The 72,089-nt window shown below is 34.7% G+C and overlaps 2 protein-coding genes across 2 annotated transcripts; both read right to left on the bottom strand.

Moving 5' to 3' along the window:
* Positions 1-25,688: 25,688 nt before the first annotated feature.
* LOC132799438 (receptor-like protein Cf-9 homolog) lies at positions 25,689-26,651 on the bottom strand. The gene is made up of 2 exons (XM_060811261.1): positions 26,249-26,651; positions 25,689-26,134 (listed from the first exon to the last, which is right to left on the bottom strand). Exons 1-2 carry the CDS (start codon positions 26,649-26,651, stop codon positions 25,689-25,691), a joined length of 849 nt encoding a protein of 282 aa, XP_060667244.1.
* A 28,622-nt stretch (positions 26,652-55,273) lies between these two features.
* On the bottom strand, positions 55,274-57,853 carry LOC125424276 (receptor like protein 27-like). The gene has a single exon (XM_060811260.1). The coding sequence runs from the start codon at positions 57,851-57,853 to the stop codon at positions 55,274-55,276; it is 2,580 nt and encodes an 859-aa protein (XP_060667243.1).
* Positions 57,854-72,089: the final 14,236 nt, after the last annotated feature.

Here is a 72,089-nt window from a genome sequence, read left to right as displayed (position 1 = left end):
CGCTTGAGATAAATTTTATCCCACTCATACAGATGTTTCTGTGATGTTCGTCTCCCAGGATATAAGATGTAAATTTCAAACACGACACCACCAAAATCTTTCACTGTGAACTTAGCGTATCTAAGTTTTCCCGCAATATGCACATAATAAAAACTAATTCCTCAAAATTTCTCATTGTATTTAAAAAAAAAAAAAAAAAAAAAAAAAGCTCTAAGGTCGATAAGTAGGAATCCCAGTTGATGGAAAGCATTCATATAATTCATCTGATAGAAAAAAGAAAAAAAATTCCATGGATATGAAACTCAACCATAAATGTGTTTAATCAGTAATTAATGTGGTAGAAAAAACATAAAAAAATAAAAATAAAAATAAAAACCTAATACATGGATAACCTGGTATCACATATCATTTATAATTCAACAATTAAAAACTATTTTGTGCAGCCCACATGCTCTATTTGATATCATGCATGATCATAAAACTTGTTTGGTTTAAATTGCAGATCATATTATATGTGAAATGAAAAAAAAAAAAGAATTGGTAGGAGGAACCTCCTATATTAAATTAACGTGAAAGTTCCTTTAAAAAAATAAAAAATGAAAGTCCCTTTAAAATATAAAAAAATATAATGAAATATAATAGAGGGTTCGTGCAGTGGAATATAGACAAAAACAATGAAAGACTTAAAAAGAAGTATTTCCGCGTTGAAGGGATTGAAAAAAAAAATTATACGAGAAAAGACGAGATATGGAACATGCATGGCAACAAAGGGGAAACGACCTATTCAAAGCTAGAGCACCAAAACTTCTACTAAGGTGTTCACCAAATGATAAAATGTTATTATTTTATATATTTACATTTAGTTACGTTTATAAAGGTTTACTTACATATATCTAAATTATATTAATTTGTTAACTAATAAAATAATAAAATGTCACATTGTGACAGGGGTGTTCATCAGTTCAGTTCAGAAGCGATCTAATTTATAAATAATCAATCTAATTCAATTAGGAATCGGTTTAGTTTTTTTAATTCAAACTAAACCAATCTATACATAAAATCCAATCCCAACCAATCAAAATAGTAATTGATTTAGATTGGTTTAAATGATTGGTTTTGAACTTCAGTTTTTTTTTTTTTTTTTTTTTTTAATTTTGGGGATTTTCAAAAAACTTTTTGGGCTTTTGACTTTTAAATTTTGGACAACAACCTTTAGTTTTTAGGCTTTTTCTATATGTAAAATACTTATTTTTCTAAAAGACACAGATTGTTTAAACGAAAAAGGAAAAAAAAAAAACTAATACATAAATATTAAAACAAAAAAAAAAACAATTATAAACTAAAGTTTTGCATATTGCATAATAATTATGCAGCCTACCAATAAAATAAAAGATAATAACATAAAATTTAAATATTTATAATTTTATTATTTATATTGTTAATTGGTATAGTTTGGATCGATTTTATTGGATTTTTATCCCAAAAATTCAACCTAACTAAACTAATAATTAGTTTTTGATTTTCAAAATCTATCCAATCTAATTACACTAAAAGAAACTGATCAAAACCAATTGGATTGGAATGGATCAGATGGTTCATTGGTTGGTCGGTTTTTTGCACAATGTATTATGTTGGTAAATAGATTAGTAAACTTTTTGTACTGTTCAATAAATAATTAAAAAAAAAATACTGGAAAACGGAACATGTATGTAAACAAAAGGAAAATGACCTACATAAATGTGTAGCACTTTGACCATAGACTGTAGCAATCGAGTTATTATTATTATTAATACTATTTATCATTATAACAATTCCTATTTTTAATAGGAGAAAATATGTTTTCAACCAATAAGATCTCACTGGTGTGGGCATGGGTGTGAAGGGTATATCAGTTAAGCCAACTTCGTTTGATGTAGCGCTTTCCTTTTTAAATGCACAAAATAATTAGAAGAAAAAAAAAAGTGCAAATAAAATCTAACAGGTGAAGGCCTTCAAATTGAAGTAATTTAATAACTTAAAATAGCACAAAAATGATTGAAAAGTAAATAACAAATCGTATATTTGAGAAGGCACAAAACAAAAAACTTGAAATAATATACTGAGAAGGCAGTTTATAAAGCTATATTTTATTTATGATCCAACAAATTGTAATTGAATTGTATTTATAGGCTTGGCTTAGTGGTAAAATTATTAGGAATTTGCTTCTAAATTTGGTTTTTGACTAAGAACTAGGCCATGAATTTCCCATTTAATTTAGAATATATTGCAATCCTTGATTAAAAAAAAAAAATTAATTGAGTTGCACAAGCTATTTAATTAATTTGTCGGAGGAAGGTTCCAAAGCGTATTGACTTTACCCCCCCCCCCCCCCCCCTTCTTTTTTTTTTTTTTTTTTTCCTCTTTTGGTAGAAACTTTACAGACTAAATTAACTTAGTAAAAAATTAATTAGTCTGGAAAATGCTAAAGATTTCAAAACCTTTTTTTTTTTTTTTTTTTTTTTTCCAAATGTCATGGTAGTCGTTGCTATGTTGTGCCCCTGGTGATGAACACGAGTATAATTCTTTACTGAGATTGCAAACATTAACTTGATGTATTTAATTATGTTTTAGTTTTTAAACAAAAAATCTAACATGGGAAAGTTAATAACGGATTTGTTGGTTAACAGCTTAATGGGTTTTGGCTTGTTATGAAACAGCTGGTGGCAATGGATTAATAAATTGTTAAACTTTTAAACCTTTTATTGTCAATACTTGTAAAGAAAACTTTTGGAAATGTCGAAACCTTGTTCTTCTTGTACCATTGGACCCACAGGTGCAGTAAGAAATTTTTATTAACTTGTATTAACTCATTATTGAACAGTCAACAATTATTTTAGACCATCCATATATTTTATTTGATCGTAATAGTTTGGTTTATACTACACGTAATAATTAAAAGTGATCCAGGATAAACGACGTATCTTTTATATGGTACGCATGAAGACCAGTTCTCAAAAATAAAAAATTAAAAAAATTAAAAAAATAAAACAAAAAGGTTAGGCAGGCGGAACCGTGCCTATATAATTTAAGCGAAAGCTCCTTTTGAAAAAAATAAATAAATAAATAAAGTAAAAGTTAATACGAGGGGCTATTAAGTTTACAAAAAAAAGTGAACGACTTAAATTAAATTATACAGGAAAAGACTACCCATAAACTTTGCATGTAAACAAAGGGGAAATAACCTACTCAATTATAACAAATTTAACTAGCGCCGGCCTTTAGAAAGCACAAAGAAACAAAAGAATACATAAATAAATTGTGCAAATAAAATCTAGCTAACAGCTGTATTTTTCAATATTAAAGTCACTTTATCAAATTAAAATAACATTAAGAACAACGATTAAAAAAAAATAATAATGATGGGAAAAATAAGCAACTACGATAAAAATTAAAGAACTAAAACTAAGATTCATGTATAAGAAACAAAGGAAAAATAAACCTACCTACTAAAGCATAAGAGTACTCTTTTAATATGGATTGGACTCACACGAAAAAGATAGACTCAACGAAATGGAAAGGATTTATCAGGTGACATTGACACATTGTTTTTTTTTTTTTTTCTTTGGGTAAAAAGGATTCATTGCATCAAGCACAAAAAGCCTCCTGGGAGGGAGGGATTACAAAGAAAGAACGCATCCAAGATTGTCAGCAGCCAGGATGTTCAAAAGATCTCCTGGAGGGGGTTCCATCTATAGTCTACATCGAAAAGCAAGTTCTCATGAAGGGCTTTTTTAGCTAGCACATCAACAGCACAGTTAGAAGATCTAGAGTTCCAAGAGATAGACCAATTATGAGAAGCAAATAAAGACCTAAGAAAAAGGAAGTCATATCTGGAAGTCCACGTTGCAGGGTCTTCATTATCAATGATGCCATCTACAACCAAGGTTGAATCAGACGACCAACATATATTCTCCCAATTCCTGTTAATTGCCATGTTTGCAGCCCAAGTAAAAGCCTTGAGTTCAACTTCAAATGGGGAGTCACAGCAAACCGAGTTAGAAGGCAAATGAAGAAGATTTCCTTTGCAATCTCTGACCACTAAAGCAATCCCTGCCTGGCCATTAACAAAAGCAGCATCGAAATTTATCTTCCACCATCCATCCGGAGGGGCTTTTCCAACATTCATGGAGCTTCTGAGAAGAATCCTTGTCTGATTCCTCAGAAGCCAGGAAATCTTCCACCAGACGATTGAAACAAAAAACCATATCCAAGTTAGAAACATCTTTAGAGAAAATCTTCTCATTCCTACAATTCCAAGCAAGGTACATCAGAGAGGCAATGAAAATTGAAATAGTTCTTCTCTCCATGTTGTGGAAACACACTTCTGGCTTGGGATTAATACAGAAATCAATGAGTTCTCCAATATTTGAAATCTCCCAACTGTCAAGCCTACAACCTCATTTGCTTGCAAAAGCAAGCCTTCTAATGCAGTGACACTCCTTGAAGAGGTGGAATGACGATTCAACTTCAACACCACAAAAAACACAGCATTGACACATTGTTGTCTCTTGAGTCAAGCCAGCTATTTTGTACTATTAATCCTTTATAGTTTTCCAACAAATTATGATAGAGTTGCTCATGCAATTTAAATTTGGTTGGAGAAAAGTTCCAAGGTGTTTTTCTCTTAATCGTTTTAATTTTTTATTTCTATTTTGGTAGAAATTTTATTGATTAAATTTACTTTTGTAACCATTTAATTATTATGAAAGTTTCTAGAGATTTCAAAACCAAATTTTTTTCAAATTGCCATGGCAATTAACATGAGTTATTAATGCTTCATCGTCTATAATTGATGTTTGATGTTTCTAATGAAAGATACAAGAAGTCTCTTATTGGGTTAATGCTCTGTAGAATTTTTATTTCTAACTTATTAGAATTCGACTAACAAAAAAAAAAAAAGTCTAATTAGAACGACCTGATAACGGTGTGCTGAGGCCACTAATCGCAACTGTTGCATTTGCTTTGTTTAGTTGGACCGAGCCTATCCTTTAAAGTTTAATTAGAGAATCATTTTTTTTTTATCTCTAAAACGGATATGAAGTAAAATTTGAAGGTGGTGGGGTACCAGACTTTAAATGTGTTTTCTCTCCTCGTAATACAAATTTGGTTGCTCATGCACTTACACATTATGACTTCAATTCTACTTCTTGTTCTGTTTGCTAAGAGAACGGTCCCATGCGGCTTTCTAATCTTTTGTGCAATGATGTTTTTAGAAAAACTAATAACTATCCAAAGTGGTTGCTTGGATATATTTTTAAGTTTTTTTTTTTTTTCGAAAATTGTTTCCTATGTAGCAAATGGGATGACAAGTTTCTCGGTATCATATCTAAGCTGATATTGAGGTGGGAATAAGAAGGTTAAGAAACAGAGATGGGAAAACAAGGCAACAAATTAAGAAATAGAGACAGACAGAGCTGAAAGCAAGCTGGATTATTGTGAGTTTGTTATGAGAGGTACATTGAAGTATGCAAGAAAGCTGCTTCAATTAATGAGAAATCTTTCCATGAACTCTATTTTGGGAATGATCACGGGAGGAGGAAGAAGGGATCTCTCCTTCTTCTGGGAAAGATCAAGGATTGAAGCTTCCAGATATATAAAACTTTGAGGGTTTTTTTTTATCTTTTCATCGATTATTTTATTTGATATCGATGATATTCTTGGTAAGTTTACATGTTATCTATTATATATGCATGTGTATATATATATATATATACATAAATCAATGCAAAATACTAAACGCTGCATAAAAGACACTTATCATAACCAAATGAAGATAACACAGTTTTGCACAAACACAGCAGTTACATATTAAACTTGTTGCAAACTTTTGCCATAACCAAAACTTCACATATTAAAAGACAATAAGTACATAAAAGACAATATATAAAACAAAAAGCCTATTGCACACTCTTTCCATAACTTCAAGTGCATCCAACTATGCTCCCATTCATTTCAGTTGCCCTTCTGCAGTCTCACCCTAAAAACTTTGAAAAATAAATCTGGCCTCTTTGAGCTGATTACATGTCCAGCCACCATTCCAATCAGAAGTCCACACCCATATCCCATCACTACAGCTTTCCATCCAAAAACAAAAATGAAATATGATTTCTCATTGTAGTGATCAGTAGAAGATGGTATGGGAGTTTCACATTTTCCAGACAATGGAATACCACACAATCCCATATTACCCTCAAAAGAAGCTAGAAATGTTTGAACTTGTCCTCCTTGTGGTATTGGACCCACAAGTTGATTCTGAGAAAAGTTTAAATATCCAAGAAATTTGAGAGCTGTCAAGTGCTGAGGGATTTTACCAGAAAGCTCATTGTCAGATAAGTCCAATGATTCAAGCTCAATTAGATTTCCCAAAGATGATGGAATGTGTCCTTTAAAATTGTTGCTTGACAAATTGAGCATAACTAGAGATCGAAGACACCATAGAGAACTTGTAATTTCTCCATCAAATTTATTGTTGGAGAGATCAATAGATATGAACAACGTCAAAATTACCTTGACCAACTCCCTTTCTTGTCCCTTATTTATAATGCTCACCGAATCCTCATAAAGCCCTTGTTCTAACTCAAATGGATTTTTGGAAGTGTTAGCACTTAAGGTCATGGACGTCCAATTTCTAAAATAATCCGATGGTAAGTTTCCAAAAAAACCATTATGAGAAAGATCAAGAATTTTCAATGTCATAAAGCCAACAAAATCATGAGCACAACATATTGGACCGTGAAATTTGTTGGAGCATAAAATGAGAATGTGGAGCTATTGCAAATTCTGTAGCCAAGATGGGAATGTATCACTTATTTGATTGTTTCCAAGATTTTGAACTTGTAAATCTTTGCATTTGATTAATGATCGCGGAATATTCCCATATAATTGGTTTTGACTCAAATCTAATGTCATTAAACGGTCTAAAGTTCTGCAGAATTGAGGAATATTCCCAAGGAAGTTATTTCTTCGGAGATTGAGCACAGTAAGATCACCATCCAAATTATTCAAATATTGAGGAATAGTGCCTCCCAAATGATTATTTGACACATCAAATATTGTAAAATTTATATTACAGAACAACAGGTCAATTGGTCCAGTCAAGTTATTATTTGAGATGAAGAAATAAGAGGTGGACATTGGAGGAAAAACAAGTGGTCCCTGCAACATGTTTGAACTGAGATCAAGACGACTCAATCGTTCCCATGGAACAACAGATGGAGTTTCTTGCCAACCGCTAATGAAGTTGTGAGAAAGATTCAGCGAATCCAAGCTCATGATGGACATGTTCAAGAACCATTTCGGTATTGGACCGCCAATGATATTGTGAGAAAGATCTAAACTCACTGATTCATTTTGTACTTTTAGGAAATCAGGAAATTCAGTTATGTTGCATGAGGATAAAACCAAATAGTGAAACTTGGGAAGAGCAGAATATTAATACTTACATGAGATAGTGCAGTATATGAGAGATCAAGATACTGAAGCTTGCCCAGCTCTGAGAAGATGCCCAAATCAACTCTAACACTTAAACTGTTTGAACCAAGGTCCAAAGATGTTAGGTTTTTCAGTTTGAAGATAGAACTTGGAATACACCCCTTTAATTTATTTTGATTTAAAGATAGAACTTCCAATTGGGATGAAATAGAGTTGATACTCTCAAGGTCTATAAACTGATTATCATCCAGATATAGGAATTGCAAAGAAGCCAATGAAAGTTAAGATGAAAGGATGACTCCATTCAGTGAGTTGCTTGACAAATCAAGAGTCCAAGGCAAGGTCAAGTTACTAAAAGTTTGGAATGGGACTGGACCTGTGAAACTGTTAGTGTAATGTCACTTTTGTTGCTGTCATAAGTTGCTTTGTAATGATTAGTTACTGTACTTTTAGTTTTTAATAAAAACACTGTTGTATTAGGTAGCCAAAGTATGGCTTGTCTTTTGGCAATATGATTACTGCAGTAGTAGGTGAAAATTAGGTGGTTTACTATTTTTGAAAACTTGTGGTTATATGTTATGTCCAAAATGACCGAGAATCCACCACCACACCAGTTTAAGCTTTTTTCTCTTTCGTTTTTGCTATGTTTTTTGTTCTAAAAATCCAACAGATGGTATCAGAGCTCTAATGATCTTAGTGGGGCTATGAGTGAAATAGAAAAACATACAGATACATTCCTTCTACCTTTCCTTCCTTTTTAAATGGCTTTAACTTATTTTTCTGCTCCATCACCTCCTATATTTTCTGGAGAAAATTATGCCATGTGGTCTATAAAAATGAAAGCTTACCTTCAAGCTTTTGACTTGTGGGAAGTAGTAGAGATCGAAAGAAATCCTTCCCCTTTGACGACAAATCCCACTATTGCTCAAACAAAGCAACATCGTGAGGAGGTTGCTAAAAAGTTTAAGGCTTTATCACCCTTACATGCCGGTGTTTTACAAGTGATGTTCACCAGAATTATGGCTTACACTACAGCTAAAGAGGTCTAGGACAAGCTGAAAGAAGAGTTCCAGGGAAGTACAAGAACAAGACAAATGCAGGTATTGAACTTAAGGAGGGAATTCGAAACTTTAAGAATGAAGGATTCTGAGTTGGTAAAAGACTTTATTGACAGACTTATGAAGGTAGTATACCAGATCAGAATTCTTGGAGAGGAGCTAAGAGATAGAAAAGTGGTGGAGAAAGTGCTGGTCAACTTACCAGAAAAGTTCGAAGCAAAGATCTCATCCTTAGAGGAGTCAAGAGACCTGAATCAGATTTCTTTGTCAGAGCTTGCTAATGCTTTACAAGCAACTAAACAAAGAAGATCTATAAGACAAGAAGAAACCTCAGAAAGTGCTTTTTTAGCATTACGAAAAGGTAAGGCTCCAGCAAACAATAATCAAAGGAAGCAGCAAGGTGGAGGAAGTAATGTCAAACGAAAACATGGTGCTGGTACAAGCAGAGAAGGTGAAAGAAAGAAGTTTATAAAGTGCTCTCATTGCAAAAAGGACAACCATCTTGAAAAATATTGTTGGTTTAGGCCTAATGTTCAATGTAGAGCTTGCAAACAACTTGGACATATTGAAAAAGTTTACAAAAACAAAGAAGGACCAGTGCAACAAGCACACCAAGTACAAGTTGCTGATGAAGCACGTCAAATTGAGAAAAGGTTGTTTGTTGTTACATGTTATGCAGAAAATGACAGCAAAAAAGCTTGGTTGGTGGATAATGGCTGCACTCAACACATGACTCATGATACTGATCTCTTCAAGACTTTGGATAGAAGCTTTATTTCCAAAGTCCAAATAGGAAATGGAGATTTTATTCAAGTTCGAGGCAAAGCAGAAGTGGCTGTGGAAACTTCAATAGGTACTAAACTCATTTTAAATGTGTTATATGTACCCGAAATGAATAAAAACTTGTTAAGTGTGGGACAAATGCTTGAAAATGGATATTCTTTGAATTTTCAAGATAAGTATTGCATAATATATGATCAACATGGAAGTGAAATTCTAAATGTTGGAATGAAAGATAAAAGTTTTGTGATAGAGTGGAACAAGAAGGGAAATAATGTTTTTAATGCCAAAACTAGTGATGAATCTAAGGTGTGGCATAAAAGACTTGGTCATTTTAACTATGACTCCTTGAATCTAATGCATGAAAAGAAATTGGTGGAGAATATGCATGGTGTTAGCAAAAACCTGGAAGTGTGTGAAGTGTGTCAGCTTGGTAAACAACAAAGGCTGCCATTCCCTTCGAAAGGCACTTGGAGAGCCTCTGAAAAGCTTCAGTTGATTCATATTGATGTATGTGGACCTATGAGTGAGAATTTTATCAATGGTAGTAGATATTTTCTCATTTCCAGAATGTGTTGGGTGTATTTTCTGAAACAAAAATCTGAAGTTGCTGAGATTTTCACCAGCTTTAAAGTCATGGTAGAAAATAAAACAAAATATATCATCAAGGTGATATGATCTGATAATGGAACTGAATATACAGCTCAAAAGTTTGAGTTGCAATGCAAAGAAGCTGGAATTCAACATCAGCTGACCTCTCCCTATACTCCTCAGTAAAATGGGGTCAGTGAGAGGAAGAATAGGACTATTATAGAGATGTGTATATGCTTGTTGTTTAAGAAACAATTACCAAAGAAGTTTTGGGCTGAAGCAGTGAACACCTCAGTGTATTTGCTAAATAGATTACCAACTAAAGCATTGGAGCTTAAAACTCCATATGAGGTGTGGTATGGGGTCAAGCCTACTGTGGAGCATTTGAAGATATTCGGCAGCATTTGTTATACACATGTTCTTGAAATTAAGAGAGATAAGTTGGATCAAAAAGCTGATATGGAAATTTGTGTTGGTTACAGCAGCAACACAAAAAGGTACAGAGTATATCATTTGAAAACTAACAAGCTAATTGTTAGTAGGAATGTTAAAGTTGATGAAGCTGCTGTTTGGAATTGGGAAAAGAGTGAAGTTCAAGCTTCATAAAAGAATTTTATCCAAGAACATGACGAGATTCAGGAGGAGAATGATTCAAATGATGAAGATGCTGTTGGAATCCGAGGTACAAGATCCTTGACTGATGTATATGAGAAAAGCATCCGAGGTACAAGACCTCTGACTGATGCATCCAAGATAAGCATCTGAGGTACAAGACCCTTCACTGATGCATCCGAGATACAAGACACCTATCTGATATCCGAGATACAAGCCTCTTGTCCGATGTCCGAGCTACAAGACCCTTGTCCGATGTCCGAGCTATAAGACCCTTGTCCGATGTCCGAGATACAAGATCCCTGTCCGATGTCCGAGATACAAGACCCATGTCCCATGTCCGAGCTATAAGACCTCTGTCCGATATCCAAGTTACAAGAACCATGTCTGATGTTCGAGGTACAAGACCCTTGACTGATGAATATGAAAGATGCAACCTAACATTGTGTGATCTAATTACTTTCAATGACGCAAATCGGTTCGAGACATGGAGAGAGGCCATGAAAACGGAAATCAATATGATAAGCAAAAACAAAACTTGGGAATTGGTGAACAAACCCCAAGGCAAAAGGCCATTGGAGTGAAATGGCTTTTTAGGACCAAAGTCAATCCTGATGGTACAATAAATAAGCATAAAGCAAGATTGGTAGTTAAAGGTTATGTGCAGCAACCTGGTATTGATTATGGAGATACGTTTGCACCAGTTGTGAGACATGAAACAATCATGATACGAACCTAGGACGACCTGCTCCTAAACGAGTATTATATTAGCCCAGATCTCAATTATGTTCAAGTTCTAATGGATTGGACCTCAACCTCTAACCAACCTATGGTTAGAAACCTTGGTATAATGTAGACGCCACAATAGAGGATGGAAAACCTATTGATAAGTCAAGCTAAAACAACCAATTCTCTAATGGTGTTTTAGGTGTTCTCAAAGAACAAAGAGATAATTAATCTCACAAGTATTTTCTTAATCAAATCAGAGTTGTATTCATATTGAAAAATAATCCTTTAAATAGGTTTTGAAAGAAACAAAACAAAATAAACCCTAAAAACCCTAGGAAGAGTTATACCTTGGCCGAATCTTTCCTTTTCCTAATCTAATTAATTAATTCCCTTATTTTCAATTAGGAATTAATTAATTTACAAACAAAATAATAAAATAAAAGCTTTCCTAAACTTATTTGTTCAATAAGTAAATAAATACAAATTCAAAATTAAAGATAGTTTCCTAAAACAAAAAGTAAAAACAAATTAGGAAACTAAATATGGTAATTTTCGGCTAGGTTGATAATGACCCTTCTTTGACCTAATTGGGCTCCAAATCAGCTTCAATAGTCTTTGTGGAATGCCAAATAAGCTTATTATAAAGTTCCTCACGTTGCCCTTGCTTAGAAATATGAGAAAAGGCTAATACAGTAAAATACAGTAAAGCCAGCAAGGAATACAACAAATTCGGCCTTTCTTCCCCTTGTACGCAAACCACCATATTGTTCGGCTTTGAAGCTGTTTTGGCTGGTTTTTATGACTCATCCACCATATGAATTGAACCCATAAGAATGGGGATCCAATTCATACAACCCGACCTCCATATTGGCACTAAAAAAGTCACCCAGGCCCGTTTGGCTTCTATTGCTTGTATGAGTAAAATAGGCCTTGGTTCTTTAGATATGGGCAACCCCTCTTGATTATGACTTATTTCTTGTATAAATACAGCAAGATTGTCCTTGAAATTCTTGGCTTGGGCTCTAGTGATCGGCCCCACCTTCATCTGTATTGGATTAGCACCCCAGCGGGTTGTCGGTTGAACGGTCTCGGGCGGATTCGCATCAAATCAGACTTCTACTAGCACTTACCGCTCAAAAAGGCTGGAAAGTTTACCATTTAGATGTGAAATCTGCATTTCTAAATGGTTACCCGCAGGAAGAAGTATATGTTGAACAACCTGAAGGCTTTGTTGTTCAAGGAAATGAAGACAAGGTTTATAAATTGCATAAGGCTCTTTATGGCTTGAAACAAGCTCCCAGAGCTTGGTATAGCAGAATTGACTCACACCTTGTTGGAAAAGGATTTAAAAGGAGTGAGAATGAGCCTACTTTGTACGTGAAGTCAGGTTCAAATGATGAAAAATTGATTGTTTCTCTATATGTTGATGACTTGTTTGTTACAGGAGGAGATTCACAAAGTGTGTTGGAGTTTAAATCTAAAATGCAAAAGGTGTTTGAAATGTCAGATTTAGGAGTGATGAACTACTTTCTTGGCACGGAGATATATCAATTTAGTCATGGCATTTTCTTATCCCAAAAGAAGTATGTTGTGGAACTACTCAAAAAGTTTGACATGGAGAAGTGTAATCGAATTGACACTCCAATGGTTTACAATCAAAAATTTGAACTCGAAGATGGTGCTGCCAAGATTGAAGTTTCAACCTATAGAAGCCTTATTGGAAGTTTGCTGTATTTATATGCTTCTAGACCTAATATTATGTTTTCTGTGAGTTTGCTTTCCAAATTTATGCATGCTCCATCACATATGCATTATTTTGCAGCTAAAAGAGTGCTAGGTACATTAGAGGCACCATAGACTATGGTGTTTGGTTTTTGAAGCAAGAAGAAGGCAAGTTGATGGGCTATGTTGATAATGATTGGGCTGGAAGCATGGAGGATTCAAAAAGTACTTCAGGGTACTTATTTTCTCTTGGTTCAGGTCTTTTTTCATGGAGCTCACAAAAACAGGGTTCAGTTACTCAATCCACAGCTAAAGCTAAATATATTGCTGCTGTAGCTGCTTTAAATCAAACTTTATGGCTAAGGAAATTGCTTGTTGATTTAAATAAGAGGCAAGAAGAAGCTACCACTATATACTATGATAACAAGTCTGCAATTTCCATTGCTGAAAATCTAGGTCAACATAGAAGAATAAAGCATATTCCAGTCAAATATCATGCTGTGAGAGAAGCTGAAAGAAATGGTGATGTGAAGCTGGTTCATTGCAATTCTAAGGTTCAGCTTGCTGATATTTTAACAAAAGCTTTGCCAAGAAACAGGTTTGAAACATTAAGATATGATTTTCGTGTTTCCAACAAAAGTGCCAAGGAGAAATGTTAGTGTAATGTCCCTTTTGTTGCTATCATAAGTTGCTTTATAATAATTAGTTACTGTACTTTCAGTTTTTGATAAAAATACTACTGTATTAGGTAGTCAAAGTATGGCTTGTCTTTTAACAATATGATTACTGCAGTAGTAGGTGAAAATTAGGTGATTTATTGTTTTTGAAAACTTGTGGTCATATGTTATGTCCAAAATGATCGAGAATACACTACCACACCAGTTTAAGCTTCTTTCTCTTTCCTTTTTGCTGTGTTTTTTGTTCTAAAAATCCAACCGAAACTATTATTTTTGAAGTTGATATAGGCCAGAAGATATGGAAGTGATATTGGCAAGCTTCAGTGGAAAAAGTTATTTGAAAGATCCAGATAGCTTAGCTGTGTTAGATTTCCAAGTGAAGAAGGAAGTTCACCGCTAAATTCATTACCATCCAGGTGAAGTTCACTGATATTTGCAAGCTCCCCAAGAGAATAAGGAACAAGCCCTGAAACAATTTCTGAGATCCAAAACATTCAAGGACGTAAGGTTGCCAAGTGAATATGGCAATTTCCCTCCAAATTTTGTACTCGAAAGATCCAACCACAAAAGATTGCAGCCATAATGAAATTCTAAAAGAGAACTGGTGAGATCAGTATTATCCGCAAGGATAACTGATTGTAGGTTAGGCAATCGGAATATTGTTTTTGGAAAATCACCATATAAATTGCAGCTAGAAAGAAAGAGATGTGTTAGGGAAGATAACTTTCCTAACAATTCAGGTACTTTGGAAGAAAAGTTTAACCCACCAAGATGAAGTTCTCTTAAACTCGTAATGTTTTCAACAAGCCTTCTTAGCAGTTCAGGCTCCTGAATATTTGGATCATAATCACCACAAACAAAAGGATCGTCAAAATAGTAAGAAAGATCAAGCAAAATCAAATTCGTCAGCCTTGAGATTTCAGATGGTATAGGACCAGAAAACCAAGAGCACTTGAGGCTGAGATGGGTTAACCTGGAAAGTTGGCCAAACTCCGAGGGAATTGGGCCACTGAAGTTGTTAAAGGAAAGGTCGAGGTTTTGAAGATGAAGTAAGCTGAAAAGGCTGGTGTTAGAACGCAAAGGGCCATGCAGCCAGTTTTCTCTAAGGTCAAGGCTTACAACACGACCTATTGCCATATCGCATAAGACTCCAGTCCAGAAACAGCAATTGCCTGCTTTCCAATCTCTAATATTTGAAGGTGCACGTGGGTCCATGAGCTTCAATTCTTGTTTTAGCTTAAGTAAAATGGAGAATTGGTGAGGGAGGCAATAGAAGCTCATGACCGAAGAGGAATTGAAAGAGTGTGAAGAAACAAACAAGAAACATGACGATGAGATGAGCAGGAAATAAAATAAGAGGAATTCATATGCCCTCATCTTTTCCTTTTTTTTTCTCTTTTTTTTTTTTTTTGTTGGCACAAAATATATTATGAGTGATAATGAAGATGAAATGAGAGGAATGAGAGATTTGAAACATGTGAAGGTTATGACACTTTATGTAGTTAAATTTCTAGGGAAATTTTCAATTTGTCCACTTTACTTTGATTTTATAAATATATATATATATATATATATATATATGTATATATACATGTTATTGGATTGCATTGAACAAGGTTCTCACCGTTAAAGAGTGGCCTCATCTACTATTACCCAAAAAAAAAAAAAAAAAAGCGTGGCCCCTACCATTAAGTCCTTTCATTTCATGGACTGTATTCGCAATCCGTACTCCATCCCATGCTTTTTATTTTAAAAGCCAACAGTTAAAAATGGGTCTTGTTGAATGTATCGCTTTTTATTTTGAGGGATAGGTTGGGATGGTCTTAGGTTTCGGTTGTTTTTATTATAAAAATAAATAAATAATAAATCGGCCTCAACTTTTGCTCAGTATATTATATACATGAGGGGCAAATTTGTGTAGCAGCGTATCCTCAACTATCCCTAATAAGGGAACGATTTTATTTATATATAGAGAGAGTTAGCTCAATTTGAGGGTTTTAACATTAGACTTTTTATTATTGGCTCTTAATTTAATAGTTTTTTCATAAGATATTTCATTCATACATATATATATATATTTGATCAATTGAGAATTTAATTTCCACTTTATATTGGATACTATATTGGATACCTAATAACCTGCTAAATACTAAATGTTGTCCTTGCTCAATTAGTATGTTGTCAATCGAGATAGTACTTCAGCAATTAAGCTCGACACATCAACACATTCCCATCTTATGTGGGAAATATTGTTCCTAACACAGCATTACTCATACTGACCCTTATTTAATAAAACACATGCACAAAAATTTGTTAAGAACTTCATTAAATAAGCTTAAATATATTAAATAGCCATTAGATAAATAGGTTTTTAATAATGATAATACTGGAGTCACCAAAGATATTCATTAAATTTATTTATCAAATAACATGACAATATTTAATTGATTTATTTTTTTATTCACTTAATTATTCATATTTAATTATTTAAATATGTTAACTAATAATATTTTAATATATACCATTTTGTAAACATTTGGATGCATATATTGTTTCCGTAAATCTGTCAAATTATCGTTCTTCAAAATTTCACTTTAAATGTCCATAAGGGAACAACTGAGTTATTAAAGCAACTGGTTTCTTGATCAATGACCGAGTGGATCCCCCATCCCCAATATAAAAAATGAAATATAATTCACTTAAAAAAAAAAAAAAGGAAAACATTGAAAATCATACTTGATTTATGGTAATTTGTCAATATTTTTACACTATTAGTCGTTACTGCATTGTTGAGGCTACAAGTAAGCTATAAAGATGCATATCTACAAATATATATATATATACACATATGCGTATATTAAATAGAAGTGTTCACCTAAATATATATATATATATAGATTGAGGAACAAGGTAAGATTTGTTTTTTCCTTTTTCTTTTTAATCCTTTCGGTCAAAAAATAACCTTCTTCTAGTATTTCCTAGCTTTAAATTAGGAATGGCAAAAAATTCCAACATATGGACCGAAAAGAAATTTCCATGGACATGACCCCTTGACCTTCCTAGAGGAACAATAATTGTTTCAGCAACAAAAAAATAAAAAATAAAAAATAAAAAATAAAAAAGAGGACTTATAAATGAACAAAATTTATATGGAAAGGATTGAATATTCTAAGTCTTTTATTTTTCTTTTTTTATTATTTTTGTACAGATATATATATATATATATATATTCATATAATATAGAAATTTTAAGTTATATATATAAGTCAGTCGAAACGTCCTCGAAACGTCCTGATAAATTTTTCATTAGAAAATTTATTAGTCACTTTTAAATTATATTAAAAATTAAAATTTAAAAATATTTTAATAGATTATATAAATTTAATAGTAGGTTAAAACTCTAAAAGAACAAAGTAAATCAATTTAGATATCATTTAAATATCATCTATATATTTAAATTTTTTACTTTGAAACAATTCAAAAATTGATACGTGAAATTCTGATAAAAAAAACATTCAAAACATCTTAACAAAATATATATATATATATATATATTGAGGAACAAGCTGAGATTTTTTTTTTTAAATCTTTTTGGTCAATAAATTAGCTTGTACAGTATCTGCTAGCTTTAAATTAGAAATGGCAATAAATTAGCTTGTACAAAAGTTCCCCCAATATATGGACCCAAAAGAAATTTCCATGGACATGACCCTTGACCTCAAGTATGTTTAATTACTAATCAGTATTGTCCAGAGAACAAATAAAATCTTCCAATATTTATATAGAAAGTATCTGGATATTGTCTGTCTTTTTATCTTTTTTTTTTTCTATATATATATATATATATAAAATATAGAAATGTTGCGAAGTCCAGATGGAGTAATTGGCAAAAACGGAGCTGTTAATATCATTTAGGGGAAACAAAATTGACAAAATAAGACAAGTTTGAAAATTAAAATATAAATTATATTTACATAAAAAATTTTATTTGAAATAATGGACCATAACCAGAAATGAAAATAAATATAAAATGTGCACTGCTTTCAGCAATTAGTCCTAACAGTAGAGCGATCTATATCAATTCTATCCTGGAACTTTTGAGGGTTGTGAAATTTTTCATCGAATGTTTTTATGCTATTGGTGACATTCATGATCAACTTTTTGTGTCTTCCATATGATATACATGTCAATGCTAATATATATATATATATATATTAAAAAGTGCATGAAGAGACACCAAAGTCATCAAATGAAAATTACATGTTATTCTATCATATAATAATAAAAATAAAAATTATATGAGCAGTAAAGGGAAAGATTTTTCATTATATATGCTCGATTTGGTCTCCCATAATATTTTATTTACAAATCAAGATAGGACAATTATAGTTTTTAATCCTATATACTATTTGAAAGGTGGTACAATCGGATTTGAATAAGAGAGGAAATGAAGAAATAAATAAATAAATAAAAAGATTGAATATAAAAGAGGGTATAATCAATATATTCAAAGCCTAGTGTTATCGACCTCAACATGATTGGGTAACGACTTGAAACGCTTTTGTCACGCATTAAAATCAAGAGCAAAGCTTGCTTCTTTTTCTAGTCCACAGTTCTGCTAAAGGGAAAATTATGGCACTTGGTCTACGAACGCGTGTTTGATCATTAAGAACTTAGGGACCGACTGAATTATTGGAACAGAGCTTCTCCAAATGTTTGCTAGTCTTAGGAATGACTTGTTTTTCAAGGCATTGTGACTTTGTGACGTGTTAAAATAGACTAGTCAATGCTATTCGTATGGTCCCCAAGAGGCGTCAGCAGGGCATAGCAGTTTAATCATTCAGCTACCTATTTTATGCTCGGGCCATGCTCTTACCTGTTTATTTATATGTTGTGGTACCCCATCTCACTGTATTCCTGTTTATGCAGGTTTAATTTTTTATTCATGCCAATATGTTTCTTATTCATTTTAATTATTTAATTATTGAAATTCATACATTTTAAAAAGTACATCTAACAAATAACTTAAATTCACTATAATAAAATTATTTTATTGTTTAGTAGGCAATTAATATTTGCATAAAAGAGAAAAAAAATTGCATGATTAATTGCATGGCTTCGAAGCCAAAAAAAATTATATAAATAAAAAAAATATAATAGCAAACAGTTAAAAGTTTAAATCTTAAATATTATTAATTTAATAAAGTATTACATTGATTAATTTAAAATAATAATAATAAAACAATGAAAAATATAAGTATATTAATATAGTTTATGTATTCATAAACTGTCCATGCTAATACTCGTGCCATGGGCTCATGCCATATGTAGCCCATTATGGTCTCGTCCAGGCCATCGACCTCCAAGGCATGAGCAATATATGTTTCCTGCTTTGCATGGCATGGTTTATATTGTATTGTATTTGTGCTATGTCTATGTTGCCCAATCCATTTTATATGTATATTTTTTCCACACTTTAAGATTTTATTTGATAAAATTCTTTTTTCTATTTTTTCCACGCTTTTCTAAGGACTTGAAGTATTTTAAAAAACTGTCCAAACACTCCTACAAAAAGAAACAGCTTTTGAACCTTAAGACTCTATTTTGGCATTTGGTATGTAGGATACTATTTGCTATGGAGGACGGGGATCGATAGGGCTATTATTTTGGATAAGATTAGCTGATAGTATTGTTTTGAGTTTTATGTAGTTAGGGTAGATTAAATTTTTTATTAAAAAAAAAAAAAACATTTGATTCATTTAATATATGTTCATACCATCATAATAAAATAAAATAAATATTTATTTTTTTGGGTTTTTTTGTTTTCAAAAGTTATTCCATTGCATTAAAAGCCATTTTATATTTTTACTTATTTTCTTTACAATTTTGACAGAATCTTTTACTCAAGGAAAAAAAAAAAAAAAAGCAGTGGGTTCTAATCCTAAAATTTTGATGCCTCTATTTAATTAAATTGCTTTAAATATATGAATGATAAAAATTAATTTATATATTACGATAGAGAACTGATGGAGCGTTCAAAATTTTTTTTTTTAAAACAAAAAAAAAAAAAGGGAAATTGATGCATGCAAAAAAAAAAAGAAGGGAAATTGATGGATGCAGATGGTTTTCCGATAGCCCAGGTACGAATAACGTGCAAGTCTGACGTGTATTTGGGACGAAGCTTTCACATAGGTCATCTTGTCCTGTCTTTGGGTCATCTAGCCCTCTTCTGCCCACCACTACCAGACAGGATCTAATTGAGGATAGCATAATTGTCTCATAATTGTCTCGTTGCCTTTTGGTTCGTCCATGCTAAAACTAAACTAGTCATATTACCCTTTATCAGCAATAACTTATACAATTTCTTCAAGTTCTCCAAAATAGTTTCTTCAATTTCTCCAATACTCGGTGAAAAGTGGCCACGTCCAGTGAATCACATCTTTCCAACAAACCTAATACACACAAAGATGAGAAATGAATATTCACCGTCTACAACTTCAAACTTATAGTATTAAAAACTTGGTAAGTAATATAACTTCTAACAACTTATCAATGATGATTATCATTCAGTCAATTTCACAGAAGCATAATATACAAGTAGAGAGAGTAAGAGACAATTAAAGATATAATAATCTGAACTTCCAAGCCAAAACCCATAAATTACCTTCTTCGAAGGAGATTCTTGTAGATATTTATACAAAAGTGGAAGTTCTTTTTTAAACTGACGCTCAAATGATGAAGGTGCACTGCACAGCAATTCAAAGAATCATAATTCAATTAAATAAAAGCTAGCGAATTCAATTATGTGAAACAGAGATGAAAATCTTCAATTACCTGCATGGAACGACATAAGGTGCAGCAACGATGCAACGGACTTGGAAGAGTTCTGCAAGACTCAAGCCTTCCTGGACCATCACGAAGGAACCATTTTCATCCAGAAGGAACCATTTAAAGTCTCACAAAATCACACACTAATAATATAAAATATCATAAGACGAAGAACGAAAAAGATAAAGAAAATCAAAGTACCAGTATTCTCCTATAGATATATGGATGTGTCAAACTATCCTACTCTCCCCAACATTACTACCATAATAACCCTAGAGCCAATTTGAATAGTCCATAAGCAACAAGTTTTTTGAAAAATACATCAAACCGTATGCTACTCATGTACACAAGTGGCATAATCAAAACAGGAAATTGTACAGAAAGAATTCTGCATACAATAGAAAAGATAGAGGACCCATCTTAGTCCACTCAAATGAAGCTCTCAAAAGATTATCCTTCATTTTCTCACATGGATTGTCTCCTCCAAAAGTTATTTCTTTCTGTAAACATAGACACCAAAAGACACATATAGCCACTTTCCTTCAACTCTCACTGTTAAACTTTTTGGCAAAACAACCTGATAGGGATCATTTACCACAACAGAAAAGTGTTATATTTAACTTGTGGGAAAATAAGCAAAAGAAAAAAAAAATAAAAAAAAATAAAAAAAGCCCTAGGCTGTATATACTGTTTCATCTGCAGTGCATACTAAAATCATATTGGATCTTAAGGAGGGAGGTTAATATGGAAAAATAAAATAACTACCATGCAAGGGGAAAAAAAAAAAAATCTAGATAAATATATACAACTCGATCGGCTTAAATTAAATTTATTTATAAGACCCTAAAATTGTATTTACCACATATATTCTCAAATTACAGATGCAATCCAAGCACAAGATTTGTATTTGTAAGCAACAAAATATAATATTAGTTGGAGAACCTATTGCAAACTACAAACTTTGGGATTCTTCAACCCTCCGAATTTCTTGGAGCATCCCTTTTAGCTCTTCTTTCTCCGTTTGATCTTGTTCTTTCCAACATAAAATTAACACTGTCAATGATTCTCATGACTACACAATAAAATGTTTATTTATTTATTTTTTTTTATCACTTGAATTAATTCAAACGCTTTATATTAGAAAGATGAAGAACAAGAACAAGATCAAATACATGTTTCTGAAAGACAAATGCCTAGATCTTCAAAAAATAGGATGGGATTATATACATACCTAGTTTTCCCACACCATCTCCAGCCTCATTTTTAAGCCAAGTTGGAAACAGAGGTGGGAAAACAGGGCACGAATTAAGAAAACAGAGATGGAGATCCGAATTCTATAAGAGCATTTGCTGAGAATTCCATTGGTAAGCGAGCTATTTGCATTTGATCAATACTAAAACCATATAAGTATAATGCAGTCGAAATTATTTTCTTTTTCCAATTAAATATGATATTAATATTTTATTTCCATTCTGTTTTTCCCAAGTCACTTCAACATTTGGCAACATTTTTATAGAAAACAATTTTTTGATCGTATAATAGCAGTATCCCAAACAACTTTTAATCTTGCATTATGAACAAAACAAATAGAAATCCACAATTATATATAAACATAACATATGAGAAACAAATGTAGAAGTTTAGCAAGTAGCTATGTCATATATCTGTACCTTTAAATATATGTGTAAATGTGGACGATGTTTCTTCTGTAGTCCTTTATCACTTCAATGAGGTTGTGCCCTGTATAAGTGAATTTCTAGTAATGATATACAAAATGAAATGATTCCTTTTTTTTTTTTTTTTGGGTAAAAAAATGTATATATATATATATATATTCAATATTTACAAATTACAACAGCATTGGGCACTTTGGCAAAATTTCCAAAGTGCCAAATGTTATGAAAACTTGACAGTCAATCATAAGATTAAAAAAAATTATAATTATAAAATAATTGACATAAGGAAAATTTTCTCCATAACAGTCTCTGAGATACTCTTGTTTATAAGTCAACACTATTGATGCTCATGCTATAAAATACCGTTTTCATCTCTTTGGTTGGTTCTCAACGTTCTTTCCTAATTTCTAAATTTTCCAATATTGTCCCTTTAGCAGAAAATCTCTCTAAACAACATAATTTAGAATGCAGCTTTCGCATGATAAACAGTATATTTATACTCACACCGTCCTTTAATAGGTAATCAAGTCACAATTAGTGCTTAAATTTCAATTTAAATCATATTTTGTTAAAATTTTATATGATTATTTGAGATTTATTCATCACAAAAAGAAAGAGAAAAGGAAAAAAAAAAAAAAAAAAAAAAAAGGGGGGTAAAACCTGAAAGTTGATCATGTTCGACATCTTCTAATTTGGCAACGTGCTCATGATGGTCGGTGCATGATATATCAGAGTCAGAGCTAATTGAATGAGGCACGGAGTTTGATACAGTATCTTCCATGTCTAAATTATTATTATTGCTTTTTCCAACAGGAGCTGCATTATTAATATTGGAAATATTTTGTTGCTTCTCTGTTGGAAGAGATTGTAGTGAATGCTTTGGAATATAGTTTGCAAGAGTTCCTCTTAACCGATACCTTGATCCACAAGCATTGCACAATACTGGCTTCTTAGGTGGCCCATTTCTCCACAGTGGAGTGTCTGTGATCAAATTCAATCCAATTAAATATAATATGATTTACAAGAAAAAAAAAATATGAGTAATAAAGGTAAAGAATTTTCAGTATGTATGCTCAATCTTGTTTCATATAATTTTTACTTTTTTTTTTTTTTTAATAAAAGGGGAAATTACAGAATTCAATCCTATATACTACTATTTAAAAAGTGGGAAAATAGGATTTGAATAAATGAGGAAATGATCACAGAAATTAAACCAAAAAAATGTTGATTGAATATAAAAGAGACTTTAATCTGGCCAAGGGGAAAAGAACAAAAGAAATTGTTGATGAGTTACTGAAAATGAACTTACACTCGATTCCACAATGAAAACAAGGTCCTCGTTTTCCCATTCTTCAATATATTCTCTTTGAGCTTATCCAACTATGTATCCCTTAAACTAATAAGCAAGAGCTCTGCAAAAAATGCCAACAAATAAAGTTAAAACATAACAAAAAAAAAAGAAAAAAAAAAGTAAAAATATCAAGTACGTACTCAGTCAGCAAGTAATTAATATTTCAGTGGGAAAAGAAACATGTTGACCTTTCACAATCACATTAATATATATATATATATATATATATGTTTATAATTTATTTTCACTAATTGATATTACACCTGATATTCCAGTCTTTTTCTTTTTAATTCAATAGTTCAATTGGCAGAAAAATTATGTCACATTCCTAATTTTATATTCAGAGTAGAATAAGATTTAAAATGAAAAAAAGGGAAAAATAAAATAAAAATAAAATGAACAGTTGTTTGTTTAGTCAAACTGCAAAATTCTAAATTTTCTTGAGCCTAATTTGAATGTTTAGCAAATATTTACATAAGTATAACAATTTAACCAGTTACAATAAATAATAATAAATTTGCATCTTCTTGCCTTCTCTATAGCATCAGGATATTCATGAACCATACTAATTAACTAAGACCAAGAAAATGGAGGAGAACAAAGCTGTTTGCTTTTCTAATCTGCAAATTGGGGCTTCTCTTTGATGTTGAAAGGCATGAAATTAAGAATATGTCTATATATCTCAAAGTAAAATTAACTGCTGCAGTGATAATGTGAAAAAAAAAAAAATGAAAGTAACAGGAAAAAGAGAGTCAGACTCAGAGAGAGTGAGAAAGCCATGGTAAAGAAATGGATGTGGGAAAGTAATTAATTACATCCAAAATGGGAAAAAGTTAATGATAAAGGTTTTGTTGGATATATAGTAAGTGAATATGGTTTTTGGCTTGTTATGGAACACGTGTGGGAATGGATCAATTGATTTTTAAAACGTTAAGGCTTTTAGCTTCTTTTCCAACTTGGAGCTTCTTCATAACATAAATTTCTTTCCTAAGTTGGTAGAAAATCTGGCTAAATTATGAATTTGGAAGACAAGGAAAATAAATAAAGTATTGAAGCTGAAGAGTGAGTACATTTGATATTATCAGAAACATTTATTTTAGTTTAAATTACTTTCTTCTTTGATGAAAATCCATGCAGTACTTAATTTCAAAACATGTTGGAAAAACAGAAGTTTACTCGACTAATTTCAAAACATGTTGGAAGAACAGAACTTTACTTGATCCATCGTTCTGCTTCTCTGCTTCCTTTATTTCCCTCTGCTTCCACTTCTCTGTTTACTTATTTATATTAATTTCTACATAAACTAGTAATTTGATACAAAAATGGCTTGGGAACAATTTTTATATTTAATTTTTAAAGTAATTTTTAGTTACTATATTGTTGTGCTATAGTAGTTTTGATCATTTGTTCCATTATCGTATATTGACCCCAATCAGGCCTCTTATCAAATTGTAATAATTTTTTTTTTTTGGGGTCATCCATTTTAATTACCTTAGTTACCAAATCAATTTATCATCCATTCAAGGATAATGCGTTTTCATTCACTCTCTCACTAACACAAAGAAAGGGAATAATCCTACATTAATTCATTAAACACAACAGTACAACTGTTTATTACACTGAACATGCATTGGATATTCCCTACATTAATTCATTAAACACAACAGTAACTGTTTATTACACTGAACATGCATTGGAAAGCAAAACCGCATTGAAAAAAACATACAAAACATGTATTGGAAAGCAAACCACATTTAAAAAAACATACAAACCATGACAAAGCAAAAACATTAACAGAAACATAAAACTTAAACAAAGATAAATAGCAGCTAACACAACCAAGAGTCAGTAGGTGAAGGACCGCAATTATTTTCATACTTGCATCCTAGCTTCAAGTTCTAAATCCCCTTCTCCTTCTAACTCTCCTTTTCATTTGCCTCTTCAAAAACCAATACTGCTTCTTCACAAAAAAGAAATTCCCACAAACAATTCCAACTACTAGCCCACTGGCATATCCTGGCAAAACTGTTATCCAATCAAATTCAAATGGAAACGCTGAATCTCCCATCTCTTCAGAGGCTGGTGGTGGTAATTTTGGGGACTAAGAATTCCAACACTTTGTTGCCAATGGATAACCACATAACCCCAAGTTCCCATCATATGCACTTGTTTCAAATGTGGCAAACTGGTTTCCCTATGGTATAGGTCCTGTAAGATTGTTATGAGCTACATTGAAAATGGCAAGAAAAGTGAGCTGCTTCAGTTGAGGAGGGATCTCTCCATGGAGCCTGTTTTGAGAAAGATCAATTGACTCAAGCACCGTTATGTTCCCCAAGGTTGATGGTATGCTACCACTTATACTGTTGTTGGAGAGGTTAAGAACTCGGATCCCTTGTAAGTTCGCAATGGAATCTGGAATCTCTCCTTCGAGCATCTTGCTTGAGAAATCAATTACTACAAAAACATCTTCACCTTTGATTGTTATTTTGATTGACATTGGATAATATTGGGTCCAAGAAAAATCGCTGTCAGCCGAGGTCCTGGTAATGAAATTTGAAACTGTTTTCATATAAGATGAATTGGTAGCATCAAAAGATTTCATGGAGTTCCATTTTTGGAAGTATTCAGATGGCAACTTAACTATAAAAACATTATAGGATAGATTAATAACACAAATTTCAAAAAAGAACACAGAATTGGAAATAGGTTTCTCTATGTTTTGATGGAGGTTATTAGATCTCAGCATGAGCATACTTAGATCAGGAAGTGTCCCTAACCAGGAAAGGAACTCATCTCCTAATTGATTTTTCCTGAGATTCAAAGTCCATAGCATCAAACAGCTACTCAATGATCGTGGTAAGCGCCCTTCGAACTTGTTACAGCTTAGATCAATCATCCTCATCTGGTTTCCATCTGTGCAGATTTCAAGAATGGTACCACCAAAAGAGTTATGTACTAAATTTAGAACTAAAAGTGAGTCGCTGGCATTTACCAAGTAGTCTGGAAGCATGCCACTCAAATTGTTATGCCCAAAATCAATATATTTAATGGAACTTAAAGTGCAGAATGCTGGTGAAACTTGTCTGCTCAGTTTGTTGTGTTTAACCTCATAGTTCACAATGGATGGTGGTGGAATCGGGAGTGATCCTTCCAGCATGTTATCGGTAATATCAAATATCTAAAGATGAACCCTTGGAAGAACAGCTAATGGAGGTTGGTCAAAGCCTATCAAAAAATTTCTAGAAAGTTACAAAACTGCCATGGTTTCTAAGCTAATGTTCAATGCCCACTTGGGAACTTTACCATGTATTTGGTTTCCATCAAGTGTCAAATACATTAGATTGTTTTGCTACGTTACGAAAGCAGGGAAGTTACGTAAATTACACGAACCCAAATCTAAAATATAAAACTGAGGAATAGTTCTAGTACCATTTGTACTACTATTGGTTTCAATAGTGAGCACTGACAATTCGTTAGCTGATAATTGGAGTAGCTTAAGATTCTTAATGACAAGAAACATGTCAAAAGCCATAGTTCCACTCAAATTATTCAACACAAGACTAAAATATTCAAGATTCTTGAGTCTAGAAATGATTTTGGCAGGATACCTTGCAAGTTATTTTGATGAAGAATCAAGGAAGTCAATTGGGTTAGATTTCCAAGCCATGGTGGAATTTGACCACTTAAATTATTTAAACCAATATGTAAATAGTTAAGTTGGGTGAGTTTTTGAAGAGAAGATGGGATTTGACCATTCAAATAATAATTTTCTAAAATGTACAAATGAGTAGTACTAGTCAGCTTACAAACAAATGCAGGAGAAGAATCAGAAAAACTACAACCTGCAAGGCCCAGATATGTTTTGACCGTTCAACTTATTTCCTGAAAGGGACAAATAAGTAAGCCTAGTTAGCTTACCAATTGATGAAGGAATCAAGCCAAAGAACCCATTCCTCTTAAGGTTGAGATACATTAATTTTGAAAGATTTGCCAGAGCAGATGGGATTTGAGATTGATTAAACTCATTGTCGTAAAGATCAAGGACTTTTAGTTGAGAAAGTTGGAAACGAGTGCTGGTGGATTTGATAGAACCATGAAGACAACTACTGTTGAGACGAAGTACGATGACATGCCTGGTTTCCTGATCGCACTGGACACCATCCCAGAAGCAACAATCATGGTTCTTTCCTTGTGCCCAAGATGCTGTCTTTGGATAAGCAAAAGATCTATAAGAAGCAAATTTGTCAATAACAAAGCTGTCTTTGAACTACAGTAAGGCAATGCTCTTGTCATTATGGCAAAGTGGCTGAGCAGAAGAAAAAAAGAAAGTGATCAATATTAGTGCAAGATGAAGCAATGGGAGTTTTGAAAAAGACCGCATGAAGATGAAGAGAAAAGACTGAGATACGTCCATGCCTGTTTTGTAAAATGGAGGGACGCTGGGTGAGTGAGGTGTTTAAGACCATCTTTTTATAGGGTGAATCAAGGAACCAAAGTCTTGAGTATAATATTGGGCTAGATTGTGTTGTCAACATGGTCCACGATAGACTAGGCCCAGTAAAACAACAAAGTCAGAGACAGTTCCATGTCTCTTTTATAAAAATAATGGAAGGGTGGGGGAGAAGTGTTGGTGTCAGGACCCGTCCAGAATTCCTCCCCGGAACCCTAGACAAGCCCTGATCCCAGGGAAATACCACTGAACCTTCCAACGAAAAATCCGGCAGCACCTCCCCTAATGGTAGGACTTACCAAAAATTACCTGCACTGAAAACACACTTCTATATTCATCCCCTTATTCCTCCCACAAAACTACAAATTGATTCCACAATTTTATAGCACTTCACAACAATAACAGCAAACCAGTGCATAAATAAAACATAGGTGTCTAAAATAGTATACAGAGCTTCATGAAGTGCTATTCAATAGAAAATACAACAAAGATGAAAGAAATATTACAACTGAAATGAACGAGTACAAAAGTACTTCTCGAGACACGATAGCGGCGAGAATTGGTTCGCTCCGGAAGAACGTCTACCACCCCTTGCACCTAAGGGAACAGAATTTAAAAACGTGAGATACTAATCATCTCAGTGAGCGACCCTAGCTACTGAACACTTTTCATAATAATAGTAATATAACAAATAAAGGAATGTAATTAATACTGGCAAATAATAACAGTTGAAAATAATAATTTCTCTCAAAACTCTCACTAATCACTCCGTAGGAAATGTTCCCTTTTTAAAACATTTTCACAAAACCCGATATTCGTATTTCCCGAAAACCAAGGGATCAAACAATTTAATACACAATAAATAAATAAATACCCTAAATATAAATAAAATGTAATAAATTATAATAAATAATTTTTGAACATTTTTAGGGTTTGAAACTTTATCTGAAAATTTACACTTGACGCACCACACCATATACCGGTGATGCCCTCCGATACCTAGCGTCCTGAGCACCGACTGGCGGGGAGATTAAAGAGGGAAACTTACAAACGGCACTTCGGCGTCCCGACAGTACCGCTGCTGAAACCGTCATCCCGGCCAAGGAGGGGGGCGGCTGTGGCCAATATCAAACTTGCCTGCCCACGGTCCAATGGCAACTCACGAGAGACATAATACTTGCGCGCTAACCATATACATACACCAGAACACCAATACTGTATGAATGCGTCTAAAATAATTAAATCAATTATAATTGTACCATTCTTTCCAAAATTACCGTGGGTAATATACCAATTTTCACATTTACCATCCCACATATTTTCATTTAACAACCCGGTACGAAAACATCGGTAACGAATAAACAAAATAATTTTTCTCGTAACACGAGGTTCAACAAATAAAATATCGTGGGCATAATTATAAAAATTAAACCACCAATTTAAACAAATATTTTCACAAAATATTTAAACCAATTATGCCCAAAAATGATATTAAAACCACATACGATTTATTACTGAAAATACCTTGCTCATGCATAATAAATGAGATTAAATCACAGTAAAATAATAATTAAATTGCACCACATGAGCATAATTTCAAATATCAATTAAACACCAATTAAATATAATTAATTACCCTAAAATATTTTTTTAAAGGTGGGTCACTCACCTTAAGTGCGTATATCAGCTAAGATCCTCCGTAGGATAAACTCCACTACTCGTACGCGCACCGAATCGAAGCTTGAGTGATGAGGATCACGAATTCGGTCTTACTTCCCGCAGATCGGACCCGAGGTGGCCGGAATCTCATCGGAAAGCTTTCGGGATTTGACTCCTAAATTCTCCCAAACCATCATGAATTGGAGGAAAAGGACGCCGGATTTGGATTCAGGAGGTCGGAATCAGTGGACAGGGATAGGCGGTGTAACTGGGTACTCGCCGGAACATTGACTTCCGGCGAGCCACCGCGGTCACCAGCAACTGTCGCCGGCGGTAGCGCATACGGTGGCCGTTGGCTGAGATTTTTAGGGGTTTTGTAGATCGAGGGGAGAGGATTCCAACGGGACCGGCTGATACGAACCTAGGACGACCTGCTCCTAAACCCGTATTATATTAGCCCGGATCTTTAATTAAGTTCAAGTTCTAATGGAATGGACCTCAACCCCTAACTAACCTGTGGTTAGAAACCTTGGTATAATGTAGACGCCACAATAGGGGATGGAAAACCTATTGATAAGTCAAGCTAAAACAACCAATTCTCTAATGGTGTTTTAGGTGTTCTCAAAGAACAAAGAGATAATTAATCTCACAAATATTTTCTTAATCAAATCAAAGTTTAAAGTTGTATTATTAATGAAAAATAAGCCTTTAAATAGGCTTTGAAAGAAACAAAATAAACCCTAAAAACCCTAGGAAAAACCGGCCACTCAATGAAGAATTCTACCTTGGCCGAAACTTTCCTTTTCCTAATCTAATTTGGATTAATTAATTCCTTTATTTTGAATTAGGAATTAATTAATTTACAATGAAAATAATAAAATAATAACTTTCCTAATCTTATTTGTCCAGAAAATAAATAAATAGAAACTAAAAATAATGGTAGTTTCCTAAAACAAAAAGTAGAATAAAATTAGGAAACTAAAATACTAGCTTTTTGACTACATTGACTTTGACCAATTCTTTGACCCAAGTGAGCTCCAAATCAGCTTCTAGATGCTTTGTAGGATGCCAAATAAACTGAATATGAAGGCCCACATGTTGCCCATGCTTGGAAAAATAAGAAAAGGCTAATACAGTAAAATACAGTAAAGCCAGCAAGCAATACAGCAAATTCGGCCAAATTGTTGAAGCTGTCCGTACAAGCCCTTTTTGATTGCATTTGAGGCTGATTTAACTTGATTCCATGACCTCTTAGGCATATGTATTGAACCCATAAAGCATTGGAACCATTTCATGCTTCCCGGACTCCAAAAATGTACCAAAACCGTCACCCGGGTCCGTATCGGCTTCCACCACTTGGATGGTTCGAATAGGCTTTATATCTTCAAGTATGGACAAGCTATATGGAGATTGATTACCCCTTGTATAAATACTCCCAGGTTTTCCTTAAATCTCTTAATTTGAGCTCTTGTGATTGGCCTAGTCTTCATCCGTGTCGAGTCAGCACCACAGCGGGTTATCGATGGAGCGGGCTCGGGCGGAATCACATCACCGGCGGTGAGGCAAACGGAGGCCGGACGGCGGAGAGATCGGGGTTTGAAGATTTTCGGTGCCTCGTCGGAAAATGCTTCGATCCCGGCACGTCGGAGGTCCGGTGGCCGTGAAATTTGGTGGGCTGGCTGGAAATGAGGAGATGGTGAGGGGTGGCTGGCGTGTGTGGCCTGAAAATGGCCGGAAAGGGGTTAAACGGCGGTGGCCAACGGTGGAGGGGAAAAATCGCCGCCGAGCTTCGCCGGCTCGTGAGATTTCAGGGTTCGGCCAGAAATGGGAAGGCGCTCCCATCTGGCCGGCGCATGTAGCAAGGATCGGCCGGAAAATTGGACGATTTTCGGCGGCCAATTTTCGGCGCATTTTTGCCAAATAAAAGCCACCGTTGGTGACACTATTCATCCACGTGGACCAACCAGGTGATGACACATGGCGTTACTGTGCATTTAAGCCAGATATAATAAAATATTACGGTATCCGGTGAACTTCCAACATCCATAACTTTTTAACCATATGTCCAATTTAAGCGTGCCGCTAGTCTATGAGCTCGTATTGACGAGTACTTTACAACCATACAAAAGTCAAAGCAAAATTATAGAACGACAAAAAGTCAACTTCCAGCACCTTTTGGACAGTTTTGCCCATAACTTTCAAACCGTAGCTCCGTTTTCGACGTGCTACTAGTCTACGAACTCAGGGCATCATGCACTTCGCCACGGTACCCTGGTCAACTAGAAATTTCAACTGGAACAAAAAGTCAACTTTTGACCCACTCGGTCAACGGTCAACCTCGATCAACGTGCACGAATTCCGATGTGGTTTGGGTCGGAGTGTTACAACCTTCCCTCCTTATAAGAATTTCATCCTCAAAATTTTGCACGTCACTAGAACAGATAAAGGTACTAATCATGCATCTGCGCTTCGGGCTCCCACGTGGCTTCCTCGACTAAATGGTTCCGCCATAAAACTTTAACTAGAGGAATAGTCTTGTTACATAGCACTCGCTCCTCGCGATCCAAAATCTGCACTGGTTGCTCCACATATGAAAGATCTTCCCTTAATTCTATGTCACGAGTCTCAAGTACATGTGAGGGGTCTGTAATATATTTCCGTAGCATCGAAACATGAAACACGTTGTGCACTCGGGCTAGCTCTTCTGGAAATGCCAATCTATAAGCCACAGGGCCAATCCTCTCCATAATCTCGTAAGGTCCAATATAACGAGGACCTAACCTACCTCGTCGACCAAAGCGTACTACTCCTTTCCATGGAGATAACTTTAGGAATACCCAATCTCCTACTTCGAATTCCAAATCATTCCTAAATACTCAGATCCAACCGCATTATTCGTTGCAAGGAGTCTCTCTTCTCCTACCTCACTCCAACACAAAGGTGTCCGACACTGCCTCCCATATAAAGCTTCATACGGGGACATCCCAATACTTGCCTGATAACTGTTGTTGTAGACAAATTCTATCAATGGCAATTGTTCATCTCAGGTACCGCGAAATTGCATAACACAAGACCTTAGCATGTCTTCTAATGTCTGAATTGTGCGCTCAGCTTGTCCATCAGATTGCGGGTGAAAAGCGGTGCTGTAGTTAAGTCTTGCTCCTAATGCATCAACCAACTTCCGCCATAGTCGTGAAGTAAATTGTGGATCTCGATCGGATACGATGGCTAACGGTACTCCATGAAGACTTATAATACGTTGCACGAACAATTGGGCCAATTTCTCGGGTGAGAAGCGTTCTCTTACAGGTAAAAAGTACGCTGACTTGGTAAGATGATCGATGATTACCCAAATGTCGTCGTACCTTCTAGGTGTGGGAGGAAGCTTGAATACGAAGTCCATGTTGAGTTCTTCCCATTTCCACATGGGAATAGGTAAGGATTGGAGTAGTCCTGAAGGCTTCTGTCTTTTTGCCTTTACTTGTTGACAAATTAAGCACTTTGATACAAAATCTGCCACTTCTCTCTTCATGCCAATCCACCAATAATACTTAACAAGCGTTCGGTACATTTTGGTACTTCCAGGATGCATCGTTTACATCAAGCTATGCGCCTCTTCTAAGATCTTCTTCTTGAGTTCTGGGATATCAGGAACGCAAAGTCGTCCTTTATACACGAGGGCTCCATCTCTCCTTATGGAAAACTCTGAATCAAGACCTTCTTGTACCTTGCTCTTAATTGTTCTCAATTTAGGATCTTCCATATGAGTCTCCAATATACGATCCACCAACACCGGTCGCACCTGAAAACTAGCCATAAGAACTCCCGAAGGATGCATATGCATTAACACCCCCATCTTCTTCAACTTCACCATGAGAGGTAGTTGGATGGCTTGGATGTGAGCAAGCGATCCAATAGCCTTCCTACTCAAAGCATCTGCCACTACATTCGCCTTGCCTGGGTGATAATCAATCACACAGTCATAATCCTTCAATAACTCCATCCATCTCCTTTGACTCATATTTAACTCCTTCTGAGTGAAAATGTACTTGAGGCTTTTGTGGTCGGTATAAATTTGGCATGTGGCCCCATACAAGTAGTGTCTCCACTTCTTTAAAGAAAAGACTACCGCCGCCAATTCTAAGTCATGCGTAGGGTAATTTTGTTCGTGCTGCTTCAATTGCCGTGATGCGTACGCCACCACCCTTTGATTCTGCATTAGCACGCAACCCAACCCTTTATGGGATGCATCACAATAGACTTCAAAACATTCATTTCCCATTAGGTAAAGTTAAGATAGGTGTGGATGTTAACCTTTGCTTCAACTCCTGAAAACTCTGTTCACACCTGTCCATCCAGCTAAATACAACCTTCTTTCGGGTTAAGTTATGAAGCAGTCCAGTAATTTTCGAAAACCCTTCTATAAAACGGCGGTAATATCCCGCTAATCCAAGAAAACTTCGTACTTCCCTCACAGTGGTAGGGCGCTCCTAACTCAACACTGCCTTTACCTTATCGGGGTCCACATAGATGCCTTCAGCTGACACGATATGTCCGAGAAAACCCACTTGATTTAACCAGAATTCACACTTGTCGAACTTAGCATATAGCTGATGTTGCCTTAGAGTTTGGAGCACTCTCTTCAAATGCCTCATGTGCTCTTCTTGGCTCCTTGAATAGATCAGGATGTCATTTATGAATACAATGACAAAACGATCCAAGTACGGATGAAACACCCTGTTCATCAAATCCATGAAAGCTGCTGGGGCATTGGTGAGTCCGAACGACATCACTAGGAATTCATAATGTCCGTACCTCATCCTAAAGGCAGTCTTAGGAATGTCCGACTCTCGGATTCTTAACTGATAGTATCCAGATCTCAAGTCGATCTTGGAAAACACTTTGGCACCTTGGAGTTGGTCAAATAGATCATCTATCCTTGGCAACTGATAGCGATTAGGGATGGTTACCTTATTAAGTTTTCGGTAGTCAATGCACGGTCTTAGACTACCATCTTTCTTCTTCACAAACAAAATTGGAGCTCCCCATGGCGATATGCTTGGTCTAATAAACCCTTTATCTACCAAATCTTGCAATTGGACCTTTAGCTCCCTTAACTCTGCTGGAGCCATCCGATACGGCGGTAGAGAAATAGGCACAGTACCCGGAATTAATTCAATGGGAAAGTCAACTTCCCTTTCCGAAGGCAATCCTGGTAACTCCTCAGGAAACACATCCGGAAAATCCCACACAACGGGCATGTCTTCCAACCTGACCCCACTTACTCGGGTATCTATCACATGAGCCATATACCCTTGGCAACCCTTATTCAGTAGCTTCTTGGCAGTAAGGGTAGATATCAACCTCGGCAAAGGCCTTCCAACTTCCCCACAGAATACCACTTCTGGCAACCCTGGCCTCCTGAATGCAACTTCTTCGCTAAAACAATCTACGGATGCATGGTTCCTCGCCAACCAATCCATGCCCAAGATTACATCAAGTCCGGATAGATCCAACAGGATCAAGTCCGCTTCCATCACTTGATCTTCGATGCAGAAGAAACACTCCTTGATCAACTGGCTAGGCCACAAGGATTCTCTTGCAGGAGTGGCTATTTCTAACAGGCATTCTAAAGGAGTAGGGGTCATACCGACCCGAATGACAAATTCTCTTGAGATAAATGAATGTGTTGCTCCTGAGTCTATAAGCACACATGCATCATTACCAAAAATATTCAAAGTACCTGTAACAACGTCAGGTGTGGTCCTGGCTTCCTGCTGTGTCATGGAAAACACCCAACCTTGACCTGTCTGCTAGGGTTTCCTTCCTCTACCTCAACTCGATCCTGCAGACGGTTGGACTGATCCCGAAGAAGCTCCTACTGCTTGACTCCCCTGGGAACTCTGACCCGGAAATACACCAATATGCTGTGCTCGTCGACCTGGTCCTAGCACACTGCCACTACCATAAGGGCACTCCCTCCTTATGTGGCCTGGCTGCCCACACTGAAAGCATAAACCATCCATCTGACACAGCCCAGAATGCTTCCTCTTACAAATTGGACAAATCCGTGGAGAACCAAAGTGTGACATCTGATATGAGCTTGTATCCCCACTGATTGAATGGCGAGCTAACTGGGGCATACGATAACTGCCTTTCCTCTGAAATCTGCCTCGTGGGCTCGGTCCACCACTACCCGATGAGCCCGAGCTATGGCTATTCTTGGACGCTCCCTAGCTAGGTGCTCCACTGTATCAACCTTCGAATGATCTGCGCCTCAAGGGTTTGCGCATCTCCACCTGTCTCTCTAGCTCCAACGCTGCATCCTTGGCGGACTGATAGGTGGGATGTACTGATCCAGGAAGGTTGAGGGCTATGTTTTTGTTCAAACCATCTATGAACCTCACCTTCTTCGCATGATCATCGGGAATCATGTGCATGCAGAATTCGGATAGTTCCCGAAATCTTCTCTCGTACTCGGACACTATCATGTTCCCCTGTCGCAGTTCCTCGAACTCTCTCCTTCTTGCCTCACGGTAGGCAGGAGGACAATACTCAGTAGAGAAGGCAACCTTAAACTGATCCCACGTATGCCTTCTGCGAGTTTTTTCTACTTGCCACCACTTCCGGCTCGGTCTGGGCGCGTTCGGCGACCGGCGGTCGTGAGATTTCAGGTTTCAGCTGGAAATGCGAAGGCGCTTCCGTCTGGCCGGCGCGTGTAGCAAGGATCGGCCGGAAAATTGGACGATTTCCGACGGCCAGTTGTTTCTCTCTCTCTCTCTCTCTCCTCTCTCTCTTTCTCTCTCCTCCCTGACTTTTTTGCCAAATAAAAGCCACAGTGGGTCACATTGTTCATCCATGTGGACCAACCAGGTGATGACACATGGCGTTACTGTGCACTAAAGCCAGATATAATAAAATATTACGGTATCCAGCGAACTTCAAACATCCATAACTTTTTATCCAGATGTCCAATTTAACCATGCCGTTAGTCTATGAACTCCTATTGATTAGTACTTTACAACCATACAAAAGTCAAAGCAAAATTATACAACGACAAAAAGTCAACTACGGGCACCTTTTGGACAGTTTGCACCTCGACTTGTTTTGCCCATAACTTTTAAACCGTAGCTCTGTTTTTGACGTGCTACTAGTCTACAAACTCGGGGTATCATGCACTTCGCCACAGTATCCTGGTCAACTAGAAATTTCAACTGGAACAAAAAGTCGACTTTTGACCCACTCGGTCAACGGTCAACCTCGGTCAACGTGCACGAATTCCGATGTGGTTTGGGCCGGGGTGTTACAGTTGGAGGGTCATCTTTTTATGTAGAGAGATGAATGAAATGTCTTGAGAGCATATTAGTTGTTAAATGGGCAGAGAGTTGAACCAAAAGTCTTGAAAGCATATTAGTCGTGTTAAATGGGTAACCTAGCAAATTAGAACATTAATATGGCACAAGCACACAATATGATAAACTATAGGTGTGATAAAAGACAACTGAATATGTTGTTCTAAAATCATCAAAATTTGTAACTTAGTTGAAAAAATGTGACAGCCGAGACCACCCGCCTAGAGAGAATCCTCTTACAACCCATGTGACAGCCGAGACCACCCGCCTGGAGAGAATCTTCTTACAACTTAGCCTTCAAGGTTTTAAAAGGCCTCGCAGGGAAATATATCCACACCCAACCTTTAAGGTTTTAAAAGGCCTTACAAGGAAAATGTATTCATACCCAGCCTTCAAGGTTTTAAAAGGCCTCCACCCGCTTGGAGAGAATCCTCTTACGACCCAGCCTTAAAGGTTTTAAAAGGCCTCGCAACGAAAATATATCCACATGCTTATAAGTCCGGCTTGCCTTTAAGGTTTTAAAAGGTCTCGCAACGGAAAGATATCCACACGCTTATAAGTCTGGCACTAATATCATCTGTTACAGACCAGACCATCAGCATGCGATATTGTCCTCTTTGGGACTGAAGAATCCTCTTACAAGGAAAATGTATCCACAAGTTTATAAGCTATGCTTCGTTTCTCTTTCCAACCGATGTGGGACTTCACAAAAAAGCTGACTAACCATTTTATTTATGGGTTTAAAAGTTGTGATTTGAGTCCTTTTAAACTTTATTTTTGCCTCGCATGGTCTCAAATCACCGTACCACATGGCATAGGATGTCTGTGATACCAGGAGGAGGCTTTTTTTTTTTTTTCTTTTTTCAACAAAAAAAACAAAGAAAAAAAATTATTGTTCTTGATTAGGTAGGACATGAACTCGTAATAGGCTAACTACAGTATATATGAATCAAAGAAATAAAAATAAAAATAAAAATGGTAATAAATTTGTTTGAAGTCCACAGCTCTGATCTTGGACTATACTAACATTTTAGTCGATGCCTGCAATGTGAATAGACAAGTCAAGTCCACTCAAGTCAACGCTGAATGTGTTCATCCAAAAAGAAGCAGGGAAAAAAAAACAAAAAAAAAAAAACAAAGAAATTGCCCCAAATTAAATTTATTTATAAGACCCTAAAATTGAATTTACCACATATATTCTCAAATTACAGATATGCAACCCAAGCACAAGATTTTAGAAGCCGCGAAATATGATTTTTGATAAATAAGCAACAAAATATAACATTAAATCAAAGCTGTCAACGATTCTCATGAAAGCACAATTAAATGTTTCTTTAATTTTTTATTTTTAACTTTTTATAATTTGAGTTGATTCAAACCCTTCATTAGGGAGATGAAAAACAAGAATAAGATCAATGAGTTTCTAAAGACAAATGCTTGGATTTTTAAAAAATACGATGAAAACAAATGCTATGATTTTTAAAAAATACAGTGGGATTATATATAAAACTTATTTTCCTTTGGGAAAACAGAGGATTCAGGGTTAAAAAAAAAAAAAATTATTGAAAACAGAGGTGGGAAAAATGGGTCAACAATTAAGAAATAGAGATAGAGATGCAAAATCAATCCCATCATATGATAGTTGGTTTGTGATTATTAAAAAAGTTTTGAAGTTTTTAATTACTTTCTCCTTGTGCTATAGTTTTTATGAACATACCTTATTTGTTTCATTACCATAAAATTGTAACTAATTAGGTCCCTTACCAAATTGTAATCTTTTTATTTTTTATTTTGGGTAATCCATTGGCGATTACATTCTTCACCAAACCAGTAAACATTCATTCTATTGTGCGTGCATTCAGTGACAAAATATTTAATGGATAAATTTCATACAGATCCTTTCAGGTTTTGCTGTAATTATATTTATCATTTTTAACCGTAAAATGAACTTAAAAAAATTAGTTTTGAATATAATTTTTCATAGACATGGATTTAATTATAATTAAGACAAAATTGAAGAGGATCTAAATGAAATTTTCTTGATATTTAATTCATCCTCTCTCACTAATACAAAGAAACGGAAAAATCCTACTTACATTAAACATGCTATTATAACGTTGAGAAATTTTTCAGACAATGTGTATTCATGGAAATTGAGTTGCTACACATGGCCTATTAAAGAGTTCCACATGTAGTATTATTAATCACAGATAATTTCAAATGTCCAAACGGCATAAGCATGACATGTATGATAAAGACAAGCAAAAAAAAAAAATAAATAAATAAATAAATAACAAGACAAGTGAATTTGTTGTTCTAAAAATAAAATATGAAAGGGTCTCAGCGGTCGATTGTAGACTAATTTACCACAAGGGAGTACAAACTTTATACTCACTCCAAGACTAGGAGTCTTGGAGTGAGTAGAAGACAGAGGCGGCAAAACAGGGCAGAAACTACGAAACAGAGATAGACATGGAGAGTAAAAATCAAAAGCTGCATAATAAAAAACTTAGTTATTACAAACTTTAGCTACAAGCATACCAGTTCTTTATTAATACAACTGCTTACTACTATCTTTATACACATTATATGAGGTATGAAATTGGGGGGAGAAGGAAGAGATAGGTACAGTTTGGTTATTTGACCCACAAATAATGAATTATGAAAGTGAGACTGAAAGAGAGAGAGCCATGGTGAAGAATGGTTGTGGGGAAGTAGGTGATTATGGTTTTGGGCATGTTATGGAACACTTGGTGGAAATAGATTCCTTATTTGGCTGAAAATTTTGTAATTCATGAATTTTGAGGACATGAAACGTAAATGAATTAAAAACAAAACTGATAATTGAATACATTTATATTTTACCATTCGTTGTCATCAATACATTTTATTGTAATTTAACTTATTTTTCTTAAAGTGAAATCCATGAAGTACTTAATTTCGAGACTTGACCCATCATTCTGTTTCTCTGCTTCCTCCGTTTCCTCTGCTTCAGCTACTCTGCTTCTTCTATATAAAGTAGTAATGCGATACCTACAACAAATGTCTTCAAAGCAATTTACAAAAATCTCATTTTTTCCATGTATTATAGTTCTTTTGAACTTACTCATTTGTTCCATTACCATATTTTGGAGTTCATTAGGTATCTTACCAAATTACAATAACCTTTTATTTTTTTCCCTTGGTCATCGATTTTGATTACCTTAATTACTAAACCAATTAACATACAGTCAACAAAAAGATGTTTAATTCGTTCACTCTCTTACCAACACAAAACAAAGGAAATGATCCTACTACAACAGTTTATTGCATGAACATGTGGAGACTAACTGCCTATATCTTCAAAAAAGAGACAAGTTGCACATGATATTCGTCAATCAATTTTGTTAATCTCTGTTGTTAAATATTAATTGCCATTACTTGAATTTATGTCATAATCATTAGGTTCTTAATGAAAACTTTTCAAATTAGAAGCTACCACATTTATAATAGTAACAGACTCGAGGGAAAACAAATAAGGAGTACCTTTGCTGTCCGAATCTTCATATTAAATCTCAAGAACTATGTTATAATGTCATAAAACTATTTTTCCTTTCCCTAACTTAGAAATGTTGTTTGTCCAGTAAACTACAGTATAATGTATAACTAAAGATGAGACATAAAATAGCAAGAAGAGTTAAAATAGAAAGACAAATACTTTTGCTTCTATACTGTTCTTAATCTCAAAACATTAAGGATAAACAGAACTTCATGACTTAACCATCGTTTCATTTCTCTGCTTCTTTTTCTTCTCTGTTTCCTTATACAGTAAATTAATATGTAAATTAGTAAATGAGATTTTTTTTAAAAAAATGCCTTCAAAGTAATTTACAAAATTAAAATTTTGAAATTATTTTTACTTACTTTTTCATCTTGTGTTATAGTTAATTTTTGAACATCCGTCATTTTGTTCAATACCATATTATATTTATAATGCGCATGATAATTAAAAATGACAACATAATATAGGGTCTAACTGTCATATGCAATACTTCTTATACGGTAGGAGGGAAAGTTGATAAAATAAAATAATGAAAAAAAACAAAAAAGTTTGGTCTCATATATTTAACTGATTAAGTGAAAGTTCCTATAAGAAAAAATAATAAAGTGAAAGTTACTTTAAAAAAACATAGTAATACAAGTGAAATTTAATAGAGGATCCATGAAATGGAAAATTTACCAAAACAAACCAAAGACTTAAAAAAGAAGTCTTTCCACACATTCCATGCACGTCAACTGCTACACACTTTGTCTCTTCTTTTACCAGCACCTGCGTTTTTGAATGCTCAAAGAAAAGAAAAGAAAAAAAGGCTCTATTTTTTTTTTTATTTTGCTCAATAGGGTTACTTTAGACTACAATTTTACACAGGGAGGATTGTGGATAATAAAGAACAATGAAGGAAATATAAACCACTACAAAAATATAAATAAATAAAGAACGAGAACAAAGAAATGTTCATAAAAAACAATGAAAAAGAAACCGACCTACTAAATTTCTTTTAATATTGATGGTAGAGGATTCCACTAGACTATGTTGAAAATCAGATACCATTGTAGTTCAACTTTCACATTACAATTTAAATAACTCTTTTTTATTTTAAGTAATATGCATGTTTTCCATTTGAGAAAAACAACGTGGAAGCGTCAATATATATGAGAAGGCAGTTCATTTATAATACCCAAAAAATGTAGGGATATTGTTATCAATGCATCTCAATTCCTAATTTCTAAATCAAAACAAATGAGGGAAAATAATAGTGTAAAAAGATATAGAATGCCCATGTGATGGTCACATATGTGGCACTGATTTGTCTATGAAAAAAATGTGGAAAGTATAAAAAAGACCAACAGTGCATTGTTTATAAAAGTTTAGGGTGCAAAATGCTAGGTAAAAAAATTTGGGATGCATCTCTGATGTGATTTGGAGTGCAGTGGAGCCAATTTTCCTTTAAGATAAAAATTTTCAAGGTATGAAACCAAAGATGGGAAAACAGGGCAGAAATTAAGAAACAGAGATAGAGATGGGGAGTGTAAACTCGGTCCTATGTTGTCAACTATTGTTGGGTTTTGATTATGTAATGAGAAACCAAATTTGGAAGACTTGTTGTACCCAAAAAATAAATAAATAAAAAAAAAGTTGAAAGACTTGAATTATCAATGGACTAGTCTTTGGTGGCTTTAAATAAAGCAGTTTGTGGAAAGCTTTGGGTCATTAACAACCAATTAGTCTTGTTGAAGTTGATCATATTCCACATCTTCTAGTTTGACAACATGCTTTTCTTGAGTCCATGAAAGTTTCACTTTTTTTCTTTGAGAAGAAAATAATGTAGTTGACCCATAATGGAAAAAAAAAAAAAGAAAAAAAAAGAACTTTTTGACCCCATCATTTTGTATCTCTGCTTCCTCTCTTCTTCTCTATTTTCTTTCTTTTATTGGTTTTTAAATAAACTTGTTACAGCTAAGATCGATCATCTATAATTTGCTTCCATACGTGCACATTAATTTGAGGATGCTACCAGAAAATTGTTACCATCAGATTTAGAGCTAATAGAGAATTGGCGATATTTTAAAACAATCTGGAAGTATATATACTGTTTCAACCATATAATAAATTTACCAATTTAATATTTGATTTATTCAATAATTATTATCGAAATTGAAAATTGTTATCATCAGATTTAGAGCTAATAGGGAATTGACGATATTTTAAAACAATCTGGAAGTATATATTGTTTCAACCATATAATAAATTTATCAATTTAATGTTTGATTTATTCAATAATTATTATGGAAATTGTGTAAAATGGCAACTAACCCATGTTCATTGGAGATGAGAAATGATTGAGTTTTTTACAAGTTAAAAAAAAAAAAAAAAAACAATACCGAAAAGATTAGTCCTATATCGGAAGCTCAACAGTCAATTTAAAATTTCTTTATCCATAAATTGATGCTTCATCATTAATATGGAAATTATTTTGTTTTTAGGTGGCGCATTTGGAAAAAAATACCAACAATTTCTCATTTAATAATCAATTAGTCTTTCATTCTTTTTCATGAACAATTAATTAATGTTACAGACTCGCCAAAAGGAAAGAAAAAAATATCTTGCATCAAGAACTTGAAGGGAATAGAAACTCATAAAACCCGCTAAGTCCAGATAGAGTAATTAGCAAAAGCTGAGCTGCTAATATAGTTTTGGGGAAACAAAATTGACAAAATAAGACAACTTTGAAAACTGAACTATCAGTAGCTATGTTATATATCTGTACCTTTAAATATCTGTATATTTGTGGACGATGTTTCTCCTGTAGTCCTTTATCACTTAGATGAGGTTGTGCCCTATGTAAGTAAATTTCTAGTAAAGATATACAAAAGGCAATGGTTCCTTTTTTTTTTTTTCTTTAAAGACATATATTCAATATTACCAAATTACAACAGCACTTGGCACTTTGGCAAATTTTTTAATAGAAACATAAATTAGTTACCCATCGAAGAGGATTGAGATTTTCTTTCTTACTTTTATCTGACTAGTGAAATTTTTTTACCTCATCTTAAAAAGCAATTATCAGTTGTCCATATAAGATAAAATTGAAGGTCAAAATGAAATTTTCAAATTACAAATATATAAAAGAAAGAAAAAGAATTACCACTTGCAAAGATGAAGATCCTATTTGATGATTACAACCGTTGAAGCAAGGAAATTTGTTAACTATTGTTACAATGTCAGCAACACAAATATTCAAGAAATTAACCAATAAAACAGATAAAAAACACACAGAATTTACGAGGTTCAATTCAAGATTGAATCTACGTCCTCGGAGCTCCACAAGGAGTTCAATGCACTATAACTGACATTGTTTTACAGATATATAGTTCTCTTTCTTTACTTTAGAAGCTAATCTAAAACCCATATACCACACCCAAGAATCCCCTTTTAGAACCTTTCTCACCTCACAACTCTCACCCAAGAAAATTCAAAAGAGAAAACCTAAAGAGAAAGAGAAAGAGAAAGAGAACTTAGATGATATTACACTAAAAAGAATCTTCCTTTTATCAAAAAATCAGTTGCTGCAGAATTGTTGCTACTGTGGAACTGTTGCTGCATATCTCTATTGCTGTTAGGACTCCTGTAATGCCTTTACATGACTACCAGCTTCTCTTTAAACCACCAAGTGAAAACTCACAGTTTTGTTTAATGATATAAGGTTGAAACGACGTAGTTTTGATGATAGCAACTATGCAGCAAAAAATAACTCAAGGTTTGACTTCTTTGAATCACATAACCAACAATCTCCACCTTGATTCAAATAAGTCAACCAATATAAAGGGCATTGAACTTCCTTTGCTTCTCAGCTCACTTTCTTCATTATCAACCTGTATCAATCTTGAGCAAATTTTTGCAAAACTTAAGCTTGCTCACAGGTAACACCTTAGTTCCTATATCTGTAGGATTCTTTTCTATGGATATCTTTTCCAACTTTACCAAACCTTCCTCAACTGCATCTCTATTAAAATGATATTTAATATCAATATTGTCAGGACCTGTCCAAAATTTTCCACCGGAACCCTAGACAAGCCCTGATCCCAGGGAAACCCTACCGGACCCTCCAATGGAAAATCTGGCAGAACCTCCTCTAAGGGTTGGACTTAGCACAAATTTCCTGCACTGAAAACACACTTCTATATTCATCCCCTTATTCCTCCCACAAAACTACAATTTGGTTCCACAAAATTACAGCACTCCAAATGAATAACAGTAATCCAGTGCATAATTAATACATAAATGTCCAGGACAATATACAGAGCTTCATGAAGTACTATTAAATATAGAAATTTTACAACAAGGATGAAAGGAATTTTACAATTGAAATAAATGAAGACAAGGAGAACTTCTCGAATTACGACAGCGATGAAGATCAAGTTCGCTTCGGATGAATGCCGAAAAAACCTGGTACCTAGAGGAACAGAATTTGAAAATATGAGATGCTAATCATCTCAGTGAGTGACCCTAACTACTGCACAATTATAATACCACGATAATTAAGTAGATAAATAATAATTACTTGGAAATAATATTTTTTCTCAAAACCCTTATAATTCTCTCGGTTGGAAAAGTTCCCCTTTTAAAACATTTTCACAAAACCCTTTATTCGTATTCCCCGAAAACCAAGAAATCAATTATTCAACTAAATACCAAATAAAATATAATAAATCAAGCATTCGAAATTTATAATGAAAATAAATTAATGTATTGAATAATTAAGTAAAGGGAAAATTAAGTCAATTTAAAATCCTCATTTAAATAAATAATAAAAACAGCATTAAATATATTCTTAATTTGAATACAATTTCAAAATATTTATTTTGAAATCCAAGTTCTGAAAATCACTTGATGCACCCACTATATACCAGTGGCGCCAATAGTACCCAGCGTCCCGAGGTACTGCCAGACAGGAGGTTAAAGAGAGAAACCGTCATACGGTCGTGTGGCGTCCCACCGCACCGCTGCAAACAGGTGTCCCGGCCATGGAGGGGCGGCCTACCCTCATCCGATGGCAAACACAAGACAACCCCATAAATCACCTGCACGCTACTCACACCCACCTGCGCGCTAATCATATCCATGTGCGCACTAATCACATCCATATACACAGAATACCAGTACGTGTATGGTGCATCTAAAATAATAACCAAATTTTTATTACAAAAAGGGTACGTAATTTTTCCAAAATTCACCGTGGGAATTATACCACTTTTCAAATTCACCATCCTACATTTTGTTTCTTTAATATCACCAGCATGAGTACTTCGATAATATATATAATTTTCTCATATCACAAAATCCGTCAATACAATTATTTAATTTTCAAACCCATCAACTTTCATTTCCATCAACTCAAATATACAATTTTCCAATGGCATAAATATTTTTGAAACATAATTCTTTAAAACAATATTTTTCTCCAATCCTCAAAATCCATTTAAATTAACAAATCCATAAAACCACATAAATTTCATATATAATTAATTCATATATTTGTGCATAATAATTGAATAATAACTATAGCAATAATTTAAATAAATCAAACCACAATTTCTTTAAATTCCCAAATATATTCTTTTGGCACCAAAACATATATTAAAAACATTATAATTTAGCAATACAATTTATATGGAAATTCTCTTAATATCAAATACATAAAACATATTTATCAAATATTTAATTATAAAATATTCCAACAATGAAATTTGATAATAATTGCCAAAATCTCAAATTCCTTAAAACCAAAATATTTTATAATGCACAAATATTTAATTCCATTCAATTTTGTCACCAAAATTCCAAATATATATTTACTAAATATTCAACACATCAAACATATTTGTCAAACAACCAAGTTACACAAAATATATATGTTTTAACATCCCAAATTAATTTTGAAAGTGGGTCACTCACCTTAAGCACGTATATCAATCAAGATCCTCCGCAGGATCAACTCCACTACCCACACGTGCACCTAAAATATCCACAATACACAAACCAATTATATTAATATTTTAATCGGGTAACACCCAGATTGGTACCCAGGGAGCGAACACAAACGACAACCAAAATTGACGAATAATATACCGAATCGAAGCTTGAGCGACAAGGATTACAAATTCGGTCTTACTTCCCGAAGATCGGACCCGAGGTGGCCAGAAAGCTTTCGGGATTCAACTCTTCGATTCTCTCAAACCATCACGAATTGGAGGAAAATGACCCCGGATTTGGGTTCAGGGGGTTGGAATTAGTGGGGAGGGACCACTGGTGCAACTGGGTTCTCACCGGAATAGTGATTTCTCCGGTGAGCCGTCGCGGTCACCTGCAACTGTCGCCGCCGGTGGCGCGTACGGTGGCTAGTGGCTGAGACTTTTGGGGATTTTGTAGATCGAAGGGAGAGGGTCTCAACAGGACTGGCGGTGACAAGAATGGAGGCCGGAATGTGGAGATCTCGGCGGTTGAAGAAATCGGCGCCGCCGTAGGAAAAAGCCCCGATCCGGGCGCATCGTCAGTCGGTTGGCTGTGATATTTTGGGGTTTGGCCGGGAATGGAGTTGCACTCCCTTCTGGAAGGCGCGTGTCGCAAGATTCGGCCGAAAAAATTGACAACTTCGGCGGCCGGTGGTTTTCTCTCTCCCTCTCTCTCTCTCCTTTCTCTCTTTCTCTCTTTCTCTCTCCCCCCCTCCTGTTTTGCCAAAATAAAAGCCACCGTGGGTGACACTGTTCACCCACGTGGACCTCTCAGATGTCGACATGTGGTATCACCGTTCACTAAGCCAGATATAATAAAATATTACGATATTCGGAAAACTTCACATGTCCATAACTTTTTAACCCGATGTCCAATTTAAGCGTGCCACTTGTCTATGAACTCGTATCGATGAGTACTTTACAACCATACAAAAGTCAAAATAAAATTATACAACCATAAAAAGTCAACTCCCGGCACCTTTTGGACAGTTTAAATCTCGACTTGTTTTGCCCATAACTTTCAAACTGTAGCTCTATTTTCAACGTGCTACTAGTCTACGAACTCGTGCCAACGTGTACTTCATAACGGTACCTCAGTCAACCTAGAATTCCATTCGAGTCAAAAAGTCAACTTTTGACCCCTTGGTCAACAGTCAAAGTCAAAGACAACGGTCAACGATCAACCTCGGTCAAAGTTGGAAATTTTCCGTTGTACTTTGGGATGGGGTGTTACAAATATGCTTAGTCTTCTCATGAAAAATTGGATTATTACAAAGTTGAATAAAACTCTGACTATTTGAATAAACCATTACCTTTTGCTCCAACAACTTTAACTCTTCTAACATGCCTTTCAACCAAAGTGCTTCTTTCATAGCTGCTGTTGTTGCAACATTTTCAGCCTTAACTGTGGAGAGAGCTACCTGAGATTGTAATTGTGATTTCCAACTAACACAATTGTCACATACAGTAAATATATAAGCTGAAGTAGATTTTCGTCTATCTCTATCTCCTCCATAATCAGCACCTACTTAGCCTTTAAGTGCCATACCATCTTGCAATGATTAAATACTAAACCAAAATTTGAAATTCCTTTCAGATACCTTAACAGCCACTTCATAGCTTCCTAATGTTCTCTTCCTGGATTAGCCATATACCTCCTCAAAACACTAATCGCATGAGCCAAATACGATCTGTGTACTGACAAAAACAACTGCACTAGAGTATGGAACGTTAGCCATTTCCTCTTTTTCTTCTTTAGGGCTAGGATAAAGCTTTGCAGATAACTTGTAGTGATTTGCCAAAGGAACACTTACTGATCTCGATTCTGAAATTGAAAATGTAGAAAGGATTTTTCGAATATAATCTTCCTGATTCAAGAATAACAAATTCTTTCCTCTGTTACTTTTAATACTCATGTCGATTTAGCTTTCAAAACTTCCTTAACTTGATTGATATTCTCTAAACTTTGACCGGCAAGCAACATGTCATCCACATATAGAAGTAGATAAATTGAAAAATTAATATTTTCACCTTTGTAATACAAACAGATATCATAACTACTTCTCTTAAAACCAATTCTAATTACATATGTGTCAAACCTCTTTTACCATTGCCTCGAGGATTGTTTTAGCCCATATAATGACCTTTTTAATAGGCAAACCAGCTTCTGTTTTGAATTCTTCACCTCAAAACATTCAGGTTGTTTCATATAAATTGTCTCATCTAATTCTCCATGTAAAAAGGCTGACTTAATATCTAGCTGCTCCAATTCCCAATTGAAATGAGCTACCAAAGATAGTATTACTCTAATAGTTGTATACTTTATCACAGAAGAAAAGATTTCCTTGTAATCTATACCTTCTACTTGTGTGAATCCCTTGGCCACAACTCTAGCTTTAAATCTTATAGGTTCTGAATTTGTCATAGCCTCTTTCACCTTGAATATCCATTTGTAATCTCCCAACTTATGACGTTTTGGTTTGGGAACTAAAATCCATGTCTGATTCTTATGTAGAGATTCTAACACCTCTAACATGGCATTTTGCCACTGCTTAGCTTGTTTACCTTTTATTGCCTCAGTATATGATTGTGGTTCATTTTTTGAAAGATCCTGATATGAAACCAAAGCAAACATATTATAATCAGAAGGATTAAATTTGGTTGGGGTTCTTACCACCCTTCATTCTCTATCTCTGGTAAGTTAGTAGTGGTGTAGTGGATTATACTGCTGTGAGATGACATATCTTTGATTTTGTTAAGGCGTTGTCTCCCTTTAAGGTACATATACTTCTTCTAGTGGTTGTACTTACTGAAATTCACTTGTTTCACCTACTGGCTGTTGAGTTTCTTTACTTCTTGACTGGTTATAAAGCTCCACCTTAAATTGTACCGTATTTCTAGTAGTTGTTTTACTAGAATCTGCAACTTGGTCACTCAAACAAGGCATTATATCTTCATTAAACAAAACATCTCCACTAGTAATTGTTTTATAACTTTTTTCAATCTTTAACCCATAGTCTATATCCTTTAACTCCCTTAGGATAGCCTAGAAAAATACATTTTAAAGATCTAGGCTCAAGTTTTCCATCATTATGATGTACATAAGCTGCACATCCAAAAACTTTCAGCTTTGTATAGTCTGTAGGGTGACTAATCCACTTTTCTTTTGGAGTTTTTAACTCAATAGCTTTTGAAGGGCATCTATTAACTAAATATGCTGCTATCATAATAGCCTCACCCCAAAAAAGCTTTGGTAAACCAGAACTAGTGATCATACATCTAACCTTTTCTAATAAGGTTCTATTCATCCTCTCAGCAATACCATTTTGTTTAGGGGAATATGAAACTATTTTGTGTCTCAAGATGCCATTTTCTCTACAAAAATTATCAAATTCATAATTGCAAAACTCAAGACCATTATTAGTTCTTAAAACTTTGAGTTTCTTGCTGGTTTGGTTTTGTACTAAAGCATGCCAGATTCTAAATTTTGTAAAAACTTCATTTTTATGCTTTAAAAGAAAAACACAAACCTTTCTAGAGAAATCATCAACAATAGATAAAAAAATACCTATTACCTTCATGAGTTAGTGTTGTTGAAGGTCCGCATAAATCTGCATGTGCATTATCCAAGATTGAGGTTGATTTGTGTGAGCTTAGCTTGAAACTCAACTTGTGTTGATTCCCCAAAATGCAATACTCAGAAAACTCTACTTTACTAATCCTATTTGTTCAAAAGAAACCTTGTTTGTTCAGTACTTGAATCCCTTTTTCACTAATATGCCCTAATCTTCTATGCCATAGTTGTGTTTCATCATGATTTTCTAAACTTGCAGCTGCAGTAGAGCCTATTACTATTTGTCCTTGAAGAACATATAGTCCATTCCTCTTGATGCCTTTCATAACTGTCAAAGCTCCCTTTGAAATCTTCATTTGTCCATTTTCAGATTTGCAAAAGTATTCAGCTTCATCCAATACCCCAACAGAAATTAAAATTTCTTTGTTAATCCGATACATGCCTCACATTGCTCAATATTCTAACCATTCCATCTGCCATTTTGCTTGAGATATTGCCTATCCCAATCACATTGCAAGCCATATTGGTTCCCAATAGAACTTGTCCACCAGTGATCCTTTTGTAATTCCTAAACCAATCCTCTTTTGGACACATGTGAAAAGTGCAGCCTGAGTCTAGTATCCATTCTTGACTTACTTGATCAGTTGATACAGCAAGAACATCACCAATTTCACTCTCATTGCTGGCTAGAGCGGCATCTCCATCTTTCTCAGATCTTTCTCCATTTTCTCTGCTTTCTTTGTTCATCCTTTTGTAACAATCTTATATAAAATACCATTCTTTTTTATAATAGAAGCATCTTTTTCCTCCTGTTATGGACTTAGATCTGCTCTTCTCTCTAGTTTTGCTTCTCCAATTATTATTATACCTTCCACAATCTCTGCTACCTTTCCTGCCTCTAGTAATAAGTCCTTGTTTTTCAATTTTCATCTCTAATTCCTTGGATCTTAAAGAACTTATTACAATTTCAATAGTTAAAATCTCTCTCCCATATTTAATGACATTCTTTACTTCCTTGCAGCTTTCAGAAATTGAATTTAGCAAAATCACAGCTTGGTGCTCATCTGAAAACTTCTCATTACAGTTTGCTAAATCCAAGCATAACCTATTAAACTCATCTAGATCCTTAGAAGGATTCATCTTGAATCTAAAGAATTTTTCTAGAAGATATATTTTGTTGGGAAGAGATTTTACAGAATATAATTATTCTAATTTTTCCAAAGAGAAAAGGTAGTATTTGAATCATTTACCTTTCTCAGAACACTATCTGTAAGATGGAGGATTATGGTGCTATAAGCTTTCTCATCCACATCCTTTTTTCTGTGATTTAGTCAGTTCTGGAGGGAAAGAATTATCCCGTGCTTTTGCAACTCTCTGCTGCACTAGAATAGCCTTCATCTTTTGCCTCCAGAGAAGAAAATCCCCTTTTCCATTGAATACTTCAAGTTCAACCTTTGAACCCATAAAGTTGCTTCTTAGGAATTTTATCAAACACGTTGCAGGTAGGAATTAATTCCTCTAATCCTTCGATGTATTGAAAAAGCTATGATACCACTGTTACAATTTCAGCAGCACAAACATTCAAGAAATTAACCAATAAAATAGATAAAAAACACATAGAATTTATGAGGTTCGATTCAAGATTGAATCTATGTCCTTGGAGCTCCACAAGGAGTTCAATGCACTATAACTGACAGTGTTTTACAGATATAGTTCTCTTTCTTTGTTTTAGAAGCTAATCTAAAACCCATATACCATACCCAAGAATCCCCTTTTACAACCTTTCTCACCTCACAACTCTCACCCAAGAGAATTCAAAAGAGAAAACCTAAAGAGAAAGAGAGAACTTAGATGATATTACACCAAAAAGAATCTTCCTTTTATCAAAAAACAAGTTGCTGTAGAATTGTTGCTGCATATCTCTACTGCTGTTAGGACTCTTGAAAAGCCTTTACATGACTGCCAGCTTCTCTTTAAACCACCAGGCCAAAACTCATAGTTTTGTTTAACAATATAAGGTTGAAATGATGTAGTTTTGATGATAGCAACTATGCAGCAAAAAATAACTCAAGCTTTGACTTCTTTGAATCACATAACCAACAACTATCATGGAAGAACATACTTTTGTTGATTTATGGTGATCAGTTTTAACATCAAATATTGGTGATGTAAGAAGAATCCCTCGTAATCCAATTTCACTGAGGGGGAAAATATTTCTCATTCACATTATAGATGAGGATATCTGAATGGAATTTGAGAAATCTGAGCATTTCAAAATGCAATAGAGGTCCCTTTGGAGTCATTCAATTGGTGATAATGGATGATATACCAAATCTGATCTCTTCTTTGAAGGAATTTGAGAATTCCAAAATTCTAGTTGGCCAATACAACCTATATATATGTAATGAAAACTTGACCCATCATATATGATATAAAAACAAAATTATAATTATAAAATAATCGACATGAGGAAAATTTTCTCCATAACAGTTTCTGAAATACTCTGGTTTATAAGTCAAAACTATTGATGCTCAATGCTATAAAATACTCTTTTCATCCCTTTAGGTTGGATCTCAACATTCTTCCCTAATTTTATAACTTTTCAACATTGTCCCTTCGCCAGAAAATCTCTCTAAACAACATAATTTAGAATGCAGATTTCACATGATAGACAGTAGATTTATCACCAGATTGTCCTTTAATCGGTAGTCAAATCATAATTAGTGCTTAAATTTTCAATTTAAATCATAATTTATATCAATTTGTTAAAATTTTATATGATTATGTTGATTATCTGTGATTTATTGATCAGAAAAAGAAAGAGGAAAAAAAAAAAGAAAAAAAGAAAGAAAGAAGAGGGTAAAACCTGAAAGTTGATCATCTGCCACTTCTAATTTGGCAATATGCTCATGATGATCATTGCATGATATATCAGAGTCAGAGCTAATTGAATGAGGCACAGATGTTGATACGGTATCTTCCATGTCTAAACTATTATTATTGCTTTTTCCAATAGGACCTGCATTATTAATATTGGAAATATTTTGTTGCTTCTTGGTAGGAAGAGATTGTAGTGAATGCTTTGGAATATAGTTTGCAAGAGTTCCTCTTAACCTATACCTTGATCCACAAGAATTGCACAATACTGGCTTCTCAGGTGGCCCATTTCTCCACAGTGGAGTGTCTATGATCAAATACAAATCGAATTAAATATAATATGATTTACAAGGAAAAAAATTATATGAGTAATAAAGGTAAAGAGTACTTTTCAGCATGTATGCTCAATCTGGTGTCATATAATATTTACTTTTTTTTTTTTGTTTTTTAAAGGAGATTATGGAATTCAATCCTATATAAAGTGGGAAAATAAGATTTGAATAAGAGAGGAAATGATCACAGAAATTAAAAAAAAAATGTTGATTGAATATAAAAAAGAGTTTAATCTGTCCAAGGGGAAAAGAACAAAAGAAATTGTTCATGAGTTACTGAAAAGGAACTTACACACAATTCCACAATGAAAACAAGGTCCTCATTTTCTCATTCTTCAATATATTCTCTTTGCGCTTATCCAAAGTTTATATCCCTTAAACTAATATAAAAGAGCTGTGCAAAAAATACCAACAAATAAATTAAAAAAAAAGGGAAAATAAAAACAAAAAGAAAATTAAATAAAGTAAAAATATCAAGTGCGTACTCAGTCAGCAATTAATATTTCAATGGGAAAAGAAACATGTTGACCATTCACAAAAACAGTAAATATATATATATATATCTTTATATATATTTTTTTCATTAATTGATATTACACCTGATTTTCAAAACCCTATAAAATAAAAATATTGTTTTTTGGGGGGTAACATAGTCAAACTACCTAATTTGAATCTTTATCAAATATTTATGTACAGATAACAATTTAACCACTTACAATAAATGATAATGAATTTGTATCTTCTTATCTTCTCTATAGTATCAGGATATTCATGAACCATACTAATTAACTAACACCAAGAAAATGGAGGAGAAGAAAGCTGTTTGCTTTTCTGATCTGTAAATTGGGGCTCCTCTTTGATGTTGAAAGGCATGAAATTAAGAATATATGTATATCTCTCAAAGTAAAATTAACTGCTGCTGTGATAACTTGAAAAAAAATGAAAGTGACAGGAAAAGGGGAGTCAGAGCCAGAGAGAGTGAGAAAGACATGTGGTAAAGGAATGGATGTGGGAAAGTAATTAATTACATCCAAATTGGGGGACAAAATTAATGATAAAGGTTTTTTTGGATATATAGTAGGTAAATATGGTTTTTGGCTTGTTATGGAACACTTGTGGGAATGGATTAGTTGATTTTTAAAACTTATAAGGCTTTTTGCTTCTTCTCCAACATGGAGCCTCTTCATAACATAAATTTCTTTCCTAAGTTGGTAGAAAATCTGGCAAATTATGAATTTGGAAGAAAAGGAAAATAAATAAATTAATGAAACTGAAGATTGAGTACATTTGATATTATCAGAAACATTTATTTTAGTTTAAATTATTTTCTTCTTAATCGAAATCCGTGCAGTACTTAATTTCAAAACATACTGGAAAAACAAAACTTTACTTTCTGTTTCTCTGCTTCCTCTGTTTCCTCTGCTTCCACTTCTCTGTTTGCTTATTTATATTAATTTCTACATAAACTAGTAATTTGATACAAAAATGGCTTCAGAACAATTTTTATATTTAATTTTTAAAGTAATTTTTAGTTACTATGTCGTCATGCTTTAGTAGTTTTGATCATTTGTTCCATTACCATATATTGACCCCCACCAGGTCTCTTATCAAATTGTAATAATTTTTTTTTGGGTCATCAATTTTAATTACCTTAATTACCAAATCAATTTATCATCCATTCAAGGACAATGCGTTTTCATTCTCTCTCTCACTAACACAATGAGAGGGAATAACCCTACATCAATTCATTAAACACAACAGTATAACTGTTTATTACACAAAACATGAATTGGAAAGCAAACCACATTGAAAAAAAATACAAACTATGTATAGAAAGCGAATCACATTTAAAAAAGCATACAGACCATGACAAAACAAAAACATTAACACAAGCATAAAACTTAAACAAAGATAAGTAGCAGCTAACACAATCAAGATTCAGCAGGTGAAGGACCCAATTATTTTCATCCTTGCAGCCTTGCTTCAAGTTCTAAATCCCCTTCTCCTTCTAGGTCTCCTTTTCATTTGCCTCTTCAAAAACCACAACTGCTTCTTCACAAAAACGAAATTCCCACCAACAATTCCAACTACTAGCCCACCCACATATCCTGGCAAAATTGTTATCCAATCAAATTGAAATGGAAACTCTGAATCTCCCTTCCCTTCAGAAGCTGGTGGTGGTAATTTTGGGGACTCAGAATTCCAACACTTTGTTGCCAACGGATAACCACATAACCCCAAGTTCCCATCATATGAACTTGTTTCAAATGTAGCAAACTGGTTTCCTTGTGGTATAGGTCCTGTAAGATTGTTACGAGATACATTGAAGATGGAAAGAAAAGTGAGCTGCTTCAGTTGAAGAGGGATCTCTCCATGGAGCCCATTTTGAGAAAGATCAAACGACTCAAACACCGTTATGTTCCCCAAGGTTGAAGGTCTGCTGCCACTAAGAATGTTGTTGGAGAGGTTAAGAACTCGAATCCCTTGTAAGCCCCCAATGGAATCTGGAATCTCTCCTTCAAGCATGTTGCTTGAGAAATCAATCACTACAAAAACATCTTGGATCTTTTGAAAAACCCTATCCACACCTTTGATTGTTATTTTGATTGAGATTGGATAATATTGGGTCCATGAAGCATCGGAGTCAGCAGAGGTCCTAGCAGTGATATTTGAGTTTGCTTTCATATAAGATGAATTTGTAGCATCAAAAGCTTTCATGGAGTTCCATTTTTGGAAGTATTCAGATGGCAACTTACCTGTAAAATCATTATAGGATAAATCGATAACTCGAATTTTAGGGAAGAACACAGAATTGGAAATAGGTTTCTCTATGTTTCCTTGGAGCTGATTATATCTTAGCATGAGTATTCTTAGATCAGGAAGTGTCCCTAACCAGGAAGGGAACTCATCTCCTAATTGATTGTTCCCAAGATTCAAAGTTTGTAGCATCAAACAGCTACGCAATGATCGTGGTAAGTGCCCTTCGAACTTGTTATAGCTTAGATCAATCATCCTCAGCTGGCTTCCATCTGTGCAGATTTCAGGAATGCTACCACCAAAAGAGTTATTTACCAGATTTAGAACTAAAAGTGAATCGCTGAGATTTACCAAGCAATCTGGAAGCATGCCACTCAATTTGTTATCCCCAAAATCAATATATTTAATGGAACGTAAATTGCAGAATGCTGGTGAAACTTGTCCACTCAGTTTGTTGCGTCTAACCCTATAGTTCACAGTGGATGGTGGTGGAATCGGGAGTGGTCCTTCCAGCATGTTATCGAAAATATCAAATATCTGAAGACGAACCCATGGAAGAACAGCCAATGGAGGTTGGTCAAAGCCTGTCAAAAAATTTCCAGAAAGTTGCAAAACTGCCATGGTTTTTAAGCTTATGTTCAATACCCACTTGGGAACTTTACCATGTATTTGGTTTCCATCAAGTGTCAAAAACATTAGATTGTTTTGGTACCTTAAGAAACCAGGGAAGTTACGTAAATTGCACGAACCCAATCCTAAAATATAGAACTGAGGCATAGTACTAGTACCATTTGTACTACTGTTGGTATCAGTAGTCAGCACTGACAATTTGTTAGCTGATAATTGGAGTCGATTGAGATTCTTCATTCCAAGAAACATGTCAAAATCCACAGTTCCACTTAAATGATTTGACACAAGATTAAGATATTCAAGATTCTTGAGTCTAGAAAATGATTTTGGCAGGATACCTTGCAAGTTATTTTTTTCAAGACTCAAGGAAGTTAATTGGGTCAGGTTTCCAAGCCATGGTGGAATTTGACCACTTAAATTATTTAAACTAATATCTAAAGAGTTGAGTTGGGTGAGTTTTTGAAGAGAAGATGGGATTTGACCATTCAAATAATAATTTTTTGAAATGTATAAATGAGTGGCACTAGTTGGCTTACAAACTATTGGAGGAAAAAAATCAGAAAAACTACAACCTGCAAGGCCCAGATATAGTAATCTTGAAAGATTTCCAAATGCATATGGTATTTGACCGTTCAACTTATTTTGTGAAAGGGACAAATAAGTAAGCATAGTTAGCTTACCAATTGATGAAGGAATCGAACCAGAGAACCCACTCCACTCAAGGTCGAGATATGTTAATTTTGAAAGATCTGCCAGAGCAGATGGGATTTGAGATTGATTAAAATCATTATCATAAAGGTCAAGGACTTGGAGTTGAGAAAGTTGGAAAAGAGAGCTGGTGGAGTTGATAGAACCATGAAGACAACTACTGTTGAGATGAAGTGCAATGACATGCCCGGTTTCCTCATCGTACTTGACACCGTCCCAGAAGCAAGAATCATGGTTCTTTTCTTGTGCCCAGGATGCTGTCTTTGGATGAGCAGCAGATTCATAAGAAGCAAATTTGTCAATAACAAAGCTGTCTTTGAACTGCAATAAGGCAATGCTCTCGTCATTATGGCAAAGTGGCTGAGCGCAAGAGAAAAAGAAAGTAATCAATATTAGTGCAAGATGAAGCAATGGGAGTTTTAAAAAAGACTGCGTGAAGATGAAGAACAACGACTCAGTTAGTTCCATGCCACTTTTGTAAAATGAAGGGAGGGTGGGGGAGTGAGGTGTTGAAGACCATCTTTTTATAGGGCGAATCAAGGAACAAAAGTCTTGAGTATAATATTGGGCTAAAATGGTGTTGTCAATCGATTAATTAGTTGATAATAGAAATTAAGGTATGTTACGTGGTCCACGATAGACTAGTCAGAGTATAACCACAAAGACAGAGAAGGGTGGGGGAGAATTGTTGGAGGGTCATCTTTTTATGTGGAGAGTTGAACGAAAAGTCTTGAGAGCATACTGGGGGAGACATTTTGGAGGGTCATCTTTTTATGTGGAGAGTTGAACGAAAAGTCTTGAGAGCATACTGGGGGAGACATTTTGGAGGGTCATCTTTTTATGTAGAGAGTTGAACAAAAAGTCTTGAAAGCATGTTAGTCATGTTAAATGGGTTGAGAGTTGACCAAAAAGTCTCGAAAGCATATTAGTCCTGTTAAATGGGTAAGCTAGCAAATTATAACATTAATATGGCACAAGTACACAATATGATAAACTATAGTTTTGACAAAAGACAACCGAATATGTTATTCTAAAATCATCAAAAATGATAATTTAGTGGAAAAAAACTGACCAACCATCAAATCTGTAGGTTTAAAAGTTGTGATTCAAATCTTGATAAACCTTATTATTGGCTCGCAAACCACTGTACCACATTGCATAGGACCTTTGCTATGATGTTTATGATACTAGGAGGAAACAATTTTTTCTTTTTTCTTTTTTCAACCAAAATTTTAAAAAAAAAAATATTTGTTGTTCTAAAAATAATGTATGAAATGGTTTCAGCCGTCTTGGTAAGGCAGGACATGACCTCGAAATAGGCTAAATACAGTATATACGAAACAAAGAAATAAAAATGGTAATAAATTTGTTCCAAGTCAACATCTTTGTTCTTGGACTTTACTAAAATTTTAGTCGATGCCGGAATTGTGAACAGACAAGTCGAAGTCCAGTCAAGTCAAGGCTGAATGTATTCACCCAAAAAAGAAAAAAAAAAAAAGGAAAAAAAAAAAGTCTACGGCCGTGTGTATTGTTCCCACCGCAGATTGCACTCAACTTTATCATCGGGTTTTTCAAAATTCTAAAATCATATTTGACCTTAAACGAGGTAGGTTAATATTGGAAAAATAAAATAAATACCCTAAAATGAAAAACAAAAAAAAAAAAAAAAGGAAAAAAAAAATCTCAATTGCCCTAAATTAAATTTATTTATAAGACCTTAAAATTGAATTTACCACATATATTCTAAAATTACAGATATGCAACCCAAGCACAAGATTATTTAGAAATCACAACATATGGTTTTTGATAAATAAGCAACAAAGTATAATATTATTTGTAGCCTATTGCAAATGACAAAGCCTTCTTTGGGCTTCTTCAACCCTCTGATTTTCTTGGAGCATCCATTCTAGCTCTTCTTTTTCTCTTTGAGCTTGTTCCTGTCAACCAAAAAATCAAAGCTGTCAACGGTTCTCATGACAGCACAATAAAATGTTTCTTTAGTTTTTAATTTTTTATTTTCTATAACTTGAGTTGATTCAAACGCTTTATTTGGGAGATGAAAAACAAGAACAAGATCAATAAGATTTTGAAGACAAATGGTTTGGATTTTTAAAAAATACGGTGGGATTATATATGAAATTACTTGTTTTCCCACTCCATCTCCAACCTCATTTTAAGCCAAGTTGAAAACAGAGGTGGGAAAAACAGGAAACAATTAAGCAACACAGATAGAGACGCAAAGTCAATCCCATCATATGATAGTTGGTTTGTGATTATCAAAAAAAGTTTTGAATTTGACTTGAATCATCGTTCTATTACTCTGCTTCCATTTCTTCTATGTTTTCTTAACTTCTCCGTTTTCTTATTTATGTTGAATTCTATAAAAACTACGAAAGGGATGTTACAATAGGGCTTCAAAGCATTACATATTCAAATTTTTTTCTTAAAAAGTTTTTGGTTACTTTCTCCTTGTGCTATAGTTTTTTGATGAACAAGTTTTTGCTTACTTTCTCCTTGTGCTATAGATTTTTCATGAACAAGTTTTTAGTTACTTTCTCCTTGTGCTATAGTTTTTTTATGAACATACCTTATTTGTTACGTTACCATAAAATTGTAACTCATTAGGTTCCTTACCAAACTCTAATAATTTTTTTTTTTTTTGGGGTAATCAATTGGCAATTACCTTCTTTACCAAACCAATTAAATGCCTGCTTTCAGTGACAGTGATAGGATATTTAATGGGTAAATTTTATCAGACCCTTTCAGTTTTGTTGTAATTACATTTATGATTTTAACTGTAAAAATAAACTTAAAAAAACTAGTTTTGAATATGAATTTTCATTAAAACGGATCTACCTGTAATTAAAACAAAATTGAAAGGGTCCAAATGAAATTTTCTTGATATTTAATTCATGCACTCTCACTAACATAAAGAAAGGGAAGAATCCTGCATTAGACTTGACATTATAACTTACTCTACTCTTTGTTGCACTGAACATGTATTGCAAGGCAAACGATTAAAAAAACATAAAAACAGTAACATAACAAAAAAAAACCAAAACATAAACATTAATAAAACTAATAAAGGAGAAATAGCTGCTAATACAATCAAGATTCAGCAGGTGAAGAAACCCAATTTATTTCATACTTGTAGCCTAGCTTCCGCATCATGATGAGATCATTTCTCCAAAACTTCGACCTAAATCCCTTCCTCCTTCTAACTCGCCTTTTTCATTCCCCACAGCTGCAAAATCTCCATAAACCAAAACTGCTTCTTCACAAGAACAATTCTCCCAGTAGCAATACCAATTACCAGCCCACTAACTCATCCAGGTAAAAATGTTATCCAATCAAGTTCAAAATGAAACCCTGAATCTTCAGAAGCTGGTGGTGGTGATTTTGGGGGGTCTCGGAGATCCCACATTTTGTTGCTAATGGATAACCACATAACCCCATGTTCCCATCATATGAACTTGTTTCAAACGTAGCAAACTGGTTCCCCTGTCCTATGGTTCCTGTAACTCTGTTATGAGATACATTGAAGAAGGCTAGAAATGTGAGCTACTTCAGTTTAGGGATCTCTCAATGAAGCCTGTTATGAGAAAGATCAAGCAATTCAAGCACTGTTATGTCCTCCTAGGCTGATTGTATCCTGCCACTAAGAATGTTGTTGGAGGTTGAGGACTTGAATTCCTTGTAAACTCCCAATACTTCCTAGGATCTTCCCTACTTGTTGCTTGAGAAATCAATCACTTTTAAGTCATCTAGAATGCCAAAAAACCTTTCCACCACTTAGACTGTTATTATGATTGAGAATTCAAAAGACTGGATCCACCAAATATTCCCCAAGATTGATGATATACTACCACCAAGAATGCTGTTGGAAAAGTTAAGAACGTTGTAAACCACCAATGCATTCTGGAATCTCTCCTTGAAACCTATTGCTTGAGAAATCAATCACTACAAAAACATCTTGGATCTTTTCAAACATTATATTCACACCTTCGTTGTTAGTTTGATTGAGAATTCATACACTTGGGTCCATGAAGCAGTCGGGTTCCCTTGCTCATAGGATTGAAACTTGAGTTTACATTCATATAAAATGAACTGGTAGCATCCAAAGCTTTCATAGAGTTCCATTTTTGGATATGTTTAGATGGCAAAGTCCATGTAAAACCATTGTAGGATTGATCAATAACTCAAATACTGGGAAAAAAAAAATTGGAATTGGAAATAGGTTTTCCAATGATTCCAAGGAGGTGGTTAGACATAAGTATGGTATTCTTAGATCAGGAAATGTCCCTAACCAGGAAGGGAACTCATCTCCTAGCTGAATGTTAGCATAACCATATACCAAAATAATATATAAGAATGGGCATAGGTTGACACCAACTTGCAAAGAAACAGACAAAATTTAAGTTATTTATAGAATTAGTTTTGTAAGTTTATATTTAGAGATTAATTTTATAGATTTTCATACTAAGTACAAGGTATAAGTTTTTGTGAGTGACAGAGAAAACCAAATTTTGTAAAATTTTACTAAAATTTTATAGCTTCTCTCCTGTGTTGTTGAAACTTGAAAGCAGAAAACTGAGACTATGTAATCTCACAATAATATCAGCTTCTGTAGTGACAACATGACAATAATGAAAGGTGAGCTTCTCTCCTGTGTTGTTGAAACTTGAAAGCATGAAACTGAGACTATGTAATCTCACAATAATATCAGCTTCTGGAGCGACAACATGACAATAATGATGAAGAAACGATAACAGAAAGTTTAATGCCTCCAAAATGGGGTACAAATTGATGGTGGTGCTGTGCACGGAAAAATCATAGATCAATAAGAGTTTTATTGGATAGTAGGTGAATAAGGTGTTTTTTTTGGCTTGTTATTGTGGCAATGGTTTAATAGATTGTTAACGCTCTGAACTTTTTTCTTCTTTGCCAACTTGTGGCCTCTTCGTAAGATAAATTGCCTTCTTAGTTCTGCATAAGCTCTTGCAAATTATGAATTTGGAAGGCAAGGATAAGAAATAAATTAAAAAAAAAATCCTCACTTTTCTTAAAAAAATAATAAAATTAAGCATTAAATATTATCTTAACATTTTATTATAGTTTAAATTTTTAATCCTTTATGAATATAATATATATATATATATATATAACTGAAATCTAAGCATATGCGGTACTTAACATATTGGGAAAACAGAATATGTTGTTTGTCTGCTTACTCTGCTTCCCCTGCTTCCTTTTCTTCTCTGGTTTCTTACATATATTGATTTCTATGTAATGAGTCATAATGGCAGCTAACACAATAAAGATTCAGCAGGAAAGACACCCAATTATTCATATCCTTTTAGCCCAGCTTTCTCATCATGTTGTGATGATTTCTCCTTTCAACTCTCTTTCTTCTCACTCTTCATACCATTTGCCTCAGGTGAAAAATCTTCATAAACAAAAATTGCTTCTTCAAAAAACCAATATCCCCAGAAACTGAACAGTTAATACAATTTTTTTAAATACAAAAATATTAGATTTAATCAGAACATTGTAGAACAGTTTAACTTATGTTCTTTAAGAAAAAAAATTATATATATATATATATATATACTATTCTAAATTGAAATCCATGCAGTATTTATTTTAAAAACATAGTGGAAAAACTGAATTTGAGTTTACCCATTATTCCGTTGCTCTGCAATTTAGTTTACCCATTATTCAGTTACTTTGCTTTCTCTGTTTAGTCTGCTTCCAGTTCTTCTCTGTTTTCCTTTTTAGATGGATTTCTATATGAGCTACAAAAGGGATGCAAACAAATGGCTTCGAAGAAATTTGCAAATTCAAATTTTTAGAATAATTTTTAGTAACTTTCTCCTTGTGCTATACTTGGTTTGAAGTTTGAACATACCACATTTGTTACATATTACCGTATATGGGACCTAATTAGGTACTTCACCAAATTGTAATATTTTTTTTTTTCGGCTCATCAATTGGTAATTACCTTTAATACTAAACCAATTAACATCCATTCGGTTGTGCATGCATTCAACGACAAGATGTTTAATCATTCACTCTCTTACTAAAACCAAGAAAGGGAATCGTCCTACATTAAACATAACAATTTAGCTGCTATAGCAATGAACATGTATTGGACGGAAAACCAATGGAACAAGAAAAAAAAAAAAAAAAGTAGAAAACATAACATAACAGAACAAAACAAAATTACATAAACATAAACATTAGCATAATAATAAAACTAATAAAAGAAGAAATAGCTGCTAACACAAAAATCAAGATTCATCGGGAGAAGACACCCAATTATTTTCATCCATGCGGTAAGCTTCCACATCATGGTATGAAGCTTTCTCTGAACTTCAACCTCTATATCTCCTCCTCCTCCTCCTCCTTCTAACTCTCCTTTTCGTTTCCAACTGGGGGGGGGGGGCAGCGGCGGCGTCGCTCAAGAGTTCCCACATTTTGTTGCTAATGGATAATCACATAAACCCATGTTCCCATCATACGAACTTGTTTCAAATGTAGCAAATAGTTCCCCTGTGGTATAGGTCCTGTAAGATGGTTATGAGAGACATTGAGGAAGGCAAGAAATGTGAGCTGCTTCAGCTGAGGAGGGATCTCTCCATGGAAACTGTTTTGAGAAAGATCAAGTGATTCGAGTACTATTATGTTCCCCAAGGTTGAAGGTATGCTACCACTAAGGATGTTGTTGGAAAGGTTAAGACTCGAATCCCTTGTAAACCCCCAATGTTTTCTAGAATCTCTCCTTCTAACCTATTGCTTGGGAAATCAATCACTTTTAAATCATCTTGGAGCATAAAAAGCCTATCCACTCCTTTGACTTTGACTGTTATTATGACTCCGAATTCAAACAACTGGGTCCCTGAAATGGGGTTCGCCAAGCTAGTGGCATTGAAATTTGAGTTTGCATTCAGATAAGATGAACTGGTAGCAACAGAAAATTTCATGGAGTTCCATATTTCGAAGTATTTAGATGGCAACATACCTGAAAAATTATTGTAAGATAGATCAACAACTCGAATATTGGGAAACTCAAAATTGGAAATAGGTTTACCTATGACTCCATGGAGGTTGTTAGATCTTAGCATGAGTACTCTTAGATCAGAAAGTGTCCCTAACCAGAAAGGGAAAGTATCTCTTAACTGATTGTTCCCTATTGAAGACTTCAAAACAGATTACCACGTCAGTTTTACTTTGCCTTCATACTAGCTAACTGAAGCAACTATGTAGTTTTCCATGTCAGAAAAAGTTACAGCAAGTTTATTTTTGTTTGTTAAGTAGTTAGTAAAAAGTTGTTATGCTTAGTGACGTGTCAGTCAAGTGGGTACTATTGTGTTAGTTTTTAGTATATTATATGTAATAGCCCAAACCACCCGCATGCGATATTTTTCTCTTTAGACCTAGGAAATCCTCTTACAATCCAGCCCTCAAAGTTTTAAAAGGCCTCGCAAGGGAAAGGTATCCACACCCGTTTATAAGGAGTGTTTCATTCCCCTTTCCAACCGATGTGGGACTTCACAATCCTCCCCCTGGGTACTGGCTTTGATATCCAACTGTAACAACCTAGACCAACCACATGCGATATTATCCTCTTTGGACCTGGAGAATCCTCTTACAACCTAGCCCTCAAGGTTTTAAAAGGCCTCGCAAGGAAAAGGTATCCACACCCACTTAGAAGGAGTGTTTCATTCCCCTTTTCCAACCGATGTGGGACTTCACATTATATATACCAAAAAGGAAAAATAAACGTGTGGTTCTAATCAATTTTTCTTCGTAATACAGAATCTCTTTTCAATTCTCTCTCTTCTTTTTGTCTTTTTCTTCTTTTTCTCACACTTTCCTGCACTTTCTTGCTTCTATTACTTTTACACTTTCCTGCACTTTTTTGCTTCAGTTTCCTTCACATGGTATCAGAGAACGCCGTTATGGCTTCCTCAAAGCATATGCTTCTGCTTGTTTCACCTTTTTCTAGCAACATAATGAAATTAGATGAAGATAATTTCATTCTTTGGAAATCACAAATTATTCCAACTCTTAGAGGTCATGATCTTGAGAAATTCATTCTCTTGAGAGGTCCAATGCTGAAGAAAAACACAGATCTGGAAGTTGACAAATCTGTAGGTGGCAATGAAGAACTTGATTACTGGATTAAGCAAGATCAGCTCTTGCTTGGTTGGATTCTCGCTGCAATTTCTTGATAGGTTCTTCGTCACTTGGTTGGACTTCAAACCACATTTGATGTTTGGAAGACTCTGGAAGCTCGATATGCTTCTTACTCAAGATCTCAAATTCTAAGACTTCGCACTTAACTTCAATCTACAAAGAAAGAAGATATGAATATTAATGAGTTTTGGCTCAAGATGAAAAAAATTGCATATAACATTGAAGTTGCAGGTAAATTTGTTCATGAAACTGATTTTGCCTTTTATATTTTTGGAGGACTTAGTCCAGAATTTGATCCAGTTTTTGAAAATCTCAATTCGAGGTTAGATTCAATCAATCTAACAGAGGTACATTCACGATTACTAGCCTATGAGAATAAACTTGAAGAATATAATACTGCGATTACTATCAACATCGGAAGCAATCATTCTACTAATATGGCTGCTGAATCTGGTATGAACTATGTGCTTGGTCAGTCCTCTAATGCTAATTCAGAAAATCTCTCTGCTAATCCTGTTGGTCTTTCTGTGAGTTCTTTAGAGTCTCTGAATTTCAATGCTGGCTTACATAGTCAACATAATCATTCTATTGACAATTCTATTAAGCATGTCAAATTTCCATCAAACATTGGTTTTCATTTTGCTAATAATAACCAGTCTTACAGTCCTAATTCTCAACATCTTGTTCAAGACACTAGAGGTAATAGAGGTTATAATGGAGGATATCACAATAGAGGAAGAGGTCATTTTGGCAGAGGAAGAGGAAATAGACCAATCTGTCAAGTCTGTGGTTTAATGGGACATGTAGGTGCTATTTGTTACTATAGGTATTCTCAACCTTTTCAATAGCACTCTTCAGTGTTGCAAGGACCTAATCCCAGTAGTTTTCTCGCTGGCATGCAATTTGGTTTTCCTCTTAATTCTACATCAGCTATGTTATATACTCCTACTCTATTTCAGTTTCAACCTTAGCTAGGTGTTTAAGGCCAATTTGGTTATGGCTCTCAGATGTTGGCAGGTAATTTTGGTTCTTCAACTAGTACCCAGGCTGTTTCTCCAGTTCCATCAATGTACTCTAATGCCTTGGTTTCCCTTGGATATTCTAATGCCTTGGTTCCTCCTGGAAATTTTATGCCAAGTGGTTTCCACCAGCCAAGTGCTCAGCCAAATAATATGGTTGGTTAGAATGTGATTGGACCGAATGGTTTTGGTCATTTTCCCAGTTCACAGCTGGCAGTATAGATGCTAGCAAATTTGACAAGTTACATTATGCCTTCTTCTTTATCTAATGATCACAATCCTACTGCTAATGTTGTTTCTGCTGCTTTACAAAAAGACCCTTCTTGGTTCCTTGATAGTGCAGCAACTAACCATATAGTGGCCGATGGTGACAGTCTTTTAGAACAGATTGAATATCGAGGCAATAATAAGTTGGTTGTGGGATATGGTCAGAACTTGGAGATTACTCATCTTGGTAATACTTTTTTACCCTCACTGTCTATGATGATTAATTTGAACAATGTTCTAGTTGTTCCATGTATAGCAAAAAATCTATTGAGTATTTTTAAGCTTACTTGAGATAATGAGTTAACTGCTGAATTTACTGCTCAATGTTGTTTTAGAAAGGACAAAGGAGGTCAAATACAGCTTAAAGGAGTATTACAAGAAGGCTTATACAAATTACATGTTCCTGCTATTCAAAGAAGGTTATTGACAGCTAATAATGTCTTTGCTGCTTGTAATACGTGTCATAAGTGTAGAAACAATTGTTGTTGTGGTATTTCTGAAACTAGTTATAATCATTCTCCAATAACCATTGCTTCTGCCAATACACAATTCGCTGATTCAGAATCTTCAAATGTATCAGATTTGTTATGTCAGCAAATTAGTGAATCAGAGTTTTCTTTGTTTCATAGAAGATTGGGTCATCCTAATACTAAGTGATGGATGAGTTGTAATAGAAAATTCGTTAATAAAGCTACATTTTTTTGTGATGCATGTCAGCTTGGGAAGAATCATTTGATTAATTTTCCAATTTCTACTTCTAGAACTACTGTTTCTTTGGAAATTGTATATACTGATCTGTGGGGACCTGCATCAGTTATTTCTAAAGAGGGCTACAAATATTATATTCAGTTTCTTGATGACTTCTCCATATTTGTTTGGATTTACCCTCTTCGAATGAAATCTGAAGCTTTAACAGTTTTTTCTAAGTTTCAAGCAATGGTTGAAAGGCAATTTGACAGGAAAATTAAAATGGTTCAAGCTGACTAGGGAGGTGAGTTTCGACCTTTACTTCTTTATCTCTCAAACTTAGGTGTTCTCTTTAGACACCCCTGTCTTTATATTCATACTCAAAATGGTAAAGTTGAGAGGAAGCACGACATATTGTAGAGCTCGGTCTATGTCTTTTGGCACAAGCTCATATGCCTACTAGTTATTGGTGGGAAGCATTTCATAGTGCTTCCTTCTTAATAAATAGGCTTCCAACTCTAGTTCTGAACAATATCTCACCATATCAAGTTATTTTTCATAAAAAACCAGATAATAATTTCTTAAAGGTGTTTGGTTGTGCATGTTTTCCATTCCTAAGACCTGATAACAAACACAAATTGAACTTTCATACCTCAAAATGTGTTTTCTGGAGTACAGTCCTGATTCTAAAGGCTATAGATGTCTTCATTCCTCTGGAAAAGTCTATATCACAAACAGTGTAGTTTTTCATGTGTCTGAATTTCCATTTCTGTAACATCCCACATCAGTTGGAAAGGGGAATGAAGCATGGCTTATAAGCGTGTGGATACCTTTCCCTCTAAGAGGCCTTCCGCTGCATTGACAGGGAACGTAAAACCTTGAGGGGGGCTACGGCCTGGAATACCTCAAAGAGGACAATATCTTGGTTTGGCTTGGGAGGCCCGGGCCAGTGGGACTGGCAGGTGTAGGGGTGGGACCCCTAACCACTAAGAGGCCTTATCCTGTGACCCACCGTTGTACTGGGGTTGGGAAGAGCAAAATAGTGCGGACCGGGCCCAAAGCGGACAATATCTTGATGCGGGTGGTCTGGGCTATTACAGTGGTATCAGAGCCGGACCCGGATCGGTGTGCCAGCGAGGACGCTGGGCCCCAAGGAGGGTGGATTGTAACATCCCACATCGGTTGGAAAGGGGAACTAAGCATGGCTTATAAGCGTGTGGATACCTTTCCCTTCAAGAGGCCTTCCGCTGCGCTGACAGGGAACGTAAAATCTTGAGGGGGGCTATGGCCCGGAATACCCTAAAGAGGACAATATCTTGGTTGGGCTTAGGAGGCCCGGGCCAGTGGGACTGGCAGGTGTAGGGGTGGGACCCCTAACCACTAAGAGGCCTTTTCCTGTGATCCACCGTTGTACTGGGGTCAGGAAGAGCAAAACCGTGCGGGCCGGGCCCAAAGTGGACAATATCTTGATGCGGGTGGTATGGGCTGTTACAATTTCAGCATGGTTTTCCTTCATCTTCTTCTCCAAACACTAATTCAAACATTGTTGACTACTCTTCTGCAGCTTTATTCATTGTTAATAAAACCATAAATTCACACAATTCAAACATTGTTACAAGTCTTGTCACCATTGTTAATCCTACTTTACCAAATTCCATTTTGTCCAGTCCTACATCACAAGCTTCCTTGTCAAAATCAACCTCTGAAAATGTTGTACCTCCTGCTTCTACAAATCTAGACACTTTGAATGATTCTACTCCAAACTCTGGTATTGTTCCATCTCAAAACTTAATAACATCATCTCCTATTTCCTCTTCTGTTTCCTCACTATCTCATGTTGCATCTCATGATTGTGCTTCTCATTCTCCTTTAGTTGTTACCTCAAATTGTGATTTGTCAAAATCTGTTTCCACTTTGAAATATAATAAGGCACAACAAAGTTCAGTTTCTGTTCATCCTATGATTACTAGGCCCAGAAATGGAATTTTTAAACCAAATCATTCTCGAGTTTTTCTCAGTACTAACCACCCTATGCCTATAAGCTCATTAATCTCAGTTACTGAACCATAATCTATTAAAGGTGCCTTGCTTGATCCAAAATGGAGAGATGCAATGCAGCTGGAATTTTCAGCATTGATGAAGAACAACAGATGGGATTTGGTTCCTATGACTCCTGATATGAATATTATAGGTAACAAGTGGGTTTTTCAAGTTAAATATAATGCTGATGGGATAGTTGAGCGATATAAAGCCAGGCTTGTGGCAAAAGGCTTTTTGCATACACCTGGTTTAGATTTTTTTGAGACTTTTAGTCTAGTTGTTAAGCCTGCTACCATCCATTTGATACTAACTATGGCACTTTCAAAAGGATAGCCTATCAAATAGCTTGATTTTAATAATGCCTTCTTAAATGGTGACTTAGTTGAGATAGTATACATGCCTTAACCAGAAGGTTTTATCTGCTCTAAGTATCCAGAATAAGTGTGTAAGCTTAAAAAGGCTTTGTATGGTTTGAAGCAAGCTCCAAGGGCTTGGTTTGCTAAGTTGAAGAGTGTCTTGATCAAGAAAGGATTCACAAATTCTCAAGCTGATACAAGCTTATTTATGTTGTATTCAATTACTGTATGTGCTATGATACTAGTGTGTGTTAATGATATTATAGTCACTGGAAATTATATTGACTATCTTACACAGCTTAGCAAATAGCTGAATTTTGAATTTTCTCTCAAAGATCTTGGAGATTTGCATTTTTTCCTTGGAGTAGAGGTTCACAGGTCAATTGGTGTTATGTATCTTACTCAAAGTAAGTATATTCGTGATTTGTTACACAAAACCAAAATGGAGGGTGCTAAGAGAGTGTCTACCCCTATGTTAAGTGGTAAGCAACTTTCATTATATGAAGGAGATCTATTTGATAAACCAGATTTGTTTAGAAGTACAGTTGGAGCTCTTCAGTACCTAACATTGACTAGACCCAAAATTGCTTTTTCTGTCAATATATTGAGTCAGTTTTTTCATTCTCCCACTACTATTCATTGGGAGGCTTGTAAAAGAATATTGAGATATCTAAAAGGTACTATACATGTTGGTCTTCAATTACAAGCTTCAAATGAGTTAGTTTTTCATGCCTTTGCTGATTCAGATTGGGCCAGTAATCTAGATAACAGAAAGTCAACCAGTGGTTACTGCATATTTTTGGGAGCCAGTTTAATATCTTGGACTGCTAAAAAACAACATGGGGTTGCAAGGTCTAGTACTGAAGCTGAATACAGAGCTTTAGCTCATGTCACAGCTGAGTTATGTTGGCTTAAAAATCTTACAAAGAAGCTCAAGTTCTTATTTCCAAGACCAGTTATTTGGAGTGATAATCTTGGTGCAGCATTACTGGCTGCAAATCCAATTCACCATGCTTAGGTCAAACTTATTGAAATAGATGTTCACTTTGTGAGAGATAAAGTTTTAGAATGTGAAGTTGAAATAAGATATGTTCCATCCAAAGAGCAGATTGCTGACATCTTTACCAAATCTTTAGGAACTTCACGGTTCAATTTTTTAAGGACCAAGTTGAAAGTCTGTGAGGTTCTTTACTCTATGAAGTCAAATTTACTATGATCATTTTTTAGTAAGTTTTGTTGAAATTGGTTCTTTTGTCCCCAATGTTGTATTATTTTTACAAAATCAGTGCTATAAAGTTAGACAAAACTTTCAAGATCAGTGTTACAAAGTTAGACAAAACTTTCAATATCAATTTATTTGAAGTATTTTCTTATCAAGCTGAGTTACTGGAGTAACTTTAGCTTGAGGGGGGAGTATTGAAGATTTCAAGATAGATTACCATGTCAGTTTTACTTTGGCTTCATACTAGCTAACTGAAGCAGCTATGCAATTTGCCACGTCAGAAAAAGTTGCAGCAAGTTTATTCTTGTTTGTTAAGTAGTTAGACTTCAGCTTAAGGTATTAGTAAAAGTTGTTATGCTTAGTGACATGTTAGTCAAGTGGGTACTATTGTGTTAGTTTCTAGTATATTATATATACCAAAAAGGTAAAATAAACGTGTGGTTGTAATCAATTTTTCTGTGTAATATAGAATCTCTTTTCAATTCTCTCTTTTCTTTTTGTCTTTTTCTTCTTTTTTCTCGTACTTTCCTGCACTTTCTTGCTTTTGTTACTTTTACACTTTCTTGCACTTTTTTGCTTCAATTTCCTTTACATTCCTAAGATTGAGAAACTGTAGCTTCAAACAACTATGCAATGATTATGGTAAGTGACATTCGAAATTGTTGTAGCTTAGATCTATCATCTTTAGCTGGCTTCCATTTTGGCAGATTTTAGGAATTCTACCATGGAAAGAGTTGTTTGGTATACTCAGAGCTAAAAGAGAATTGCTGAGATTTTTCAAACATTCAGGAAGCATGCCACTCAATTTGTTATAACCCAAACTTATATATTGAATGGAACCTAAATTCCAAATCAACAGTGAAACTTCTCCACTCACTTTGTTGTTTAGAAGATCATATTCCAGAATGGATGGT

The sequence above is a fragment of the Ziziphus jujuba genome, chromosome 9 (assembly GCF_031755915.1).
Source record: "Ziziphus jujuba cultivar Dongzao chromosome 9, ASM3175591v1".
Classification (NCBI taxonomy): domain Eukaryota; kingdom Viridiplantae; phylum Streptophyta; class Magnoliopsida; order Rosales; family Rhamnaceae; genus Ziziphus; species Ziziphus jujuba.
The sequence above is the reverse complement of the archived record's forward strand: the minus strand, read 5'-3'. Positions and strand labels throughout refer to the sequence as shown.

What these genes read in the sequence shown, in the direction of transcription:
- LOC132799438 (XM_060811261.1), bottom strand. Translation starts at nt 26,651, where the DNA reads ATGCTGGAAGGATCACTCCCGATTCCACCACCATCCATTGTGAACTAT. An exon ending in AGGGACACTTCCTGATCTAA is followed by an intron (nt 26,135 to 26,248) that starts GTATGCTCATGC and finishes ATGTTTTTATAG; the next exon opens with TTAAGTTGCCATCTGAATAC.
- LOC125424276 (XM_060811260.1), bottom strand. Translation starts at nt 57,853, where the DNA reads ATGGAACTAACTGAGTCGTTGTTCTTCATCTTCACGCAGTCTTTTTTA.